At 33.4% G+C, this 72,089-nt stretch overlaps 1 protein-coding gene across 1 annotated transcript; it reads left to right on the top strand.

Moving 5' to 3' along the window:
* Positions 1-941: 941 nt before the first annotated feature.
* LOC148274868 (uncharacterized) lies at positions 942-53,770 on the top strand. The gene is made up of 4 exons (XM_088236504.1): positions 942-1,013; positions 46,418-46,929; positions 46,965-47,352; positions 53,073-53,770. The coding sequence occupies exons 1-4, from the start codon at positions 945-947 to the stop codon at positions 53,499-53,501; spliced, it is 1,398 nt and encodes a 465-aa protein (XP_088092630.1). The 5' UTR covers positions 942-944; the 3' UTR covers positions 53,502-53,770.
* Positions 53,771-72,089: the final 18,319 nt, after the last annotated feature.

The following is a 72,089-nucleotide window of genomic DNA, read 5'->3' on the forward strand; positions in this document are numbered from 1 at the left end:
TTCATATACAGAACTGAAAAATTCTACATTTATTCGTTTGGTAAATATAATTTTCCATATAATATTTTGAGTATGTCTAATGTTTGTAGACAACGCTGAATGAAGAGCAGTTGTGTTTTTAATTTGTTAATAGACTATTATCATCATCATAATTATCTTTCCGCTCCTAATGGTGCATAGGGCACTAATCGCACCAATCGCAGCGTATCGTGATCATTTTTGTTACATGAAGATGAGGTGATCAGTCTTACGCATCAGGTACTATCATATATTCAAGTGTAAAAACACCCTTTTAAATTTATTTATTTATTTATTTATATTTACGCCCCATGGGCATTTTTATGGACATATTTATACATATAAAATTATAATCAAAAAGTAGAAAGACTCAATGGTATATAGTAGACTCGGTGGGAGTGGAAGCGGGAGAGAGGTGTTTATAATTGAATTTGATTCAGTGATCGTTTGAAAGAAGACAACTTGTTATCAAAGAAATCAAGACTGGTATGTTTGTTGGCAGACCTGAGAATTCTGGGCATAGGGGAATGAAAACCATAAATAGTTCCATCGTTAAAATATAAATAAAATAAATATCAACTATGTCGGGAATCGAACCCGACACCCCTTGAATGGTAGGCAAACGCTCTGACCATTACACCACGAGGCCGACTTTTGTTAATAAATCATACGAAGCCATTTATTTTTTATTTGTATTTTTACGTTTGGTATTATCAGCTCTATGATTTTTTGATTTTGTAATTTTAAAATTAGTCCGCTTGTGACGTCTCAAGTTCTCTACGGTGAGTGGTCCTGATTTGTGGATTGACTTTCCCGGTAACCGGAAATGTATCAGAACACTATGTCATTGGTTGATTTCGGAGAACTAGTGACGTCGTTCAAATTTGTTTATTTTCATCAAAATCATTAATTTTTTTCAGAAGAAAATGGCAGATACGATGAAGTCTGAACAGCTTCCTTCAGTGTACATCCTGGATTCACATTTTCATTATAAGGTAATAAATAACAACTATTTTAATTAATTTCTACTTTATAATGGTATAATTTGATTTAAGAGCATAATTTTAAATTTTTACAATTTAAAAAAATTTCACTTGTTATATTTTTACTAAAACTAAAATCCCATGAAGCCATTTTTGTAGCTTGTTGGTGAAGATTATATTTATACTGACTTAATAATATTATTTGCATTTATAAAAACAATGAATAACATATAAAAAGCGAGAGTTAGAGAATGATTTAGCAACATCATTAACAAACAAATTGTAAAGCAGTGGTGCCAAATGGGCACCCTGAGGTACACCCGATGTTACATCAACACTGGTTGACAAATAGTTATTTGTCCGAACATTTTGTTTCCTACCAGTAAGATACGATGTATAATTATAATTAAATAAGAGTAATGGATCCCTTATTCCCAAGGCATGTAATTTATGTATGATAATTTTATGATCTACTTTGTCAAAAGCCTTGGAAAAATCAGTATAGAGAACGTCCATCTGCTGACCATCCTCAAGTGCTTTGACAATAACCTGGGTCTAATCTACCAGGTTAGAGGTGGTTGATCTGGCAGATCTAAATCCATACTGTTTTATCAGCCTCATCAGAGATTCATCAGACTGAATTATTTCACATACTAGGCAACGCTTGAAAACAATTTTTCAATTTTTAAACTTCTTTTTGGACCAGTTGGTTTCATTCTTCACAAAAATAAAGATTTCAGCTCTTCAACTTCACTTAAATCAACAAATGGAAGAACTGAAGAAATATGGATGCTCAAACTAGGAAAAATGGTGAATGTTACACAGTGTGTAAAGTGGCCACTTGAACCAGCCAATGACAGGTCATAAGCCCTTTAAATGTGTCGACTTCCATATTCCCTTATTTAAGGTATTCTCCATCCCTGTTGTAATTTGTTTATCTTAATGACTCCCGAGGGGGTGAAATTCAGTCTTTTGTTTTGTTTTTTGTTTGTTTTATTTATTTAATCCAATATAAAAAACAATACCAATACATAGTTAACAAAAATGTCTATACAATAGGTAGGTACATTCAATATATATATTTTTTTATGGATATAGCCACTCCACTGGCCCACAAGCACGTTCCGGAGTGTCCGTGTATTATTTATTTATACAGAATTGTACATAACTTCACATCAATTGTGTAAAAATTTAAAAGAAATAAAAAATTAAATTAAATTAAAACATATCTACATCAATAAAACCAAAAAGGATTTTCAAGAAACTATAATTACATTCTTATATATGAAACATATTCTTCAGCTTCCTGTCTAGTCTTTTTAGCAATCCATTTATGTACTCAAGCTTTGAAAATATTGTTTTTCATTTTGTTCGCCAATATGTCCTTGCGTAAAAAGTTGTATAGCTTAGGGGCCAGAAAAGTATAATGCCTTTGTCCGTAATTTGTTTTTTTCTTTGGGAGCAGAAGTATTGTCTTTTGTCTTTGCCTAGTGTCGTAAATTTGTTGTCCGTCATTATGTCTGTCAGGATTTTGATGGAAATGTCTTAAAATTGTCTTTATGTATATTTGTCTTATGTCTAGTACAGGAAATTCTGTAAAAAGTCTGTCTGTCGAGTATTGGTAAGGCTTTTGCTGGCTACTCTTAGTAAGGCTTTTTGGGCTTTTATTAATGGCTCTAATGTAGTTTTATTTGTTCCTCCCCATCCTATTATTCCGCAACTAATAGTTGATTGTGCTAGAGCATAGTATACATTAATTAAAGTTGCTTTGTTTCAAGTTTTGTCTACGAACATTTGGACTAACTAAAATATTGTTATCAGTATATTTTTAAACATAGGCGTGATTTTGGCGTAGTTTAGCATATTTTTTTTTGGGTTCATAAAATCACTTATAAACGTCAATAAATTGTAACAACATAATGCAATTTAACAATTAAGGGTATTTAAAGCAAACTTAGAAATCTCCATCGAAGGAGTTTCTGAGATATTTGCGAAAAACAGAATTGTGAGATTTGTAATTATGTTTCACCCACAATGGAGAATGCTAAGTTTGCGGCGTCGAGTAGTATACTCGTAATTTAAATCTGTGTTTGCAATATTTAGAGATGGTTTTGAATTACGCTATTATTCAGGCTTGAAAAATGCTTGAAGAGAGGACAAGGAGGGGAGGGGAGATGTACATATTTATTATTATAATGTCTACTAAGTTACATAATACATTTTTAGTATAAATTTTAAATCTGACAGAGTGATGTTTGCGTAATCTATATTTTTAAATTTTGTATTGTACATTAAAAAAGTCCTACGAAAAAAAGCATTTTTAACATACGATGTTTTACTTATTGGTACATGAATATAGCTTGAATAAAATGACAGCTGATAAACTAATGTCAATAGTGATGGGAAATTACTGATCACTGATCACTGATCATGTACCGATCATATCAATTTTTTTAGTTTTTTTATGCAAACATCAAACTCCGTTTCCAAAAATTGATATGATAATGCAAAAACAAAGCCTATTGTAGTGTGTTGAATACAATTATTCACCAAAAAAGAAGATATTTATACTTTTTTCGTGCTCATCATCAAATGAATTATTTTTTTATTCGATGAATTTACGATGTGATTTGGTTCAGCCGGATGAATCTCACCCACGTGATCAAGGTTTCAGCTCTTTTACTTCACAAAAGTCAACAGATGGAAGGGTTGAGGAAATGTGGATGTTCAAACATGGGCAGAATGGTGAATGTTACACAGTGTGTAAAGTGGCCACTTAAACCAGCCAATGACAGGTCATAAGCCCTGTAAATGCCTAGACTCCCATATTCCCTTCTCAAAAACGTTTTCCCTCTCTGTTGAAATAAATTTAAACACTACTTAGACGTCACTGCAAAGTTATGTCGTCACCTTTGCTGACAACTGATCAAGCTATATTTTAGGGTTCGGTGACCTGATCTGAATTATAAAAATTATGTCATTATCCTTTTTATCAAAGTCCTTTTGTTTGTTTTTTTCAATCTCATGACTCATTAACTCTTAAAAGACTGTGGTAAATAATCCCTTTGCGCGCGGTGATGTAACATCGTGTTACCACTAGTAAAAGACGGAATATTCTAAAGTTCAGACATTTGAAAAAAATGGAAAACATGGAGACTACTGTTTAATAACTCCTTTTCCATAATTTATAGGAAAAAACATATAATTTAATCCTGTTATAGAAAAATAAATTGAAAATCACAAATACGCCGCTCATGTTACACGCGTGCGTCCCCCATCATTGTCATTAACCGACTGAAGACTTAATCAGTTTAAGATGACACCCACCGCAGAACAGCGTCTCAGTCTTCCTAGTTATGACTTCTATCTTCGTGCTCTGTCTTGTATAAGGTATCTGTATATATGTGTTGCTGAATTAGCGGACATTCATGCTTCGCGTATCAAGGTTAAATATTTTTTTTATTTACATATAGCATAGTGATACGAATTTTACTTTCCAAATCGGGTGTGAAAACGTCCATTTGAAGATTACGAAAAATACGAATTCATCATTTTAAAAAATAAGAGAGATATATCAAGTCTTGTGTCCTATGTCGACTAGTGTGACATTACAGCCACACAAGAGTTAAATAAATGTCTTGTTTAAACTTAAAATAATTTATTTATTGTGTATGCAGACAATTGGTAGAATTCCATATTAAATTTGGTAATGTATCCAAAATAAAACACGTTTATTGGATCTTCATTCTAATTAATTAAATATATAAAAGAATGTATATTGTGACGCGTTTCGTCGTTTTAGAACATTTTCAAACTTTTAAACTCAAACAAAATTGACAGTTTGAAAATGTCCTAACAAGACAAAATGCGTCACAATATACGTTCTTGTATGTTTTAAAAAATAAAGCAGAATTAGAATCCAATAAACGTGTTTTATGTTGGATACATTACCAAAATCAAAATAATTAATTTTTTTAACGTTTTTTTTTATAGATTCATAGCTGAAAGCCTTTGGTATGATTATTAACTCAAAATTTGGTGCTTACTTTGAAAAATACGAAACAATCGAAAAAAGAATACGAAGGTGCTACAATTTACTTCTTTTGAAATTTCACAAAAAGTTGATTTTTTGAGTTGAGTCGTTTTCGTCCTAAAGGTGCGATAAGTGTTTTGTTACATTTTTAGTATTCTTACGGCGTAGAGAGTTAATCTCTTCTGAAATTGCTAATCTTACAGCGTTATATACAATACCCTAGCTTGGCCAGAAGCTAGACCGCTCGGGAAGTGAAACTAATTTATATTCGGAGTGCGCTATGATGCTCTAATACAAGTTTTTCTAGCTGTACCGGGGTAGCGATTACAACGGAAAGCTAAGACGTCATACTTTCACCATCAGCTCAATCACTAAAAACTATCGACGTGCTTTAAAACATGCTAAGCATTTGAGCGATCACAATAAACAATAATGAACATATTATTTATTTATTTATTTAAATCTTAAAGTAGGCCACACATATCATACATATTGTTATGTGTGTTCTAATAATAACATTGCAAGTATATTTAATTTATAAATTGTTTATCACAAATGTCTTGACCATTATTTTAAATTTTGATATGTTTTTTTCTTCATAAATATTTTTTTCAATTTCGTAATACTTTTTAATTGCTTTAAATAAAATTGAATTTTGTGACTTTGCCTTTTTCCTAAATGGAAGTCTAATTTTGTTCTTTTCTCTATTGTGATCGTGTTCATGCTGGTTCCGATCAATTTTTTTCCAAAATTCTGTTTTTTTATTATAGTTTATAATTTTATGAACAAATATCATTGTAATGTAAAATATTCTTTGTTTATATGTTAATAATTTCATTTCATTTACCATCGACTTTACCCTCGTGTATCTGTTTTTTTTTCAAAATGATTCTAAAGGCTTTATTTTGTAATACAGTTAGTTTATCTATGTTTTCTTTGTTTGATAAAAAAAAATGCTACTACAGTAGTTAACGTGTGGTTCAATAATTTCTTTAAGCTTATAAAACCTATTAAGTTTGTCTCCTCCCTCCATCCCCTCTACTTTTTTCATTAATTCTCAAACAAGAGAATATTTTCATCATTTAATCAGGGCATGTTTGTCCTAATCAGTGCATGTGCTTATTTAAATGCATGTCGTGCTGGTTTTATATTCTTTGTGCAACAAATATGGTGAAGGTGTATAGTGGGTTTTGCATGTTGGTTTAATTGGTGTCCTGACGAAGAGACGGGTACGTCCCGAAACCGGTAGACATAGAAAAGTCGGTAAGTGGTTATATACAAATATTTAATAACATTTAGTAAAATGTTTGAACACAAAGTTAATGATTTAAATATTAATTATATAATAATGAACATGCTTAAGTTATCACAGTCGTAAGTCAGCGCGTGTGTAATCTCTAAGTCAACGCTCGTGTCGGTTTGTTCTTTTATTTTCCTCGTAAATAAATACAGTTCACTGGTGAAAAATCGGCGTTTACTATAAAAAATAATACAATATATTGCATTTGCAAAATAGTAAGGAGTATCTCAAACAAAAAAGTAAAAATTAAATTACAATTGCCATGGCGACTGATTTCTTGACATTGACTTGCCAACCGCCGGCTAAATGCAATAAATAGCATAATAAATAAATAAATAAAAATAACAGCTAATGCATATTTTCCATATTTACACCGGTGAAATTCAAATATGTGATTGCGCAGCAGGATTATACGACGCGAAACGTAAATATTTTAACATTTAATATTAAGTGTTCGCGGATGTTCCATTGTGATTGCGAATACGATAAACAACCCTGGAAATAAATTGTTATTACGTTGCTTATTAGCACGTCGATAGTTATTTGTGATTGAGCTACATGACGGTATAGATGAAGACAAATACACTACCTTGGAAGCAGGATCACCGGGGACGGCAGAACAAAAAGAGTACAATGAAAGCATCCACCCTTTTCTCGAAACTGTTCATAAAGACTTGAGTCTTTCTTCAGTTTCGCATATCAATATCATTTTTTAAAAAACCAATTAAGCAAAAATGTAATATTTCTTTGCAATCAAACCGCGAAAATAACAAAACAAAGAAAGTGGAAAAGCTTTCATTGTACCCCTCTCTGCAGTATTGTCAATTTGTGATCAATCAAATACACATGGTCAGCACAATCACCTTTTTCTAATTTCCCAGTATGACAGTGGAGGAATACAGTGTTAGTTCCAAATTGAGTAGTCGACTGCCGCATATATCAAGAGAGGCTTGCGTTCAACAAAAAATTGAAGATTTTTGAGTCAAACAACATAAACTTAAAACTCCGCAAGCAGCTTGCCAAGACATGTATGGTGCCAAAGGGTACTCGCAAAGTTTTGCTTTTGACCTAATAAAGCTCAGCCTCATCAAGTTAGGGTTACCACTAGAGCCCGCCCAGGGAGCTGCAGATAGAACAAACACCGCGCTAGACTAAACCTTTTCGAAACTTCTAGGTGTAGATTTTGCAGTGAAGATAAGGAAACACTTATCCACATTCTATGTTAATTCAATTCAATGAATTTATTTGAAATTATATAAACATTACAAACTAAAATTTAAGACGTACATATTATAAAAAGACGAAAAATACATAAAGAGACTCATGTCAAAATTATAGAAGAATCCAGCTTAGGAAAACCCCTTCGGATACATGGAACAGATCAACATCTAGAACGATGTTGTTCAGCGTAGCGGTAGCCCTTTCACCGGAAGGGTGCTCCTGTATATCGGAATATGAAACGATCTATGCTGACGCTGTCTTAGGCAATTATCAGGAACATACAAACCCATGCTTGTCATAATCTTAGGATAATCGACCATATCGTGCAACAATGGATAAAAATGTGTAATCAAATACACATTTCTTCTAGTCTATAAATTGTTATAGTTAAGCATACCCTGGAGAAACTCTGTCGGGTAGAGCCAAGAATAATACCCGCACTCTCTCATGTAGAGGTATTTCAGAAAATTATTTTGGATTTTCTCTATCATAAGAGAGTACTTCAGTTCTTGTGGCCCCCAAATCATCGAGCCACTCTCGAGTCCACTTCGCGCCGAGGACTTGTAAAAAGTTCTCTGGCAGTACGCAGAACAAATCCTAACATCTTCAATGCATTACCACTGATTGTCTTTATGTGTTCATAAAATGTCAGAGTACTCACAAATCTTGCTTAATGCTTAAATCTTTAAAATTCTACGTTCGTATCAGATTCTGGTCATTCATTTTGTAGCGAATTTGATTTTTTACATCATCAAAGAGCCCCAGCCTCGGGAGATCACTGGTTAAACCTAAAGATGTTAAAGAACTGGTCTTCTACCTTATAGTTTGATACTTTACAGACCTGGGCTTGGAGGGATAGATTTAGCAGAATGTAAACTCTCGCCTTCCACACAGTAGCCAGGCTCTTTTTAGACCTGGGCTTTGAGAGCGAGAACTATTCACGGGGATTCGTCAAAACAGATCTTCACAGGTTGCAGCTACGTCAGGAGCTTTGATAGCACTGATTTCCACCTCTAAAAATAAGAATAATAAGAGACATGGTGCCTTACCAAAAGTGATAATAAAAGACTAGAGACCTTTGAGATTAGGTGCTACAAACGAATATTAGAAATCTCCTGGAAAGACCACATCACTAATTACAAAGTTTCGGTAAAATCGAAAAAGGGAAGCATCTAATCGAAACCATTTTAGAGAGTTGAACCGATGAATAGGCCACATTATCCGCCATAAGGGTCTGCTGCATGACATAATAGAAGGAGTGGCTGAAGGGACAAATCACAGAAGGTGCTCCCGACGAGAGTATTTGGAACAAGTGCCCGAGGATTTAAACTGCGCTGTATATGTTGAGCTGAAGAAGGTTGCAGAGAATATAGAGCAGTGGAGAATGAGATGCAGGACGTTGTTGTAAATCAATCAAGTTTTGGGTCGGTTCATCGATATGTAATATGGAAAAGCGTACGCTACGATACACATACCTACAAAAATTTGAACGTAGTCAATACATTGTTAAAAAAAACGATTTTGAATTCTACTGATGGCGCCACTTGCCCGTTAGCAGATGCACGCTCGAATTGCTGGTTCGCGGGATGCGTTATCCTTTATTTACTTTGCTACAGAACCCTCAATACGATTACAATCACCATTCTGGGTTCTGGCACCTTAATTGCTGGTACTTCTCTCGCGCGGAAGTCAGGATCAGATCCGATATTGTTGTCAGGAAGGAGGGGCACTTTAGAATTACACAACACAGTGGATTTAATAGTCAACGCAAAATATCTTCTTTGCGATCACGGTGAGAATTTAAGAAATCACATGTACACGCGCCTTGTTGTTCGAACAATTTCGGTACCCACGGTAGGCAAAATGCAACATCTTAACCAGGGCCCCGTAGGTAATAAATAAATCCGAACGCCTCATCCTAGCAAATGTGATATATATATAATATATATGTATAAATGTGTGCACATCGATTCAATATGGCGTAACCATCTACATTACCAACATGCTCATATTAAAAAAGGTTCTTTGTCATCAAAACTTGTAAAATGTTTTCGTCGGCGCCGGCGTAGAATTTTCCAGTAAGGAATACATTATAACCAAATCATGTATATTTTTTATCAATGAAAGTAAATAAACTGTCTATGAAGTAAAATCGAATTTTCTGTAGGAAAATGTGTACATTTTGTGTGAACATATTCTAAGTGCCTTCGTCGGCAGCCTGCAATTGAACATGTTTGAAAAATAAATTAAATTAAAAAAATCTGTTTTACTTTATAGCCAATTGAAGATAGCTCAACAATATTTTAATCTTGTCCGAATTTTTGTAGACAAGAATTGGATTAAACTTTCTAGGGAGCTGTTAATATAAATATATTACAAGAGAGATGAAGAACATTTTAGGGAAGGTTATGTTCAAGTCTAACAGGCCTTATTTTATTTTATTTTCGAAACCAACAGTTTTACATACATTATCATCATCATTCCAAGTCCACTCCCTAGTTGGAGCATATGGTGTCCACAAAGATCCTCCAGGCATCTCTGTCGGCTGCCAGCTCTTGTGCATCCTCCCAAGCCAGAACAGTCAGCAGTGGACGTCCAGAACTGCCTGCGCTTGATGACAGCTGTCACCGGAGTTTTCTGCGTCCGTTCTCTTATTGCTTCATTCCGCACAAGTCAAACCACCGCACACCCAAGATTCTTCTGAGACACTAATTCTCAAAACTCAGTATTGTGCTGTTTTTGGCCCTAGTGAGGTGCCACGATTCGCATGCATAGAATAGGTGTTATGCAGGCGTTATAAAGGCGGAATTTGGTTTTCACTGAGTAAATATCCTAAGTAAATATAAAGGAAGTCGTGGTTACATACTAATATTAGTTAATTTTCTTTATTTTCATCTTATTTCAATTCTGCCTGGATGTATTATAAAGATTTGTGTTTGCCATTTTTTTTAATGGACTGAGTCCGTTAATAAATAAAATGAATAAATTCTTATATGTTTCAACAATGTTTGAGTATGTCCAAATGCTTGCAGACTGGCTGGATTTTCTCCCTAGGGAGTTGTTCATATTTAAATTTATTTCAACAGAGAGGGAAAACGTTTTTGAGAAGGGAATATGGAAGTCTAGGCATTTACAGGGCTTATGACCTGTCATTGGCTGGTTTAAGTGGCCACTTTACACACGATTTAACATTCACCATTCTGCCCATGTTTGAACATCCACATTTCCTCAACTCTTCCATCTGTTGACTTTTGTGAAGTAAAGGAGCTGAAACCTTTATTTGTTCATAACCTTCACAAAAACGTTTTCCCTCTCTGTTGAAATAAATTTAAATATGAACAACTTCCTAGGGAGAAAATCCAGCCAGTCTGCAAGCATTTGGACATACTCAAACATTGTTGAATTACTACCTGGTAAAAGAAGAAGTATAAAAATTGGAAAAGTGTTTTCAGGCGTTGCCTAGTAGGTGATTTGGTTCAGCCGGATGAATCTCTCCAACATCATAAAGGTTTCAGCTCCTTTACTTCACAAAAGTCAACACTACTATATTTTGCGGCTTAATTCATTAGTATGAGCTCGCCAGCAGAGATGTATTATGTTAGGCTGGGACAAACATTATCGACAAAATTAACAAAGGAGCTCTAAGCTGGTTTGGACATGTAGAGCGAATGGACAGCGAAAGAACGGCTAAGAATATTAACAATGCGAATGTTGATGGGTGCAGAAATAGAGGAAGACCGAGAAAGACATGGCATGACCAAAAATGGACATGTCAAATGTTGAAATAATCGGCGCGCGTGCATGAGAAGATATATGAACATTGGCAAACAAATGTTTATCGCAGGAGGCTAAACTAGCAGTTCACAACGGAGTTCTAGTCCCAGCTCTAATGTATGGGCGAAGAATGGAATTGGAAAAATGATGATGAAAGTATGAAAGCCGAGTGAACGCGGTTGAAATGCGATCTCTTAGACGAATGTGTGGGAAATCAATGACAGGGTTACGAATGATGAAATCAGGCGAGAGTGTAAATCTGAGACAAGTATAATTGATAAGATTAAGAAAGGGTCTCTGAGATGGTTTGGTCACGTAGAACGAATGGACGACGAGAGAATGGTAAAACAAGTATATATGGCAAAAATGAACGGCAACGTTAGACGAGGACGACCAAGGAAGACGTGGCATGATCAGATAAACCAAAATCTTAAGTCTGGTCATGTGAAAAGCAGACAGAACCGAAGGGCATGTATGACAAGATGTATGAATGTGGAAGAGGCTAGGATTGTATGCCAGGATAGACGTGTGTGGCGGTCCATTCTCTCTGCCTACCCCTACGGGGAAATGGCGTGATGGTAGTAGTAGTAGTAGTAATGATGAAAGTAGGTTAAATGCTGTCGAAATGCGATCCCTCAGGCAAATGTGTGGTAAAACGATGTATGATAGGTGCACAAATGTAGAGATCCGTAAAGTGCCTAAGGCTGAGACATGCACTATTGACAGAATCAAGAAAGGGGTGCTGCGTTGGTTTGGAAGAGCGAATGGACAGTGAAAGAACGGCTAAAAGGATCTACGATGCAAATGTTGATGGATGCAGAAAACGAGGAAGACCGCGAAAGACGTGGCACGATCAAGTCCATCAAAAACTTGAAGATGGACATGTCAAAAGTAGGAATAATCGACGCGCGTGCATGAGAAGATGTATGAATGTGGAGGAAGTGAGATCTCTATGCAAAGAAAGAGTGATGTGGCGTTCCATCCTCTCTGACTACCCCTACGGAGAAATGGCGTGATGGTTTGTTGTTGTTGTTTGAATTTATAATTTTCCCGGCGCGTCTAAATTTGTTTCAAATAGCGACTCGCTTAGATAATTTATTTATTTATTTATTTATTTTACTAGGTAAACAAACAGTATGTACACATATATTGCCAATTTCTTTGTATATTAGAGTAAGAAACTCATGCACACACCAAAAAAATTGTTTACACTTAATACAATAATTTAAATTATGTTCAATATAATAAATGTAAAAGTAACGAAATGAAAAAATATTTATAAAATAATAATGTTAAATGTCTGCTTCTCTCAAAATTTCAATAATTTTTGACCTAAATTTACATACATTGTCACAAAAAAAAAATAGATAAGGCGCATGCGTGTATTCCGTGTACTGGCGCTGCCGGAGCCGGTAACTCAATAAGGGGCTTACCATGATCCCGCGCAAAGCGGAGCGAGCTGCAGTGGCAGGGAAGAGATTTGGGCCACCTACGTTTGGCTGAATGCACCGTACTAATGGGGATTTGCCGACACGACAGCGCTTCCTACGCGGTTCGTTTTATTAAATAATTTTAATTACCCGGATATCGATATTTCAAAAGTGATAAAGAAAACAATATAAGCCGTCGTCGTCATTCCCGAAGCATAGGGCACTGCATTTTTAGGCCAGATGCATCGTATTTTGATCATCTGCTACATTAGACAGCGGAGAGACTATCACTCCCTCTCACTTCTCTCAGATTCGATGTGTCCATGTATTTATAATTTTCTCAAACTGAACGGTTTGGGTAGGTAGGAAGAAATTGCCTTAAGGCAATATGCCCGCCCTTATATGTATATTTATTGTATATGTATATAAAGTGTCAAAATAATAAATAATAAATTTCTGTTCAATGTACTTCATAGTCCTAACGCTCAAAAATTTCAACGCTTATCAGTTCATGATTTACCTCTTCGTTCTTATTCTCAAGGCACTCACTTAATACCCATCCACAATTCCTCTTTCTTCTCTAACTCATATAGTGTCCATGCGGCTCCACTGTGGAATCATCTCCCATCCACCATCAAAGATGTTACTGCATTATCTCTGTTTAAATCAAGTCTGAAGAAACATCTCCTTTCTCTTCCTTGATCTCTCCTCCTTTCCTTTTTCCTCTTTCCTCTTTTTTTCTAATTCCCATTGAGTAATAGTTTTGATTTAAGGTAATTTAGAAACAAATTAGTTTATTTTAACATATTATAACAGAGATGAAGAACATTTAAGAAAAGGTAATATGAAAGTCTAGGCATCTACAGGGCTTATGACCTGTCAATGGCTGGTTTAAGTGGCCACTTTAAACACTGTGTAACATTCACCATTCTGCCTATATTTGAGCATCTATATTCCTTCAATTCTATCATCTGTTGATGTTTGTGAAGTTAAACTTAACCAGCCATTGACAGGTCATAAGCCATGTAGATGCCTAGACTTCTATATTACCTTTTCTTAAATGTTCTTCATCTCTGTTGTAATATGTTAATATAAACAGCTCCCCGGGGAGTCGAATCCACTCCTTGTCTACAAAAATTTGGACAAAATATTGTTGATGCTGGTTCATGAAGAAGTATGGAAATCGAAAAATTTATATTTTCAGGCGTTGCCTAGTATGTAGGTGAAATAATTCAATTAGATGAATCTCACCCGCATAAATAAAGGTTTCAGCTCTTTAACTTCACAAACATCAACAGATAAAAGAATTGAAGGAATATAGATGTTCAAATATAGGCGGAATGGTGAATGTTACACAGTGTGTAAAGTGGCCACTTAAACCAGCCATTGACTGGTCATAAGCCCTGTAGATGCCTAGACTTCTATATTATCTTCTCTTAGATGTTCTTCATCTCTGCTGTGAAATGTTAATAAACTACTTGACTAAAATTGAGACCTTAAAAATTGTGCACAAAATAACACTGGGATACATTCAAGACGACGACATAATATTAGTCAAAAATGCTGACATACACAAATATAACACCAGACAACAACAACACTATCATGTTGAAAAAGCAAAGACAAACACAGGACAGTCAAAAATACTACATAATGGACTTAAACACTAAAACGACCTACCTTACTACTTGAAAACTTTTACTGGAGACAAATTTAAAATCAATCTGAAAAAGCACATGATGACTGAACTAACTAGACTAAACGAGACATAAAATGACTAGACAATATCACATTTCTAATGTAACCCTAACGGGTTTTTTAAAATTGTAAATAAATAAATTTTAAAAAAACTAATGAATAGAATCAAGTTGTTTTATTTATTTTATTATAATGAATAACCACAAAGATAGTGCTTCAAATATAAACTTTACATTGAAAACTTTTTACAGCACTTTTGTACGCAGTAATTTGGAGTTTGCATCCGTTGTGTGGAGCCCACAATACATAACAAACATGGAAAGGATTGAAAATGTTCAAAAAAAAATTCAAAATACCTAGAATTTAAAAACAATAAAACGCTTTGTACTTACAGCCAATCTGCCAAACAAAATTGATTTTTTCCCCTTGAAAATAGACGCACTGTATCTGAATTGTGCTATTTACATAAATTATTAAATAATAAAGTAGACTCTTTTTAACCTACTCTCCAAAATTAATCTTAATGTCCCCTTTCGCGTGACAAGAAATAAGTATTTGTTCCATCTGCCAGTCTGTAGGACTAACTATGCACAACGCTCTTTCCTCTATCGTTCTTGCTCTAACTATAATGCTTTTCTTTCATCTATTGATATATTTTACATGCCCCTTAAAAATAAATTAAGACTCATTATTTCTGGCTGCGATACGCTCCCACTTAATATTTAATGATGCTCACACTTACACACACCTGAATACTTACTCCCACACTAATACACATAAACACACATCTACACTTACTCTCATACAAATACACATAAACACACCCTTTAGTTTTAACATAATTTAATAAAATGTATGATTCTTATTTGGAAACTTTGCTGGTCTATCTATAAACTGTATTTTTTTTTAATGTTACTATACCATTGTCGACTGTTTGTTTTTTTTTAAACAAAGAAATAAATAAATAATAATATTATTATAGTGGTTACACACATAAATAGAGACATTTACCCAAGCGTCAACCACAACCATAATACAAGATACTCTAATAGGGATCTGATACTAAGTGAAGGGGTCAACACTGTTCTGGCATCGAGACAACACTATTACGTAGGCAAAAAGGTCCATAACCTTTTGCCAGAATCGTGGAAAGATGGGAGTGTTGTCAAGTTACGGAAGGTGTTGACCTCGCTTTTTCATGACATTGGTCGTAGGGAGTCAGAAAAGTTGATGCATGCCACGGATTGGAGAACCTTACTGGATGTCAAAAATAATATATAAAAAAATAGGAATAATTAAAAAAAAATATATTTATAGATGACAACCATGAAGTTTCGCATAAAAAAATTGTCTATGTTTTTATGAATGTATGTATGTGTATGCGCATGGGTGTATGTACGTGTGTGTGTATGTATATGTGTATATATGTGTATGTCTGGATGTATATGAATCAAAATGTGTATCCGAATAAGTTCATATTTTGTTTGTCAGACATTTTGCTAACAATAGACAGACAATTAACATGGACAATTCATATCAACAATTCAATTAGCAAAGTGGCGACATTATCGATTCTTTTTTTAAAAATCAAAAATTTTGTTCCAAAAACGGAAAAAAATTCTAATGTATGAAGCCTATGTAAAAACTAAAATATGTTATACGCAACTACTATGGGGAGCAGGATATCAAAATGACATAAACAGACTACAAAGACAACAAAATAAAATATTAAAGTTAGTATATGACCTTCCCTATTTAACTGCAACTAGCGAACTTTTAAAACGAACTAAGCAATTAAATATAACTGAACTCTTTCAACTTGAATCATTCAAATTTATCCATAAATTAGCCACTAATGTAATTGTAGACGAAGAACTAAAACTTGTAAAAAAATGTAGTCTACATGGACATAATACGAGAATATCAGACAAATACCATATACAACTTTCTAAAACAAGACAAGGATAATCAAGACTAATGAACCATGGACTGAAATTATACAATAAACTACCAGACAAAACTAAACAAAAGACTCAGACAAACTTTTCAAAAGACGTAAAAAATATTATTTTGAACAACAGAGTATGATTGAAAAATGTATATATTATTGTATGTAAAATGAATGTAATAATCCGTAAGGGTTTATAAATAAATTTTCAAATAAAAAAATTATAAACGCCAATAAATCCCAATTCAAGCAAAACATGCTCGCTTGAACATGAATTTTGTATGACTTTTGGAAATCACCTAGACCAGGGGTGCTCAAACGGTCGATCGCGATCGACCAGTCGATCGCGAGTGCTTTTTGAGTAGATCTTGAGAAGAAATTTTTTTTTAATAAGTAGGTAACTAAACTACAAAAATTTATTACGTAATAACACTGCTTACGGCAAAAGGCGGCTTTATCAAAGGAACGCGCGGTACTTGTCAAAGAAAAGCCGCGTTGTTTCTAGACTAGACTGTACTAGACCATTTCGGGCGGCGCGTTTGACGGGAACATTCGAGACTTTCGTTCACGCCGATATAAATGTTGCGCCTGCAGGAATTGTAGTCATTCTGAATTGTAACTTGAAGGCGATACTACGTCGATACAAAGTTTATTATTAAATAGCGCGAAATGAGTGCAATGAAGAAATCTAAAACGTATCATTTTAATAACGATTGGGAGGAAGAATTTTTCTTTTGCATGGTGAAGGATAAGTGCATTTGTGTTATTTGTCGTGCGTCAGTTGCAATACCTAAGCGTGGTAACTTAGAGAGGCATCATAAAACGGTTCATAAAAACTATGAAAAGGATTTTCCGCCACAGAGTGAATTAAGAAAACGAAAAGTAAGTAATTTGATATCTTGTTTGAAAAAAGAACAAACCATGTTCACAAGACCAGCCAAACAATCAAAAGCTGCTACGATCGCGTCATTTAAAATATCTCATATATTGGCGAAACACAAGAAACCATTCGAAGATGGATCGGTTGTGAAGGAAGCATTTATTGAAGCAGGTGAGACTTTATTTGGAGATTTTAAAAATAAAACAGAAATCATGTCTGCTATTAGAGAACTTCAGTTATCTCGTCCGACTGTCACGAGGCGTATTGAAGTCATGAGTCAGGACATCGCAGATAAACTAAAATATGATATCATGGAATGTACATACTTTTCTTTACAGTTCGACGAATCCACCGATATGACAGACACTGCCCAGCTGTGTATTTTTATTCGGATGGTATTCAATGACATGTTGGCTAAGGAAGAATTTTTGACAATCATTCCTCTGAAGGGGAAGACCCGTGGCGGAGATATAAATGACGTTTCAATTTTGTAAAAAACTACAAGCTACCAATATATAAATTAGTGTGCATTACAACCGATGGAGCACCAGCAATGACTGGAAAGAAGAACGGTTTTGTGGCATTGTCTCGAGCTAATGAAGAATTCCCTTTATTTTTTTCATTCCATTGCATTATACATCAACAAGTTTTGTGTTCAAAAGTTTTAAACACGGAGGAAATTATGGGCATTGCATCAAAAATTGTGAATTCCATCCGTGCACGTAGCTTGCAACGGCGGCTTTTTAAGTTGCAGTTGGAAGATAGGGAGTCAGCTGAACACACTGATTTAGTTCTTCACACGGACGTCAGGTGGTTGAGTCGCGGAAAATTCCTAGAAAGGTTTCAAGAATTATTGCCCGAAATAACAGCTTTTCTAGACGGAAGAGGTGATGACACTGAGATGTTGAAAAACGAAAAATGGCAGACTGATTTGGCATTTTTGACTGACATCACAATGCACTTAAACACCATTAACTTGGAGCTTCAGGGTAAAGGAAAAACTATTATTGAGATGATTAGCGCAGTAAACGCATTCAAAAGTAAATTGCAACTTATGATAGATCAACTGAAAAGAAATGGTCTGAAACATTTTCCGTCTTTAAAAGCAAGGATTCCTCAGTTGAATTATGATACGTATGAGGCTGAATTATCAAATATTTTGGGACAATTCGAAATGCGTTTTTATGATTGCAGTAAATTGGCAAATATAGCATCATTTATGAGTTATCCTTTTTCATGTAAAAACATTGAGGAATTAGCTACTGAAGTAGCAAGTCAGTTTAATATGAACTCATGTTCTGTTGAAAATGAGTTGGTGCAGATTATATCAGATATACATCTCAAAGCTACAGCATCTGATACAAATTTCTGGTGTTTTATATCTGAAGATAAATATCCGAATCTAAGGCAAATCGCCCTTTAACTGACGGCAATGTTTGGGTCAACTTACTTGTGCGAGTCTGCATTTTCTGAAATGAAGATAATTAAGTCAAAATATCGCAATCGACTAACTGACGATCATATGTCATCATGCTTGCGATTGGCACTCAGTGGTTACGCACCATCTTATGAAAAGTATGCTGAGGACATGCAGTGCCACGCTTCAACATCCAAAGTCACTCCTTAGTTGAGTTTAACACCATATGAAACTCTTTTGTTTTGTAACAACGAATAAACTCGCAATTTTGAATAACTAGGAGTTTTTTCATTGATATTGTAGAGAAAAACTTAAGTAAACCTAACCCAAACCTTGACTAAGATAATGTAAATTGTGCGGAAAGCTAATATCTATATATGCTACGGTACACCCTACCTAGGTAGGTAGTGTATGTACGACAACCCTGCATCACACATACTTGCAGCCTCTCAAGTCGATCGTAAGTAGTCTAAAAATATTGAGGTAGATCGCCAGCAGTTCAAGTTTGAGCACCCCTGACCTAGACGGTACACTTAACGATCGTCTGTATGTATCTACCGATCTGTACCGATCGACTACAAAGCCGGCTCCTATAACGTCTCGATACATACACTTGGAAAGATAGTAAAACAGATGGAAAAAATATAATAACTAAATTATTTTTTTAGAGTGGTAACTTTCTGGGACATAATATAATCTGTGTCTGACGCCTTGATACTCTTATTTGCTAATAGGAGAGAACCTAGCGACATAATTTTCACATCTAGGCGTTCGTTTTATTTAAGTGACAGTTATGTCGGAATTTAATTCTACTTCAAAACTTACTTATTTCTCTCTCACATTTTTAAAAGGCTTTTAAGAAAAAAAGTGCCAACCTCAAAACGATTTAGAATTTTGAAAAATCTTAATTAATGAAAAATTATTCGGTGGAACAAAATTTTTGACACTTTTAATGCGTAGATAAACGTATTGAGGGGTTCTAGACTCGTCGGTATAAAATTATGTGCTTACATCAAAACTTGATGGTCGATCAAGTTTATCAGTACTATACTTTTGCTGTCGGTCGGAAGACTTTTATCTTCACCTATGACGTCACACTGAAGCTATGTCATTTTGTGCGTAGACATGTGTACCGTGACGTACGCTTCCCCTTGATTCATACGATGTACCTACCCAAAACTTTAAGGTGGGTTGTTAGTATATCCCTATAATCGCTAGAGGGAATTTATCTTCAACTATACCGTCAAGGTGAAGGTATGACGTCTTTATCTTCCCATCATATTTGAGGCCTTGGCCCCTTCTGGCTATCACTTGTTCCAGTCGATGGCCTATGGCTTAGCTGGGCAAAACTCTAATTTGAAGAAGTGCAAAATTGGTTGGATGAATGGTTTCGGTTTATCGTCACGGCATTCGCGTATCGCCAGAGAGATGGTGCACATGTATAGCTAGTGAGAGGCGATACTTTGTATAAACAATTTTTTGTATTTCTCTTAAAATTTGCGTTTTTTTTAATAAAAAACCCGGAAACTCCGTTGCGCGCCTAGTGTGTGAACGCACATCCATACATTTATCACGGCGGAGAAATATGGGTTTATCCAAGACTCGAACCTATCTCGTTTGATATTTATTACCTTCATTATTCGCCGAACGGTGGCGCTTGCTAGACAGGGAGACTAATGGTCGCCATTACGCGGGCTTGTTTGAAAAATAAGAAAGTTTACACAGATTTATCTGCTTGAAAATCGAACACGCGTAATTTTACGATACAATCGACCCACGCTTGATTTTTATTCAGTTTCAGTGCTGCAGAGCAGCGTTTATTTTATAATTAAAAAATACATACATTAATTTGTTACCCACTAAAGCTCGGGTTTCCTAGGACAGCGGTGCCCGTATTTTAACGGCCGTAGTGAACATTAATGCGGTTGACAGCCGTCGTAACGGTGACTAGAGAGTGGTTTCCTATAAAAATGGTGTTGATAACACCGTTAAAAAATAAAACCACTCTTTAGCCACCACTACGACGGCTGTTCACGACGGAAACTCTTTTTTTATATTCCGCATCAACAAAGTGATTTGCAATCAATTTGTAGTCACAAAGTTGTTTTACCGGCAGGACATTACAGAATTTTAAATATACACCTTCGCCCATATGTTTCGCCTCACGGATTATGCTATCCGGTACGATCCCCCTCAACAGTCTCACCTGAATATCATAAATTTTACCCAGGTGAGACCGGAAGGTGAGACCCCAGACACGCACTCCGTAAGATATAATGGATTTAATTAAACGTTTAACTAGAACACGGTATTCTTTAACCTTTTGAGTAGTCATGCTGTAATAAAAGTCTACACAGATTACAAGACTTGATATATATCGCTGATTTATTTAAATGAAGAAGAAATATTTTATTAAATGTTATAAAATATTTGCACATAACCACTTACCGACTTCTCTATGTCCGGTTTCGAGACGTGCCCGTCTCTTCGTCAGGACACCAATTAAACCAAAATGCAAAACCCGCTTTACGCCAGTGGCGAATGGTGATTTTATTTACAGGTAGGCTTTAAAAAATATCATATATATATATATATATATATATATATATATTTATAAATATTTTTTTTATTTTACTTTTTTTACATAATGTTATTTATACATTGGCGGGCTTATTGCCAAATGGCAATTTCTTCCAACCAACCAATAAAATAAAAGTTTTATTTTTATAATTTACGTTACAGAACATATTCGATAAAAAAAAATATTAAAAAGCTAAAGAAATATTAAAATAGAAATAAACGTAATAAATTACCTTAAATCAAAACTATTACTCAATGGGAAAATGGACAAAAGAGGAAAGAGGAAAGTAGGAAAGATTAAGGAAGAGAAAGCAGATGTTTCTTCAGACGTGATTTAAACAGAGATAATGTAGTAACTTCTTTGATGGTGGATGGGAGATGATTTCACAGTCGAGCCGCATGGACACTATCTGAGTTAGAGAAGAAATAGGAATTGTGGATGGGTATTAAGAGAGTGCCTTGAGGATAAGAACAAAGAGGTAAACCATGAACTGATAAGCGTTGAAACTTTTCACGCAGGTATATAGGAGCGTTAGGACTATGAAGTACATTGAACAGAAGTGAGAGGGAGTGATAGTCTCTCCGCTGTCTAATTTTGACCCATTTCAGTTTCCTACGATAATCAGAAATGTGATCATATTTCCTAAGACCAAAAATGTACCTTAGAAGGTACATAATATAATGTAAGTAATATATACTATAAATTGATATTTTTCTGTAGTTCTGTGTGATACAAAAACTCTCATCCATGAAATCAACTTAAGCGACGTGACGTCTTGAAATATTATCAATTTCTTTAATACAAAACTTATTAAAAGATAAATAAAAAATATCACTATGAATTCAGTCGATATTAGGTATTCAATTGAAATGTCAACTGGCCGAATTGTTCTAGAAATTCATAGTTCTAAAAACGGCCGTGTCGAGCGCATATGTCCTGCAAAATGACGCATGAAAGTAACTATCGTCTTATGTCAAAAGTACCATCTCAAAGAAAAATAGCCCTTAAGAAATTATGTTTGAAATACTGTTTTCCAAATCAAGAATCTTCTAATAATTTGTGTAATCTGCAAGTTTAATCTAGGAGAAAAAACCCGCACTGGAGTTAATACATTCAAAATGTAGTATACTTATTTGTATGAAAAAATAAGCTGGAATTTATTTATTTATTTATTTATTTATTAACGGACACTGTCCATGTATACAATTTATAAGGTTTAAATATTACAATAAAAGAGTAGTTTAAAACATTTAAAGAAAAAAATAATGACTGATTCAATGTGATTTATGCGATTGACATAGAATGGAGACCAGACAACTGAGGCATATTCAAGAAGAGGGCGAACAGTTGAGCAATAAAGAGTTTTGATTGTACGGACATTAGTAAAATCAGAGGATATTCTGTTAATGAAGCCAAGTAATTTCAGTGATTTATTTACTGTATTATCTATATGCTCGTTGTATGTCAGTTTATAGTCCAAAACAACTCCTAAATCTCTGATGGACTTGACTACATCAATTTTGGAGTTTTCTAATAGGTACTCGAAGGAAATTGGTTGTTTTGTTCTATGAAATGACATTATTTTGCATTTTTTAATATTGAGTTCTAATTTATTGACTTTACACCATCGGTTAAAAGAGTTAATGTCTGATTGAAGAATAATCGGCTAGTTTCTTGGCTCACCGCAGGCGCTGGGCGCGCTTTATTAATATTAATATTTATATTAGGATAAAAATACAAACGGTGGAAATGATTTGAAATAAACAGTAATTATTTATTTGTTTTTCTGTCAATAAAGTTACAGTAAAACATTATTATGTAATATAATGGTAAGCTGCGCATAATCGCATTTATACACGGTTCGCCCCTGCTATACACCTTCGCCATTTTTGTTGCACAAAAATATAAAACCACCATGGCTTGCATTTTAATAAGCACATGCACTGATTAGGACAAACATGCACTGATTAAATTATGAAAATATTCTATGTTGTTTGAGAAATAGTAGAAACAAGTAGAGGGGATGGAGGGAGGGGATAAGCTTAATAGGTTTTATAGGGTGACCATTACAATGGAACATCGTTTAACAGGCTATATTGAAAGATTGTTTGATTATTGATCAAATGAACATTATTTTTTAAAGCTTTCTTAATGTAAACTATTTCTATATTATTTATTTATTTGTTAACGGACATTGTCCATGTATACAATTTATAAAGTTTAAATATTACAATAAAAGAATAGTTTAAAACATTTTTCAAATAAGAAAGAAGCATTGACAAATATAAGGGACATCGAGACAAGATCTGGACTATTCATTTCGTGCTCGTTTAAATCGTTGTAAACTTAAACCAAAAAAGTCCAGATCTTGTCTCGAGTTAACAATACGACAAAGGCGGGTCATTGGAGAATTTAGGCCATAGTTTGTTCTATGCTGATCGATGAACAGTACTTCATTGTTTCTCAATCTACGAGTCGGAATATTGAATTTTACTTGTCCCAGTAATAATGGAACATCGATTGTACCATTTAGTATGCCGAACATATATATGGAGTCAATATTAGTTCTACGTTTTTGTAGACTAGAAATATTTAACATTGACTCTATTTCAGCATAAGAATAATTATCTCTCTCTAGTCCAAGCATCCACGCTATTTTTCGAAGCAAGCGATGTTGGACTGATTCAATGTGATTTATGCGATTGACATAGAATGGAGACCAGACCACGGAGGCACATTCTAGAAGAGGGTTATTTAGTTTTAACCCTTTATTATTTGTATGTAAGATTTTAGCTCGAGTTTTTTAAATTAAGTCATGATTTAAATTGATTAAGTGATTCGCTAATTCAGATAAGCTATTATTGTGAAGACACCTCATATGTTCTTTAACACGAATATCAAAATTTCTTGATTTGCTTTTTATACAAATAACAATATTAGTAAATTATTGCTTAAAAATAATCACACACACTTTACACTCTGTGGAGCATTCACCGTTCTGTCCATATTTGAACATCTATATTCCTTCAATTCTTTCATCTGTTGATGTTTCAGCGTGAAGGCTTGTCTGTAACGAGGTTTGTACACAAGTATGGCCAAAGAACACTTCATTATACAATTAATCAAATTTTCGATAAGATTCCCAAGCAGATCTTAAAAGAAAATGTTGACAAAACTTTTAAGAAATATATTATTATTTATATAATAATGAGTAGTTTTACGTTTTGACCCATTAGTTTCTTTGCAGACGTCGCTCAGTACGCAACTCCCGCTTTGAATTCAACTATGCCGTGTTCATTCAACTATCCTTTTAAATTGTAGAAATACTGCTAGGATCTTAAAGAAACAGGATGCGATCACATTTCATGAGTAATTAGCAAATGAATGTGTAAGTAGTAAATGCATTACTTAAAAATTGAATTATTATTCCATCTGTCAGATTGTCAAAGAAACAAAATGAACATTTCGTTAGTGTTGCCAAGGTAGTATTTTTTTTTACCCGACTTTTCTTATCTAATGAGAGAACTAATGAAAATTGGACCTCGGATTAAACAACTCTGTGGTGGACATTTGACCGACATTATCTTCAAAACATCAAATATTATTTAACATGATATAAAAATATCTGTTTTATGTAAAATAAAATTTGTTTTATATTTTAAGTTCAAAGTTCATTAATTCAATTACTCTTATTAAATGACCCTTTACTTATGTACTCTGTTGTGTCAATCAATATTTCCGCGTGCACAATGAAATTTTAGAGAAATTAGCTTTTTTTAAATCTTATATTTGTGTTTTGATTATATTTTTTCCCACCGTGCAACATTACGCGGCGACATCACGAGTGCGCGTGGTGAAAGTGGGGCATAGTGGAGGGATTTTTGGACACAGTCCGATGTATTCAAATATGATTCTCAGCTCCTTCTGGACTGTTCTTAATTCTTTGGGCTAATATGTAACAAGGCTTTATATTGATTATTATTTTATATTAACAGTCGTCTATTTAATTTTTTGTATGGAAATACGTACGCTTTTAGTTCTTAATAATATTTATATTACTTTTAAAATTATATAATTTCTCTAATGTTTTTCTTTGTAAAGGAAAAATAAAAACCTGCCGACCAGCCGGTAAAGCGGTTTAGTGGGTTTCATTATTTTTCCTTGTATATTTTCTGTTCATGTTTACCTTAAATAATAACAAATAATAATAATAATATTTGTTCAATATTAGGACCATTGTTTTATATAATATACATTAACGACATAATACACAGTGACATAATGGGAAAAAAACAATCTATGCGGACGACTTAGGAATTTTATATGAAAACAAAAATGACATTGAAACGACTAAAACCATCAACAATGACGTGCAAAAACTATTAGAATGGACAAACAAAAACTTCTTATCACTAAATACCAAGAAATGCAATATAATACATTTCCAAACACAAAAGAAGAACCATAACATGAACATAAAGATAAACAACGAAACTCTTAAAGAACTAGAACATGTGACGTACGAAATATGATGTACGAAGCCTATGTCAAAAGTAAATTGAGTTACATGATCGCCTTCTGGGGAACTGGCAACAAGACAGACATAACAAGAATACAAAGACAACAAAATAAAATTCTTAAACTAACATACAACCTACCCTACCTGACCTCTACGACTGAACTGTACAAAAAAACACACCAGTTTGACAACTACTTGACTAAAATTGAGACCTTAAAAATTGTGCACAAAATAACACTGGGAAACATACAAGACGACGACATAATATTAGTCGAAAATGCTGACATACACAAATATAACACCAGACAACAACAACACTATCATATTGAAAAAGCAAAGACAAACACAGGACAGTCAAAAATACTACATAATGGACTTAAACACTACAACGACCTACCTTACTACTTGAAAACTTTTACTGGAGACAAATTTAAAAATCAATCTGAAAAAGCACATGATGACTGAACTAACTAGACTAGACGAGACATAAAATGACTAGACAATATTAAATTTCTAATGTAACCCTAACGGGTTTTTTAAAATTGTAAATAAATAAAAAAATAAAAAATAATAAATAAATACAAAAAAAAAATTACCGCGCGTAAGAAAACAATTTTTGAATCCAATTTCCCGTAGGGCTGAAGTTTCTCATTGACCTTACTGCACCCGATAACACTTTCATATTATTATTTAATATTGTGGACAAGCTGCCTTCGGCATAACTCCGTTCAGTTCATCTTGTTCCTCTGAATTTAGTAGAGAACGCGAAGAGGAGGGTCGGTCCATTGAGGAAAAGAAAGGGTGTTGTGGGACAGTTAGGGTGTGCTCCGAGACGTGTAGGGTAGAAACGGTGCGAATGGGACGTGGATGAAAAGTGTCGTAACTAAAAAAAATGCACTTTAATTTTTTTATGTTTTAATCTCATGTATTAGATTGTTATCTTACATTGTGTTCGTTTATTTCCAAATTTAAAAAATAGTACTAAAAGTAAAACAGAATGGTAGGCGTCATTTATCATTCGAAAGAAAATGTTTTTCTGAGCAGGTTACTTGCTTTTATGTTATATATGTATATGTTATAATACGTTTATTTATTAACATATTTATTTTTATTTATTTCATAGCATAATTATAAATTTTTACAATTTAAAAAAAATTTCACTTGTTATATTTTTTTACTAAAACTAAAATCCCACCAAGCCACTTTTTGTAGTTTGTTGGTGAAGATTATATTTATACTGACTTAATAATATTATTTACATTTATAAAAACAATGAATAACAGATAAAAATTAACAGCCGGAAAGATCAGAATAAACATGTTTATACAAATAATAATATGTAAATTTATTTTTTAAATACAAGAAAATATATGAAAAATAAAAATATTTACACCTAAGCTACTATTGCAACAGAGATAAAAAAACATTTAAGAAAAGGTAATATAGAAGTCTAGGCATCTACAGGGCTTATGACCTGTCAATGGCTGGTTTAAGTGGCCACTTTACACACTGTGTAACATTCACCATTCTGCCTATATTTGAACATCTTTATTCCCTTATTTATTTCATCTATTGATGTTTGTGAAGTAAAAGAGCTGAAACCTTTATTTATGCAGGTGAGATTCATCTAATTGAATTATTTCACCTACATACTAGGCAACGCCTGAAAATGTTATTTTTTCAATTTGTATACTTCTTCATGGACCAGGTAATTTACCAACAATATTTTGAGTTTGTCCAAATTTTTGAAGACAAGGACTGGATTCAACTCCCTGGGGAGCTGTTTATATAGTATAGAAGAATATTGTATAATAATACATTTATGTTTATATAAATTTCCTCATATTTTAAAATTAAAATGAACAGCAACCTATTATAATATTATTGATATTTTTTCGACAACAATGATCTAAATTTACAAAACCATAAAGCTTCATTAATTATCTCCAATACATACTTGTATGTCAATAAATACTTACTTTGTTATATTTTCCCCGAAATTCAAATATAAATACCTAAATTCCCCATTACCTATTAAACACTTAGCCTCACCCTTAACCATTGGTTTTTCCCTCAATTATGATTAATGTACATGCTATAGTTCATAAGATTATTTTTATTTTCTACGTAAGTACCTTGAATTATATAACTATATAAGGACATTCAATCCAAATAATCTTCACATTCGTTTGAAAATGCCCTAATAAGGCGAAACAATTGTCACGAAGTTTTTATTTTTATAAGTTTATATTTGTAAAAATAAAATAAAGTGTTCAGTAGACACAAATCGGTGTTTGATTTCTAATTATAAATTTATTTTTGAGTAATGTCGCTCCTCGCAGCGTTCCTAATAACTCTGCTACGGTTATTCAAATATTTGCGTAAAGGGTCACTATTGGTCTGGCGTTCCCTACAAAAGGGTCAACTTTAGGGGAACAAAAAATAACTCGAATCCTTAACTCAAATAGTTTTAAAAGTAATTATTGGGAAATTTATTCACCATTCATTACACATTAGAAGACATTATGTTAGTAGCTTTTTGAGGTAACGTAATTGAAAATATTGACTTGCTTGTAATGTCGTTTATTTAAGAGTTCATTTTAATCAAAGAGTTAATTTCTAAGAGTAATAATTCACTAGAGAAATCCCTTAAGCTCTATTCCATGGAGCAAAAGCTTTCGAGTTTTTTAGTTAAGTTTTTAGTTAAATTAGTTTAACAGCAAAGGTGTAACGGACGGTTTCGGTTTGCGGGTATTAGCCTCACCCTTAACCATTGGTTTTTCCCTCAATTATGATTAATGTACATGTTATAGTTCATAAGATTATTTTTATTTTCTACTTTAGTACCTTGAATTATATAACTATATAAGGACATTCAATCCAAATAATCTTCACATTCGTTTGAAAATGCCCTAATAAGGCGAAACAATTGTCACGAACTTTTTATTTTTATATTTGTAAAAATAAAATAAAGTGTTCAGTAGACTCAAATCAGTGTTTGATTTCTAATTATAAGTTTAAATATGGAGTTCTACAAAATAAACACCAAATCAATCAATACCTAGGTACCTACTTATCAATGAAAAGTCTTTTGCCAACGTTCGGGCAGGACAACGTCTGTCGGGTCAGCTAGTATATTATATAAATCACTAGCTGACCCGACAGACGTTGTCCTGCCCGAACGTTGGCAAAAGACTTTTCATTGATAAGTAGGTACCTAGGTACTTGTTTGTGATTAAATTCCAAAACTAAAAATTGATAATATTTACTTATTGAATTTAAGTAGGTACCTAGGTACTTGTTTATGGTTGTATTCCAAAACATGAAGAAAATATTTTTTAAATATGGCATTCTTTTTGCAAACGTCAAACTCCGGTCTTCTAACCAACAGAGGGGTGTACTTATTTAGGAATATGATTTTTGGAAATGTATTGAATTTAATGTTATTTTAGTGTAACCAAAAATTCAATAAAAAGAAATAAATGGGTTGAAATTTTAAGGAATTTAAGGATAGACTCTGATTGAAATCCACAAAAAACAAATGCTCTTTGTAAACATTCAAAAACAAACTTTTTTAATCGCAAAAAACTAACTTCTTTCCATTTTTTAGTAAATGCATTCCTCGAATGCAACCCTGGTAGATCGATGAATAAAACATTAATGCTCCTAACTTCCTTTTTACACAATCGATTATAGATTTTAATATCTATGATCACGCACAGCGCAAAGATCTATATTTCTCTGAAAACCGCACGTAAATCGGTTAAGCCGTTTAGGGGGTGTCTGGTGACATCACACGTACAGAGTAATTATATATATAAGGATATTTTGTAAATGTTATCAACTATCAAATATTTAAATGTAGTAAATGGGGTCTAGAATTTCAACCGTAGCTGCAAGACTTCGTTTTTTAAAATATAACTTAAACATTGTCAAATAAAATATTTTAAAAATGTAAATAGGGGCTGGATTTCTTTCTGTCCATGCGCTCTGTAGCTGCAAAACGTGCTGTAATATAGCCCCTGTATATCATAATTGTAATATATTATAATTGGAGACAAGGAACTAGAATCCCATCCGTCCATGAGCTATGTAGCTGCAAGACGTGCTGGGTTATTTATTTATTGTACAGCGTCTTTGAGGTGATTTTCACAAAAATTGCGCCATATACAATTATTCAAACATAAATGACTAAATAATTTCTAATGCACATTGATTTTTTAAAAATCCTTTGGGAAATAAATGCAAGAACTTAGATAAAAATATTTGTCATACTCACTGCACTTGTTTCAGGCATTTTTTAAGAAACCTTTTATAATTCCAGATAAAACAAGTTAAATTACTCTCTAAAAGCATTTTAATCACTTTGAAGTAATTAAATTTCCACTGAAATTCAATCAAACTTTGGTAATATTTAGAGACGCTGCGCTGGATCCGACTGTCTCCATAAAAATTAATTATGAGTTTTTGACACGGCTTCTAAAATAATTGTTATAATTACTTATTAATAATTCAGAGCACGAATTATGTTATACCCAAAATCTTTGTTATGTAATTTAATCATTGTTGACTGCATATTTCTGTAAAGCAAATAAATATAATTAATAAATATTTAAACTAACATTCAATATGTTGATAAATCGAAAGTGATGGTTTTTAAAAGGGAAGAAAATATAACTAAATGTGAGATCAGTGAGAACGGAGATAGAGAATCTGTGTATCTGGAAAGTATGTTTACTAGGGATGGAAAGGAGGGTGAGTGCCGGGAACAGGGTGAACGGTGCACTTAAATCAACCTTGTCAAATAAATGTTAATCGCAGGAGGCAAAACTAGCGGGTCACAATGGAGTTATTGCCAACTCTTATGTATGGGAGCAAAGTATGGAATTGAAAAAATGATCATGAAAGTAGGTTAAATGTTTTCGAAATGAGATCCCTCAGGCGAATGTGTAGTAAAACGATGTATGATAGGTTACAAATGTCGAGATCCGTGAACTGTGTAAGGCTGAGATATGAGATATGCATTATCGACAGAATCAAGAAAGGGGCGCTGCGTTGGTTCGGACATGTAGAGCGAATGGACAACGAAAGAACGGCTAAAAGGATCTACGATGCGAATGTTTATGGATGCAGAAAACGAGTAAGGCCGAGAAAGACATGGCACGATCAAGTACATTAAATACTTGAAGATGGTCATGTCGACAGTAGGAATAATCGGCGTGTAGAGGAAGCGAGGTATGTATGCAAAGATAGAGTGATATGGCGTTCTATCATCTCTGCCTACCCCTGCGAGGAAACGGCGTAATGGTTTGTTTGTTTGAACATACAACATATCCAACTACGGAAAAAAAAAACAGTTTGATATAAAATACTTGATGAAAATTGTACGCGCAATTGCATTAGGAAACATGCAAGAGGATGACATGAAATTAGCCAAAAATGCTGACGTACACCAGTAGCGAGCCGTGATTTATTTGATAGGTAAACTACAAAAAAATATCATTAATTTGTACCTACATAATATGTAAGTAATATAATTATATACGACTATTTTTTTTGTGGTTCTGTAATAATAAACTGAAACAACAATATTATTACCAACAATATTTTGAGTTTGTCCAAATTTTTGTAGACAAGAACTGGATTTAACTCCCTGGGGAGCTGTTAAAATTAACATATTACAACAGAGACGAAGATCATTTTCGAGAAGGTAATATAAAATTCTAGGCATCTACAGGGTTTATGACCTGTCATTGGCTGGTTTAAGTCGCCACTTTACACACTGTGTAACATTCACCATTTCACCCCATATTTGAACATCTATATTCGTTCAAATCTTTCATCTTCACACAGGTCATTATCCCTGTAAACGCCTAGACTTCCATATTACCTTTTCGAAAATGTTCTTCATCTCTGTTGTAATATACATATTTATTTTTTTAAAGTTTTATTCATTTTAACAAATCAGTAACATACATAATTGTATTTTTGTTCCCGCAAAGGCGAAGCTTGTCTGCGGGTTACATTGCTTTTTAAAAAAAATATAAGTAAGTACATAATTTTATAAAATATATTTATATGCACACTTAAGTTTCACTGGCTGTTTTTAATATTTTTTGACTATTTTTTTAATGAATTTAGGTTTTTTCCTCACGATTTTCAGCTGGTATTAAATTATACAGTTTTGGTACTACACTCCCCATTGTTCTATCTCCATAGTAGTTCTTCTGTCGTGGCACCGTCAGCTGCTGTGCCGATACTTGTCGGGTCACGATCTGGTGGGTTACTTTGGATTTAAAACTGCAATCGAAGAAATGATCTGTCACTATCTTATACTGACACTTTGTTAATTGGCAAAACGTTAACATAATCAAATAATATTTGATTGTCTTTTGCCTCAATCTTTATTTTTACAGGTACGATAGTTTTTTACGATAATGTTAATGTTATTATTAACCACGCGATTCATATAATTTTATTCTGTACTATTTTGATTCAGTATTTGTACATAAGCTTATTAAAAATATCACAATGACATTCAGCAGATATTTCCATTATGATCGAAATGTCAACACTGAGCACTGGCCAATTTAAAAAAAATGAATAATGTTAAAAACGGCCACTGCAAACGCAACATGTCCTATGTGATACATAATAATAATATGTCAATGATATCCTATCAAAAAAAATTTTTGAAAGGTAATGAGCTTACCAAACAGAATGTCTTTAAAGCGTAATATATGTGCGAAGGTTTTCACGGTCACTGTTATCAATATTATGTATCTTTTTTGGGTAATACCGTGTATGTTGGATTTGATCCGACGTTTCGGCTACCATTGCAGGAGCCATCTTCAGGGAAAACTGTGTGTTTCATAAAGAAATGTATGTGTTTATGTACTAGTAATTTGTACCGTGTCACAGTCAGCAGTAGCCACATTTCTAGTTTTCACAATAGCGGAACACTTTATAGACACAGGACATTTTTTCGCCTTTGAACCAAAAATTCTACATGAACCTAGTAATTATAGTGCACGAATAATAAAAGAGGCAATTGAAATACACAGACATCCAGATAATATAAACAATGACGACGGGCTTAAATTAAATTCAACATGGTTCCCAGCACTACATATGACAAAAACGAATAGATATGTGCCTACTGCCGGCTGCGACACAGTACAAATTACTAGTACATAAACATAATTATTCTTTCCTACAAAACTAGAAATGTGCCTACTGCTGACTGTGACACGGTACAAATTACTAGTACTTAAACACATACATTTCTTTATGAAACACACAGTTTTCCCTGAAGATGGCTCCTGCAATGGTAGCCGAAACGTCGGATCAAATCCAACATACACGGTATTACCCAAAAAAGATACATAATATTCGTAATCTATGTCTTTGTTTTTTTAGTTGAAATTTATTCATAACATTATTATACACCACCACAAACTTTTTTTACTTCGATAAACTATTGTATGTTAAAAAAAATATCTTGTCTGAAAATCGTGTATGTAGTGTCTGAAAAATAAAAATAATTAAAAAAAGATGGAAGATTTTGCTAGAAAAAAAACTGTATTAAATTTAATTTAAAATTAGTAGCTGTATATTACACATAATAAATAAAATAAAATTATGAAGTTTAGAGAAATTATTGAGACGTGGAAAAACAAAAAAATATGTACTATCAAATTACCAAATTAGTGTTTTTTTTTACTGGAAGAAGAAATAAAATATGCAAAAAAACTACAGTACACACTTTTCAAAGTATTCTAATTTTCCAAGGAAGACGTGGCATGATCAGATAAACCAAAATCTTAAGTCTGGTCATGTGAAAAGCAGACACAACCAAAGGGCATGTTTGACAAGATGTATGAATGTGGAAGAGGCTAGGATTGTATGCCAGGATAGACGTGTGTGGCGGTCCATTCTCTCTGCCTACCCCTACGGGGAAATGGCGTGATGGTAGTAGTAGTAGTACTAATTTTTTTTCTGAACAAAAATAAACACCTAAAACTGAAAATACAACCTTGACCGTAGCGCGGCAATGAGCGAACAAATGCAACGAATCAATTACAAATAAATATATATCTACTTTGGGGCTATCATTAGTAAACGCATGAATTAGGTGGACCAATTGAACGTAGTTATGCAGAAAGCAGTCAGTCCACAATACAATCCTAGCCTCTTCCACATTCATACATCTTGTCATACATGCCCTTCGGTTCTGTCTGCTTTTGACATGACCAGACTTAAGATTTTGGTTTATCTGATCATGCCACGTCTTCCTTGGTCGTCCTCGTCTAACGTTGCCGTTCATTTTTGCCATATATACTTGTTTTACCATTCTCTCGTCGTTCATTCGTTCTACGTGACCAAACCATCTCAGAGACCCTTTCTTAATCTTATCAATTATACTTGTCTCAGATTTACACTCTCGCCTGATTTCAACATTCGTAACCCTGTCATACATTGATTTCCCACACATTCGTCTAAGAGATCGCGTTTCAACCGCGTTCACTCGGCTTTCATCCTTCCTCTGCCAGTTCCATGTTTCACTTCCATACATAAGTGTTGGGACTAAAACTCCGTTGTGCACTGCCAGTTTAGCTTCGATTGACATATTTTTATCAGAAATTACTGTGCTTAGTGCTCCGTTCATTTTGTTGCCCGCATTCACGTCTTGTCCACTCTTCCATCTCTTAAAAACATGCTTCCCAGATACATAATTTCGTCTACTTGTTCAAGACATTTGTTGTTTACATTTATTATGCAGTCAGTAATCTCACTCCCCCTTTCAAATACCATCACTTTTGACTTACTTTCGTTCATCGCCAATTCGCTCTCCAGGCATACATCATACATTCTAGAGACTATTTGCTGCAAATCCTCGTTGCTCTTCTTTCAACATCTTTTTCTACTCTTCCATCTCTTGAAAACATGCTTCCTAGATACACAAATTCTTCTACTTGCTCGAGACATTCGTTGTTTACATTTATTATGCAGTCAGTAATCTCACTCCCCCTTTCAAATACCATCACTTTTGACTTACTTTCGTTCATCGCCAATTCGCTCTCCAGGCATACATCATACATTCTTTAAATTATTCTATATTAAATTAAAATAAATATTCCCTAGACCCTGCTAATATTTTCACTTGCTAAATATTAAATTATCCCATTTCATAATTCGTCCCATGCAAACACCCTTAAATTATGAAAACTAATTAATTTCAATAAATATTTAAAGTGTCTATTGCGGTCTACCCCCAATGAATATTGACTTTATATAACTCATATTAATATTACCAACATCATTTTCTTACACACACATCGTTAAGTGAATTAGCTAATTAGGTGATTTTGAAATGTCAATTTACGTATTAGGCGTTAACATAAAATATTTATTTATTTATTTTAATAAAACAAACAGTCAACAATGATATAATAACATTAAAAATTAAATAAATAAATTAAATATTTAGGTGTAATGTTGGATTCAAAACTTACATTTCACCAAAACGCTAAGATGGTAATAAATAAGATTGCAAAAAAAATATCAATTTTGGGAAGGATCAGAAGATTTATTGATAAGGACTCCTGCAAAACTATTTACAAAGCAATTATTGAACCACACGTTAACTACTGTAGTAGCATTTTATTTTTATCAAACAAAGAAAACATAGATAAACTAACTGTATTACAAAATAAAGCCTTTAGAATCATTTTGAAAAAAAAACAGATACACGAGGGTAAAGTCGATGGTAAATGAAATGAAATTATTAACATATAAACAAAGAATATTTTACAATACAATGATATTTGTTCATCAAATTATAAACTCTAATAAAAAAACAGAATTTTGGAAAAAAATTGATCGTAACCAGCATGAACACGATCACAATACTAGAGAAAAGAACAAAATTAGACTTCCATTTAGGAAAAAGGCAAAGTCACAAAATTCAATTTTATTTAAAGCAATTAAAAAGTATTACGAAATGGAAAAAAATATTTATGAAGAAAAAAACATATCAAAATTTAAAATAATGGTCAAGACATATGTGATAAACAATTTATAAATTAAATATATTGGCAATGTTATTATTAGAACACACATAACATTATATATGATATGTGTGCCTTACTTTAAGATTTGAATTTAAAAAAAATATAAAAAAAACAGTTTAAAGACAGATCAGCAAAGTTTCTAAATAAGATTCATACATAATAAAATAAACAAAACAACTTTGTTTTTAACCACTAATTTTTATTTTTCACCGACCGGTTTCAAAGCAAACCAGCTTCTTTGTCAAGGTTTACGTAACTAATGAATTGATTCCTTTTTATTTTATTTCTATCATGTTCACTAAATACTACACGTGGACACAATAAATCAATTGGTTTTTTCTTACACGGGTGGTAATTTGATATCATTATTTTTGAAGTAAGCCAGGAGAGGACTAAAAGAAATATTGTTTATTTGGTTATTAATTATTGTTTTCTTATTATGAATCGCTTTTTTAATTTCTAAGATTTCTAAGGGCCGGTCGCATCAAAGTTGGTATAAATTTAGTTTAAAGTTAAATATTTAAACTTAGTTAAGGCTCAAAATCTGGTAACTCAAAAATTCCGTTGCATCAACTTTATTTTGGTTAAGTTAAAGTTAAGAATGTTGCCACTGTAAAGGTTCAAGTTCCACCCTAAAAATTGTTGGGATTTTTGCGCAAGCACGTACTTGTTTATTTACATGTAGCAATACACTTTTCATTTTTTTTCAATTTATTTTTTTTGCACCACAACAGGCCAGGAGGCCCAATTACAGTGGTGAATTACATTACAGAATAACCAGGCTTGAGAAAAATCACATTTTATTTTTTTGTGTTCTCACCGGGAATCGAACCCGGAACCTTCCGTGCGCGAGTCAAGTGTCTTGACCACTACACCACGGAGGCCGACCACTACACATGCCCCGCGACGCGTCTTTGGGCACAAACGTTTAAATTTCGTTCCAATTTTCAGTGTGTGCGAAAGGGCGAAGCAACGCTGCGCAGTCGGAGAAGAAAAGAACAAAAGGGACATCGTCCTTTTTGAAATAGATAAAAAATTGAAAGAGCAAAAGCTAAAACAAAATGAAGAACTTTTTACTCTAGAAGTAGAGCAAAAAAATGACATTTTCGGGCAACTATGGCGGCCTTAAATGCCCAGAAAGAGTTAGCTGAGCTCAATCTAGCTCTATTTAAAAATAAATAAACAGCATTTCAATACAGTGATGATTTAGATATATTTTACACCACGCCCGCTGATGATCAAGTCCCGTGTTTTGAAAAATAATTAACGATTAAAAATTCAAATAATTAATAGTTCTTCACTTTTTTGACATTCGAAATATTGCGATAAAGTCAGACACTCCCCACAAAAATGGTCCGTTCGTGGTTTGAACAGTTTTTTTTCGGTTTAGAATATACTCGATGATAAATTCGTCATCGGAAAACGAAAAATCAGATAAAATTGACATTTTGTGCAACTTTTCACAGATCGATTTAACGGTCCCCTGGCGGCCGGTCAAATAAAAGTAACTTTTTTGTTAATATTTAGTTAACTTTTTTTGATGCAACGCATTTTGACATAAAAGTAACTTTTAATTGACTTTAGCCCTGACTTTAACTTAACTTTTGTCGATGCAACCGGCCCTTGGTTGTCTAATTTTAATATTTTATTTTCAGCATGAAGTACTTTTAATCCAGTGTCTTTATTGAAGTTAGGATTATTTTCTATCAGATGATTTTCGAATTAAGAAAAATTATTATCATTTAAGCATCGTAAGTGTTCTTTTACTCTAATATTAAAGATTCTTTTAGTTTTTCCAATGTAGATTGAATCGCAATCATTACAATTTAATTGGTATGTTCCACATTTATTATATTTATGGACTTGGAATTATTATTAAATTGTGTTACAACAAAAAGGGTGTGTTTATGTGTATTTGTATGAGAGTAAGTGTAGATGTGTGTTTATGTGTATTAGTGTAAGAGTAAGTGTTCAGGTGTGTGCATCATTGAATAGTAAGTGGGATCGTATCGCAGCCAGAAATAAGGAGTCTTAATTTATTTTTGAATAAATTAAGATGCATGTAAAATATATATATTGATGAAAAAAAGCACTATAGTTAGAGCAAGAACGATAGAGGAAAGAGTGTTGTGCATAATTAGTGCTACAGACTGGCAGTTGGAATAAATACTTATTTGTAGAGTAGGTTAAAAGAGTCTCCTTTATTATTTAATAATTTATGTAAGTAGCATAATTCAGATATAGTGCGTCTATTTTCAAGGGTATAAAATCCATTTTGTTTGGCAGATTGGCTGTAAGAACTAAGCGTTTTATTGTTTTTATAATCTAAGTATTTAAAAAATTTTCGTTGAACATTTTCAATCCTTTCCATGTTTGTTATGTACTGTGGGCTCCACACAACGGATGCAAACTCCAAATTACTGCGTACAAAAGTGTTGTATTTAGTTTTTAATGTATTTGGATTTTTAAGAGGTTTGGAAATTTTTAAAATGAAGCCCAGCATTTGGTAAGCTTTTTCAACAATAGAATTTATGTGAGACCCAAACAGCAATCTACTATCAAGAACAACTCCTTAGTCTCTTATCTTGCTACACCGCGATATGGAATTATCTTTGATCGTATAGGTGTGCGTAAAAAAATGTACTTTTAGTAAATGTCATTGAACAACATTTTGCGGTATTAATGTACAATCAATTGAAAATTAATTTTCATTACAGTAATCAAATAGACGATCAAGATCTTTTTGGATATTTACACAGTGAGATATATCGTTGACATTGGCAAAGATCTTGGCATCATCGGCAAAAAGGAGAAACTGAGAAAATTTAAAGCACTGATTTATATCATTAACTCTTAAAAGACTGTGGTAAATAATCCCTTTGCGCACGGTGATGTAACATCGTGTTACCACTAGTAAAAGACGGTATATTCTAAAGTTCAGACATTTGAAAAAAAATAAAAACATGGAGACATACTGCTTAATAATTCCTTTTCCATAATTCATGGAAAAAAAATATAATTTAGCCCTGTTATAGTAAAATAAATTAAAAATCACAAATACGAAGCTCATGTTACGCGCGTGCGTCCCTTATCATTGTCATCAACCGACTGATGACTAAATCTGTTTAAGACGACACCTGCCGCAGAACAGCGTCTCTGTCTTGCTTGATATGACTTATATCTTCGTGCTCTCCCTTGTATAAGGTATCTGTATAGATGTGTTGCTGAATTAGCAGACATTCATTCTTCGCGTTGCAAGGATAAATATTTTTTGTATTAACATTTAGCATAGTTATACAAATGTTACTTTCCAAATCGAGTGTGAAAATTATCATTTGAGGATTACAAAAAATATGAATTCACCTTTTTTTAAAATAAGAGAAATATATCAAGTCTTGTGTCCTTTGTCGACTAGTGTGACATCACAGCCACACAAGGGTTAATATAGAGAGAAAATAAAATGGGACCTAAATAGGAACCCTGCGGAACACCAGAGCTGCATTATTTAAAATTAGAAAGGACACCGTTTATAGCCACTGCCTAGGATCTATTTGTTGCGTAAAAATTCAATCATCTTAAAAGATCGCCATGAATTCCAGAACATTCCAGTTTTTGAAGCAAGATGTTGTAGTTAATTTTATCGAATGCCTTTTAAAAATCTGTGTATATGGCGTCGACTTGAGATTTTTTGCAAAATGAATCAGTAATAAAATTTGCGAATTCCAGGAGATTAGATTCAACTGACCTACCTAAGATATTAAATTAAATTCAACATGGTTTCCAGCACTACATATGACAAAAACGAATAGAAATGTGCCTACTGCCGGCTGCGACACAGTACAAATTACTAGTACATAAACATAATTATTCTTTCCTACAAAACTAGAAATGTGCCTACTGCTGACTGTGACACGGTACAAATTACTAGTACATAACACACAGTTTTCCCTGAAGATGGCTCCTGCAATGGTAGCCGAAACGTCGGATCAAATCCAACACACATGGTATCACCCAAAAAAGATACATAATATTGATAACAGTGACCGTGAAAACCTTCGCACCTATTTACCTAAGATATGTTCGTCTTTTATTTAAAAATATATAAATGATACGTTTTTCAAAAGGAAATTTTTTGTTCGACAAGATATTGTGTTTACTTTTACGTTACACATATAATTTTATTTGATTATATTATTATTATTATTCCATGTCCGCTCTCTAGTTGGAGCAAATGGTGTCCACAAAGATCTTCCAAGCGTCTCTATCGGCTGCCAGCTCCTGTGCATCCTACAAAGTCAGGTTCGCGTCCCGTAGTTCGGACATGAACTGTCGACGAACAGTCAGCAATGGACGTCCAGGACGTCGAGAACCTAATGCCTTGTAAAGTAGGCAAGCGTGGTTAAGGCTCTCAGGAGGCATCCGCAGCACATGGCTAAGCCAACTGTATCGCCTCCGCTTGATGACAGTTGTCACCGGAGTTTGCTGCGTCCGTTCTCTTATTACTTCATTCCTTACAAAGTCGAACCACCACACACCTATTCTCAAAACTTAGAATTGAGCGGTTTCTTTCGTTTCGTTTTTTGCGAAGCTTAGAAGTTAAAAGTCGGAATAATCGGCGCGCACGCATGAGAAGATGTATGAATGTAGAGGAAACGAGATCTGTACGTATCCATAAGTGTCGCAATTCAAAAATATTAACAAATTACTACAGGGATGAAGAATACATTAAATAAGGGAATATGGAAGTCTAGGCATTTACAGGGCTTGTGACCTGTCATTGGCTGGTTTTAGTGGCCACTTTACACACTGTGTAACATTCACCATTTTGCCTATGTTTGAACATCCATATTTGTTCAATTCTTCCATTTGTTGATTTAAGTGAAGTTAAAGAGCTGAAACCTTTATTGTTGTGAAGAGATTCATCTGACTGAATTATTTCACATACTAGGCAACGCCTGAAAACATTTTTTTTAATTTTCACACATCTTCTTGGACCAGTTGGTTTCATTACGATATTTGAGTTTGTCCAAATGTTTGTAGACAAAAGACTGGATTTCATCCCCTCGGGAGTCATTAAGATTAACAAATTACAACAAGGACGGAGAACCTTAAATAAGGGAATATGCCTTCCATAATTAAAATTTTTGTATAAAACTGTAAGATTCAATATGTCCATGTATTTATAATTTTCTCAAACTGAACGGTTTGGGTAGGTAGGAAGACATTGCCTTAAGGCAATATGCCCGCCCTTATATGTATATATATATTGTATATATGTATATAAAGTGCCAAGTAAATAAATAAATAAAAAATTCCCGTACATTCGTCTAAGAGATCGCATTTCAACCGCGTTCACTCGGCTTTCATCCTTTCTCTACCAGTTCCATGTTTCACTTCCATACATAAGTGTCGGGACTAAAACTCCGTTGTGCAATGCCAGTTTAGCTTCGATTGACAAATTTTTATTGGAAATTACTGTGCTTAGGGCTCCGTTCATTTTGTTGCTCGCATTCACTCTTATTTCAAATTTTTTTCTACTCTTCTATCTGTTGAAAACATGCTTCCCAGATACAGGAATTCTTCTGTATATTTTATTCATAATAATAAAAAAAAGATATGGTGATGTTGCAATCTTACCCTTACGGGGAAACGGCGTGATAGTTTGTTCGTTTTGTAGTTTGTATAATATAGAATAAAAAATAAACCGCTACCCAGTAAAGTAAGCATTTAAAATTGGTAGATTCGAATAGGACCTTTAAAAAGTACAGAATTAGTAGCGAAAGCCAGCTCCGTAAATGACTTAGTTGCCTCCAGCGGGGTCATGGCTTATCCCTCAATAATCCTATGTCAAGTCTTTGATCCTGGATCCCGGATCCTGAGAAGTAAGACGGATTTAATACACTCTAGCATCCTAATTTCGGTCGCGTCAGTGTGGTGGGTACAGCTTACTAACCTACATAACAGGGGCGAATCGTCTAAATAGGCGATTATGCACAGCTTACCGTTTTATTTAAATTCTTATTTCTTCTTCTTCTTCTAGTGCCTTGCTGGGTTGTTGGCGATGACTACAGCGAAAGTATATGTATCTGTCCTGCGCTACTTTTACTTTTCGCAGCCACGACGACTGCCCATTGATGTATTCAGTTTTATTTAATTTTAAAAAATACATATAAGAATTTGTTACCCACTAAGTCTAAAGACTTTTCAGTGAGACACATTTAAAAAAAAAATTATAACAGGTTTATATTACATTTATTTTATTTATATTTTACAAATTTATTTATAAACAGGCACTATAAAGTATCTAGAAGATATTGATTGATTTGGTGTTTATTTTGTAGAACTCCATATTTAAACTTATAATTAGAAATCAAACACTGATTTGAGTCTACTGAACACTTTATTTTATTTTTACAAATACTAAAAAATAAAAACTTCGTGACAATTGTTTCGCCTTATTAGGGCATTTTCAAACGAATGTGAAGATTATTTGGATTGAATGTCCTTATATAGTTATATAATTCAAGGTACTTAAGTAGAAAATAAAAATAATCTTATGAACTATAGCATGTACATTAATCATAATTGAGGGAAAAACCAATGGTTAAGGGTGAGGCTAAGTGTTTAATAGGTAATGGGGAATTTAGGTATTTATATTTGAATTTCGGGGAAAATATAACAAAGTAAGTATTTATTGACATACAAGTATGTATTGTGAGATGATTAATGAAGCCTTATAGTTTTATAAATTTAGATAATTGTTGTCGAAAAAATATCAATTATATTATAACAGGTTGATGTTCATTTTAATTTTAAAACATGATTGAAATATTATGTAGAAGTTTATAATGTTTATATTTGTAAAAATAAAATAAAGTGTTCAGTAGACTCAAATCAGTGTTTGATTTCTAATTATAAGTTTATCTAGAAGATATTTCTTCACATCTTTTTTTTTAATTTGAAGATCTGTCATGTTAATGATGCTTTGGGAGATCATTGAACAATCTTCAAACAACGCAATTTAATGTTCGCTCTCCGAAGTAATTTGTAATTCTGGAAACAAACATGGAGCCCTTAGTTTTTGATCTAGTGTTGTGAGTGTGGGAAACTCTTTTTTTATATTCCGGATCATCAAAGTGATCTACAATCAATTTGTAGTCACAAAGTTGTGTTCGAAGTACTGATTCCCGGGAAAAGATGACCAGAGTGGTTTCCCGTGGCCTTCTCTGGTGGATTTTTCTGTTGTTACCCCTTCCCTTCGCTGGTTGGTTTTGGTTTTCAGGCACCAAAACCTCGCCTTCCATCCTCTCGTTATCTGCTGTGATCACACTGCTATGAGTGTGATCCCATTGCCCAGGGTTCGCGACGTGGACGCTAACGAGTTGGACTAGTCAGTAGTGCTGCCGATGGAATGCAACTGGGCGTTTGCAGCATTTCATAGAATCGCATCCTCCAGCAAGATGTGACTCACCGCGACCCTACTGACAGTTCAAACCCTTTTTTTTAAGTTTGATTTATTTATAAAAAATAAACAAAAATAAAAATACAAATTATTAAGCCCTACTGAACTGCTTAAAATGCAGTTCGTCAGCAGGTGCTTATAGTTTACTTCTAATATATATACTGTTACGTGGGGGGAAATTCATGTAATCTAGGTAATGAAAGAGATATATTACTTTCTACCCTAAGACGGAGATTCAGTAATTACCTCTTGCCCGGCCAGTCAGTGGAGAATATGAGATTCCGTCTCGGGAAATAACGTAAGGGTTCGATGACTCTGAACCTTCCTTCATCAACTCACGAAGCCACAAGGAACCACAATAAGTAAAAACAACTTTGATGTTCAAGGCTCGTGAGCCAATTTAATATTGTAACAAACAAACAAACAAACCATCACGCCGTTTCCCCGTAAGGGTAGGCAGAGAGGATAGAACGCCACAACACTCTATCTTTGCATACAGATCTCGCTTTCTCTACATTCATACATCTTCTCATGCACGCGCGCCGATTATTCCGACTTTTGACATGTCCATCTTAAAGTATTTGTTGGATTTGGTCATGCCATGTCTTTCTCGGTCTTCCTCTATTTCTGCATCCATCAACATTCGCATTGTAAATATTCTTAGCCGTTCTCTCGCTGTCCATTCGTTCTACATGTCCAAACCAGCGCAGAGCTCCTTTCTTGATTTTGTCGATAATGCTTGTCTCAGCCTTACATAATGTACGGATCTCAACATTTGTGCATCTATCGTACATAGTTTTACCACACATTCGCCTGAGAGATCGCATTTCGACAGCATTCAGCTTACTTTCATCCCTGTTTTTCCAAGTCCATACATCGCTCCCATACATCAGGGATGGGACCAGGACTCCGTTGTGAACTGCCAATTTTGCCTCTTGTGACAAGCATTTATTTGCCAAGGTCGATTTAAGTGCACCGTTCACTCTGTTCCCGGTACTCACCCTCCTTTCAATATCTTTCTCAGTCATTCCATCCCTAGTGAACAGACTTCCCAGATACACAAATTCCTCTAGTTGTTTTAGTATAACTCCATTCACAGTGATTTCACATTTAGTCATACTTTCATTTCTTTCAAAAACCATCACATTTGATTTATCGATTTAATATTGTAAAATAACATAAATACGGTTCTACAATTCTCTCTGTTGATTACATGTGAGGGGGGAAGGAAATGAAGGGGGTACCACATACACGCGTATCTCGGATCTAGAAGGGTTTAAGCTAGCTCGAAATTATGGAACGATCTCACCGTGATATGATGCCCGAGGAATCCTGATGACCAAGGCGACCTCGCCTGGTCGCAGGGAAGCTGGAGAGCGGTCTCGTGCTAAGCACGTGGGTTGCAAGAGATGTTATCGAGACTGCAACAGGTGAGAAGTGGCTGGTTCGGAAAATATCCCTTCCTGGAGCTCAACGTGGTCCCCCAGGAGCTATTGGGGTTGCTGATACGCCTACCGGGCCCCGGATGGGTCCGATAACGTGCGATGGACGGGTATGATGGCCACGCGTCGCGCGGACAAGGGGAAACAGCCCATAAGGTGCTAGAAACCCCGTGATGAAGCCAGAGTTTGCCGAGGAGCCCTTGGGGACACGGATGGGGCGGATTACGAAAGATGCTGACCAACGCGGCCCGTGCGTCGCCGTGCGATCAAGTGGGCGCGGAATACGGCTACATCTTCCGCCGGTGCTCTAGTTAGAAAAGGCTATGCTCGACTCGTGATACACGACGCGGTATCAAACTTCGTTACTTTACAACGCACGTTGAAGAATAGAGATGACGCGATGTTATCGTTTAACGCGGTCCCGCCAGTATGGTTTCGGGGGCCCGCGGAGCTCACGGGCAGTAGGAGAGAACGTCTTTCTCCTATCGAGGCTGTCCCGGAACTGTCCCCAAAATGGCTTGAGGATCCTAATGTCCTTGAAGAGGTATTTGTTAAGTTTACTGTTCTGGAAATTAAGTTATTTTGTTTTGGTATGACTGATTTTTAGTTATAGAAATTGTCGTAAGTGGCGCTGTTGGTCATTTGCGGGAAGATTTGAATAATAATTCTTATGAAATCTAAGGTGTGAAATATAAACTAATATATCAAAATTGCAGGGTTCGATAATATTGTTTTATAGTAATCATGTTTAAAGGAAAATAATAGTTATTTATTTCTAATCACCATCACCGTTCATATTTATTTATTGTACAGTGCCCTTGAGATGATTTTCGCTAAAATGGCGCTCAATAAATTATCCAACTATCGTCATTATTCCCTTTTCATTGGTACGCCAATCGCAGCGCATCTTGATCATTTTTTGGTTACATGAAGATAAGACGGTTAGTCTTACGCTTCAGGTACCAGTCTAGGGACTATGAAAATATTCTACTGTAAAAACACCCTTTTCGATTTTCTTTTTGTTTTATTTACAATATACATAAAAGGTCGAACAGAGTATTTAAAAAAATAAATCATAATTACACAGCAATTTAATACATTATAATGAAATACATATTAGTAGTAAAAATAATAAATAAGAAATCCCACAAAGGTATTAGACTTTGAAACAATATTTCGTATCAAACATGTTGGGAACCGAACCCGAGACCTCTTGCATGGTAGGAAAATGCGCTGACCATTGGCCATGACCATGGCGCAAAGACTATGAAAACGCCAAAATTAAGTTGAAAACTAAATATTGCACTTTTAAAATTAAAAACTCATCCCAAATCAACAACTTAAATACGACAAATATTTATTTCCTTTTTAAACAATGAAAGAAAAACTTCGAAAATTTGTACTTACCATAATTTTAAGTGAAATATTTTATGTTAACCATGTCGGGAATCAAACCTGAGACCTTTTGGATGGTAGGCAAACGCGTTAACTATGGATTTTTTTTGTTTGAATTAGAATATCAATATTTTTGATACCATCTTCGCCTGTACCACTCGATTATTTTCTTAATGTTTCAAACCTTTTTCAAAATTTTAATGAATAATATGTTTTCTAAATAAAAGTTTTTTATTGTTCCAGGACATTGGAGTAGTAAACATATTCAACTCTCCTGCAGGAAGAGCCGTTGTCAACCAAAATGTATCACCAGAAAAGAAGGCCAAATCAATGAACCAAAAAACGTTTTGCTCAAATAGGATAACAAATACTGAAACCACAAAATTCCTTCTAAACCCGGATACTTTAATGGACCATAAGTGCAATAAGTCTTATATCTATTCACCATCAATGAATTACAACACGCCAAATAAATATAATTATACAAGTAATTTTCAATCCGGAGCAATAATTAGTAAAGACACATATTTTAAAATTAACACAGAGAGTAAACGAAAAGATAAAAAAGACGCTGTGAGATTTGATAGTGAAGATTCTCACAGAAAAACAGCTGAAAATTTTAAAACAACTGAAAGAGATGAAGATTTAAAAATATGTGAAGTGATTGAAGATAAAAGAAAAGGTGGTACGAATAAAATCGAAAGTTTTTTTGGAGATGCTGTAGAAAAAAGAGATTGTTTTGAAAACATGACGATGTTTTAAACATTAGTAGTGAAAATGATTTTAAAAGAGATAAAATAGAAAAAACAGCATCAGAAACTGAAACTGATATTAAACGAAGAACAGTTGTTAGAAATCCAGTAGATGTTAATAAAATTTCTCAGATTGAACGAGCAAAATCATTTGAAGAAGAAGTAAAAAAGATGGACGATATATACGATAATAAGTTGAGTAATTCTGGGCGAAATTTGGTAAAGGAGAGACGGTTTTCTGATGAGAAGTGTGATATATTGAGAAGGATTGTGAGCGGGTTCCTTGGAGGCTGGGCTACTGGGAAAGTGGTTGATATGACAAGATGGAGAAGAAGAAAGTCTAGTGAGGAGTTGTATAGAGAAGCGTCGCTAGCTCTTGGATTTCCGTGTGAGTTGACAGACTCATGCAGATGTTTAGAATGCCAGGTAATTTTGATTTATTTGACTCCTAAATACTTATTTCGACTTTTTGGGATAAGATTCGTTGGAAGATTTTGTTTTATTGTAAAGGTCATAATTATTAAATGATACGCAATGAAAATACTGGTGTGAGATTTGTTTTTCAATGAGCTTACAATCTTCATCCTCTTCACGTGTCATTTTGGGTTTGTCCAATAGTGACGATCACTTGGACGAAAGCTTACTTGTTCTGAGCAGTGCAAAACAGCTCCTCCACAGCTTTAATCCTGGTTCACTATCGGATATTTCGAAGCCAGGAAGGCTGTTTTCTTCCGACCCTTTTACATCCCTCGATCTTTCTCTTCATAAAAAGTTGAAACATGACGTACAAGGTATTTGCCGGGAGGGTTTACTACTTTATTTTTGTATAAATTTATGGAAAATGATAAGAAATGGTTAAATGCTTATTAATGTCACCTTAATGTCCGCCTCTGCAAGCTTGTTGCTCAAGTGTTTCAGGTTTGTTGACATACACCTCTTTCTTTATACAGCCTGTAACTGGGAGGGTGAATCGTCGGTGACAAAGCAACGGGGGACCTCAATGCCTATCGATTTAACCCCAATGTATGTTCCGCGATATTCATTCGTTTGAAAGTTATTCGGATTTTAATTTTTTTAATTATGAATATCTGATTTTAGGCTGGATGTTCCAAGTGTACCAAAACTATCAAGCCTACGATCATATTTTTTTTCTGAATAGTAGAAAAGTAGGCCTTTTAACCTACAATACAATTTTAAGTTGTTATTCTATTTAATGCCAAATAAAAAATAATCTTCACAAAAAAAATTTTAAAGGCGCTAATTTTTTTCTACAACCTATGTTTTTCTACACTTGGGACATCCAGGATAAAATCGGATATTACTAACATTACTTAAAAATTCAAATAACTTTTAAACGGCTGAATATCGCGGAACATACATGGGAGTTAAATCGATAGGTATTGAGGTCTCCCATCGCTCTGCTACCGATGATCCACCCTCCCAGTTACAAGCTCTATATTCTCACAAAAAGAAGTTCGAGGTTATTAAATCCGGCCATCGCGGAGGATAATCGGCAGGTTTCATCGCTTTTGCGACATCTTCGAGACTGGTATCTTTATTAAGGAGTTCAATGTATTTATACAAAACAGAGGTAAGGATAGAGATGTGTTTCTTTTTTGGGTGATACCACGTGTGTTTACCTTGAAGATGGCACTCAGTCCACTCAGTTTATCCTGAAGATGGCTCCTGCAATGGTAGCCGAAACGTCGAATCAAATCTAATACACACGATATCATCCAAAAAAGAAACGAATTGAAAAGAGTGACCGTGAAAACCTTCACACCTATATAAGGATAGAGAATTCAAAATTCAAAGAATTCAAAAGTTATATATTGTAAACACGAACTATAATGCATTTTGTTTACCAATGCAGTGTCCTGTGCACATCTAGGCGCAGATATGTGGATGATAATGATGATATTACTCGTGCGTCTGTAGAAAATTTTGATCATTTTTTGAAGCTTACCCATAAAAAAAATTACCGCTTACCGCCGAAAAATTAAAAGATTTTTTATATGAGAAATTCAAGCAACATTAGCGAAACCAAATCTATTTTTTTACCTTCGCAATTTTTGAGTACGTCGCGCGTCGCCTCTATTTTATTATAAAAATATATACGCGTTTCGGGAATTCTAAGGGCTGATTATTTCATTCATTTATCAAATATTTATCGTAATGTACTAAAATATCCTCGCGTTCTGCGTAAGCAGAAAATTTTTATTGAATTGATTCACCAGAGGCAGACTTTCCATAGAAAATCGGTTAAAAACCTCTTTTAATTTTATTTCTGGAAACTACAATTTTGATGAAGAGGCATAAAATTTATAGGCATTAATTTTGTTCACGTTTAATTTTTTTTCTACTACAACCATCGCGCCATTTATTTGTAGGGGTAGGTAGATGATGGACCAACACACGCCTATCCTGGCAAACTACGCTAGATTATCTTACCTATTTATGTATATAAAATATATGTAATTCAAAAAACGTAGTACTTTATATAATTGGTACACATATTATTTAAATTTATATTTTTATGTATTTCATTGCTTTATATTTGTTTTATTATATATTATACCATATTATTTATGTTTAAGTAACATGTATTCTTGGCACATATAAATACTTTATATTTGTATAATAATTATTTTTAATTTCTTACATTTGATTAGCTAGGCATTTATAATTAAGTAGTTTTAGTTTTTCTTTTTTATGTTATTGTTTTATTAGTATAGGACTACTTATTTATTTATTTAATTTTACAATACGCCCAAGGGGCATTTACAAAAAATATACAGTGAAGTACAAACATAGTGCGTAAAAATTTAAAAGATAAACAATGCTTTTTTGTATACATTTAGAAACAATAAGAAGCATACTGCCATGCAAAATAAGTGAAACTTTACATAGTAAAAAAGAAAAAAATAATTTTATATGGATATAATAAAAGTAATTGAATTAAAAAGCAAATTGTAAATAACTTGTAAAGAATTCAAACAAAAAATAAATACATTTTCATATACTTATAAGTATAAAAAAAAATGGTATCAACAAATTATTGTTAAAAACAAATAATGAAAATTAGTTAACAGTAAGTATATATGTGAAAATAATATAATATACGGTACACAAAAATATTTGATAAATTAATATCAGAAAGAGATAAGATAATAATAATACACATCAAAACAGAGAAAGAATTGTATGAAAAAGAAAGTTTTATTACGACATTAATAATTTGTTTCAAACAGTGCATTTAAGAACGTTTTAAAATTGATAATTGTCGTATTAAAAATGTCTATTTCACAAGTAAATTTGTTGGCTAAGGAATGTAAACGCTTACTTATGCTCTAAAGATAGAAAATCTCCATCTTAGAACAGGCTGTGCCATGTTAGATGGAGACTATCATAAACAGAGAACACTCCGTTTTCATTTTACATTAATTGGTTTTTATAGATTCCCTGTTATTAAGTATGTATATTATTATTATTTTATTTTATTTTTTTTGCAATAAATTTATAAATAAATAAATGAGAAATGACTACAGTAATAACTACTAATACTACTACCATCACGGCATTTACCTGTAGGAGGGGGCAGAAAGCTATGCTGAAGAACACCGCTCTGGACGTTGATCTGTTCCATGTATCCGAAGGGGTTTCCCGGAGCAGGATTCTCCTAATACTTTGACAAAAGTCTCTTTAATGTATTTTTTTTCTTGTTAAAATATGTACGCCTTAAATTTTAATTAGTTATGTACACGTTATTTTTTAAATAAATGAATTAAATTGATTAACAAATTACTACAGGGATGCAGAATACCTTAAATACGGGAATATGGAAGTCGAGGCATTTACAAGGCTTATGACCTGTCATTGGCTGGTTTAAGTGGCCACTTTACACACAGTGTAACATTCACCATTTTGCCTATGTTTGAACATCCAAATTTCTTCAATTCTTCCATTTGTTGATTTTAGTGAAGTTAAAGAGCTGAAACCTTTATTGTTGCGAAAAGATTCATCTGACTGAATTATTTCACATACTAGGCAACGCCAGAAAACAATTTTTCAATTTTTAAACTTCTTCTTGGACCAGTTGGTTTCATTACAATATTTGAGTTTGTCCAAATGTTCGTAGACAAAAGAGTGGATTTCACCCCCTCGGGAGTCATTAAGATTAACAAATTACAACAGGGATGGAGAATACCTTAAATAAGGGTAAATGCCTAGACTACCATATTCCCTTATTTGAGGTATTCTCCATCCCTGTTGTAATTTGTTAATCTTAATGACTCCCGAGGGGGTAAAATCCAGTCTTTTTTCTACGAACATTTGGACAAACTCAAATATTGGAATTAAATTGAATTGAAAAAGGAATGACTACCACACACGTCTATCCTGAAATACATTCCTAGCTTCTTCCACATCCATACATCTTGTCATACATACCTTTCGGTTTTGCCTGCTTTTGACATGACCAGACTTAAGATTTAAGTTTATCTGATCATATCACGTCTTTCTTGGTCGACCTCTTACCTCTGTTTTGTATAAATACATTTAACTCTTTAATAAAGATACCAGTCTCGAAGATGTCGCGAAAGCGATGAAACCGGTCACTGGATATTCCAGATTTGTGGATTAAAGTATCGCTCGTGTTTTATTTATACAATAAATTACAATGAACTTCCATCAATGATTTTCACTTACAAACTTAAATGTTTTATCAAAAATAAAGTTTGAGTAAACCAATTCCCTCAAATACGCCCCTGGTTTATCGATTTTTCCTCGATATATTTATCGTTCAATTCGTTCGCATATCATAATTATATCTAAAACATATTTCCCTCCACTACGTTTCGCTTGTTGGAGGAACTTACGCAGAAGTAATCCCCTAATAAATAATTTCATCATTGGGAGAAATAAAGGTGCTTCTGACTTCATACCCGAGTTCGAAACTTGTGGAAACCCGATAAAATTTTACAGAATTTTCGAATCTAAACTTGGCCAAAGGGGCCTTAATTCTGAAACTTTATATGTAAATATCGAACAAGGGTCCAAGTATTTTGTTCATGTAAAATATATTGCTATTTTCCCTGATAATTGAATCTATTTAAAAGCATCCGAAATGTTGTCAAGATGAAGATGCTGGAAGATATTAAAAACATGACACCTTGGAGCAATGTCTGCCAAAAGGTGTATAGCAAGAAGTCACAAAGGAAAAAGCCTTAAAACTGTTCGCCTATTCATTTCCAATTTCTTCAATTTTAAATGAATTCAGAAGAACATATTTACAACAGAGATGAAGAAAATTTTAGAGAGTATTATAGAAGTCTAGGCATCTACAGGGCTTATGACCTGTCATTGGCTGGTTTAAGTGGCCACCTAACACAAAGTGTAACATTCACCAAGGAATTATACAATGTCCTCATAATCTGAGTGTTAGAAAAGATCTTGGCATTTCTAAGAACAAAACCAAGCATTTTAAGGGAGTCATTACATAGATTAACTATATGAAGATTAAATATATTGTTATGATTAAATTTATAATTAGTTAATTAGAATAACTTTTTTTGTAACATTTAGAAGATCGCCGTCTATTGTTAGACATGGGGGTGCTTCATGACATACTTAGTGGACCGCCTTGATAGTCCAGCTCTTATGTCGGAGTTATCATTAATTGCCCCCGGCTACCGTACCTGTCACACGCCAAGCTCTCTATTTCATGTGCCAGCAGCTCGTACGAACTATGCCCAGAACTCTCAACTTATACGTTTTTTTAATTTTTATTTAAGTCTTATTTTATCTCATTTTATTATATTTTATCTCTATTCTTAATATTTAATATATATTTATATTTTCGACACTTGACACCTGTGCAATATTTACACACATGTCCACCCTCATTCCAATATAACACCCATTCACCCACCCACTCACTCACTTACACTCACACAAACACACTAGTATGTATTGTATGTGTATTTAATGTATTTCTCTGGATATCTGTCATTGGTTTTATTCTCTGTATATTTTATTTGTTATATTTTTGTTACATGTATGACTGTTGATATCCCCAATAAATAAAATATAAATTTTTTTTTTTTAAAAAAACATAATATTTTTAACATGCTTTTTTTCCTTTTTAGTGCCATTATTTCGACTGCGGGGATGGAGAAAGCGACACATCCGAAATGTCGTTGAACCTCTACGACTGTGACATCGAAGAAATGTCGTACGACCACTCGTCGTCCACAAACCTCACGTCCGACATCCTTTACTATGAGAACGAAACCTGCGCGACAACTCCCGAGCGACAAGTGTCCATCGAGATTCCGTACGACGTTGAAACCGACAAAACGACCGAAGAGGTTCCGGGAAAATGCGAGGAAAACCGCGCTGAAGACGAAGAAAGGGCCAAAAGTGACGTCTGTGCGGAAGCCATTTTAAAAAATGGCTTCTCTGCCGCCATTTTGAAAGATGACGCGGAAGTGGAGCCCTCGCTGGAAATCGCGGCGGGAACGCCCGTTGTTTTAGATCATTTGTTAAATAATCCCATGACTTGTTCTCTGCAATGATAAAAATTTAATCTTAATTAAAATTAAATTCTAAATAGGCAATAAGCAGAAATAACAATACAGGTGAACGTCGTTTTGCGCCGGTTTGTGCCGGCGTGGCGTGGGATTCCCCGGTTCGGCCGACACCAAACCACAGTAGGCGGCGCGATTCTAATTGCAGACACACTTTTACGCGTTGTTTTATTCTACTACCGTGTACGCAAGCAGCCTATTGTGTATGTGAAATTATTTCTTAAATTTATTTGCGTTTTGTTTTTAAGAAAAATAAAAAGGTGTGATTATATTTTTTAATTTATTATTATTAAAATTGAAAAAATATTCTAATATTTGTAGTTTCTGCTGTGATTCTGCAAGAAAGGAAACTGCTGCTATCAAAGCAAATGAAATTGGATGCTTCTTTCAAAAAAGTATGAGAATTGAATTTACTACCGAGAAATTGGTTGGTTAGTATTTATTATAAAAATTCATTATTTATATCAAGATATTATTTATTTTTTAAACGAATTTAAACTGTATTTATTAAATACAACTATAATTTATTTTGAATATACAGAATACTAGCTGACCCGACAGACGTTGTCCTACCCAAACGTTGGCTTGCCTTGGAAAAATACTTTTTATTGATAAGTAGGTACTTAGGTACTTGCCTGTGATCAAATCCCAAAACTAAAAATAGTTAATATTCCAATATTAAATAAGGGTGGGGACCTGTTTATGGTTGAATTCCACAACATAAAATAAATATTTTTTCAAATATAGCATTATTTTTGCAAACGTCAAACTCCGGTCGTTTCACCAACAAAGGGGTGTACTTATGTAAGAATACGATTTTAAAAAATGTGTTGAATTTTATATTATTTTAGTGTTACCAAAAATCCAATAAAAAGAAATAAACGAGTAGAAATTATAAGGAATTTAAGGAAATAATCTGATTGAAATTAACATTCAAAAACAAACTTTTATATACACACAAAAACAACATCTTTCCATTTTTTTGCAAATGCATTCTCCTCGAATGTAACCCTGGTAGATTGATGAATAAAACATTCATGCTCCTAACTTCTTTACAAATTCGATTAAAGAATTTAATATCTACGAACACGCGCAAAGCAAAGATCTATATTTCTCTGAAAACCGCATGTAAATTGGTTAAGCCGTTTAGAAGGAGTACGGTGACATCACACGTACAGAGGAAATATATATATATAAATATGTATTAAAAAAACATTTAGATTGTTCTTAGAGTTTTGCCACCGAACCTAAACTTATATCCATTATATTTGGGTTCATTTGACGCCAGTGTCTCTCGGAACCGAACCCCGGCGTAAAACGACGTTTACCTGTATTTATAAAGTGTGTCCTAATATTTGTATACAAATTCACAATTTTTTCCGACGTCATTGAAGAGTGATTTTCCAAATAGTTCTTGGTCAAAATTTATGAATTTCAATGTAAGAATGCCACTGTCATCACAATTAAAAGCTGAATAGCCAGCAATCATATTTATTAACTAACTGTCACAAAACCTGAGTTATCTAAACTCTAAAATTTCACACACTTCCTCGAAATTCCCTCAAAAATCCTTATTTCAAAAAGAATGTTGATGATGGCTACTATTACTACTACTACTACCATCACGCCATTTCCCCGTAGGGGTAGGCAGAGAGAATGGACCGCCACACACTTTTATCCTGGCATACATTCCTAGCTTCTTCCACATGCTTTGTACATTACAAGCAAGGTGAAAGAATAATGCAACTCACATATTAAAAATAAAAAAAAGCTTCTTCCACATTCATACATATTGCCATACATGCCTTTCGGTTCTGCCTGCTTTTGACATGACCAGACTTAAGATTTTGGTTTATCTGATCATGCCACGTCTTCTTTGGTCGTCCTCGTCTCACGTTGCCGTTTATTTTTGCCATATTTACTTGTTTTACCATTCTTTTGTCGTCCATTCGTTCTACGTGACCAAACCATCTCAGAGACCCTTTCTTAATTATTTATTTATTTATTTATTATTTACACTCTCGCCTGATTTTATTATTTGTAACCCTGTATTACATTGATTGACACACATTCGTCGAAGAGATCGCATTTCAACCGCGTTCACTCGGCTTTCATCCTTCCTCTGCCAGTTCCATGTTTCACTTTCATACATAAGTGTTGGGACTAAAACCCGTTGTGCACTGCCATTTTAGCTTCGATTGACATCTTTTTATTAGCAATTACTGTGCTTAATGCGCTGTTCATTTTGTTGCCCGCATTCACGTCTTGTCCACTTTTCCATCTCTTGAAAACATGCTTCCCAGATACACAAATTCTTCTACTTGCTCGAGACATTAGTTGTTTACATTTATTATGCAGTCAGTAACCTCACTTCCCCTTTAAATACCATCACTTTTGACTTACTTTCGTTCATCGCCAATTCGCTCTCCAGGCATACATAATACATTCTAGAGACTATTTGCTGCAAATCAGCCTTGCTGCTTGCTGACAGAACTGCATCATCAGCATACAACAAGCAGCTTACTGACAAATTATCCATTTTTGCTCCAATACCCATACATTCTATCTCCTCCATACAGTTGTCCATGTATAGATTAAACAACCATGTTGACATTACACATCCCTGTTTCACGCCACAAATTGACAAATTATCAAAGTGTATTTAAGCGATCTAAATGCACGATTGAGTCTAAAATCACTTTTGACATGTCGTATAAAAAAATCGCTTGTCCTGATAAAATCGTACAAAACACAAATACATACCAGTTTTTCTGTTTTCAAAATTTTTTGACTAAGGACATTTCGAAAAATCACTCTTCAATTGATATTAGATATTTTGCCAACAGAGACGAAGCTGTTACAGTGCTTATAATCCGTTATCGGCTAAGACAAGTGATCACTAAGGTAACCACTTTTCAACCATAGATGTCGCTCATTTTCTCCACACTTTTATTCTCTATAGTAAACCAATGCTCATGGGAATGTAATATTCAAACCAAATATATAGAGAACCAAAAAATGCGCCATTTTTTTTGCATGTAAGTTGCTTATTTTTGCTTGGCTTACGTTTCGTTCTACTGATCTTACGTATTTGCATTTAAGTATTGGCAAAAATACTTTTTTTTTCTTCTTCTTTTTTCGTGATAATATGCTGGCTTATCTCGGCCTCGTTTACCTACCATGCAAGAGGTCTTGGGTTCGATTCCCGCCATGAAATATTGATTTAAAATGGTGTTTTCACACTAAAATATTTCTTAGTTTCTGGACTGGTACCTGAAGCGTAAGACTGATCATTTTACCTTCATGAAACAAAAATGATTAAAATACTCTGCGATTGGTGTACCGATGCAGTTAGGCTCGGGAAGGAAATGACGATGATGATGATGCTGGCTCGATTATTTAGTTCTCTCTCATTTTTTTTCTTGCTCAGCGTATCTTGATCATTTTTGTTACATGAAGGTAAGACGATCAGTCTCACGCTTCAGGAGCCAGTCCAGGGACTATGAAATATTTTTAGTGTAAAAACACCCTTTGTAATAAACATTTCATATCAACCATGTCGGGAATTGAACCCGAGACCTCTTGCATGGTAGACAAACGTGCTGACCATTACACCACGATGCCGACCGTTTTAGATTGATTTAAGGTAATTTATATACAAATATAGTTATTTCTATTTTTGTGCATATTTGGCTTTTTTTATTTACATTTTCTCTTGAATTATATAAATATTTTTTTTATTTTATTAGTTGGTTGGAATAAATTGCTATTCAGCATAATCCCGTCAATGTGAAATTTACATTACGTACAAAAATATAAAAAAATAATAAAAAATATACAGGTGTACACATCCTAAACCACGACGACGAATCAGTATGGACAAGAAGACATATTAGCATATTAAAAAAAATATTTAGAAAGAAGACAATTTTTCAAAATAACATATTAAAAAAAACAAATGGTTGCTTACTTCTGCGGGGGAGAAACATGGGGGCGCGGCCGCGGGGTTGACGGTGTATCAGACTCCCCCTCCCCTCTCCTCGTTTGTCCCCTGCAGAAATATGCAACCATTTGTTTTTTTTAAATATTTTATTTTCGTCAATTTTATTCGTTCTAAGAATTAATTTTAATGTGCCAATATGTCTTAAATCGAAAGTGATGGTTTTTGAAAGGGATGAAAATATAACTAAATGTGAGATCAGCGTGAACGGAGATATTCTGAATCAGGTAGAAGAATTTGTGTACCTGGGAAGTATGTTTACTAGGGACGGAAAGGCCGAGAAAGATATTGAAAGGAGGGTGAGTGCCGGGAACAGGGTGAACGGTGCACTAAAATCTACTTTGGCAAACAAATGTTTATCGCAGGAGGCTAAACTAGCAGTTCACAACGGAGTTCTAGTTCCAACTCTAATGTATGGGAGCGAAGTATGGAATTGGAAAAATAATGATGAAAGTAGGCTGAATGCTGTCGAAATGCGATCCCTCAGGCGAATGTGTGGTAAAACGATGTATGATAGGTGCACAAATGTCGAGATCCGTGAAGTGTGTAAGGCTGAGACATGCATTATTGACAGAATCAATAAAGGGGTGCTGCGTTGATTTGGACATGTAGAGTGAATGGACGGCAAAAGAACGGCTAAAAGGATCTACGATGCAAATGTTGATGGATGCAGAAAACGAGGAAGACCGAGAAAGACATGGCACGATCAAGTCCATCAAATACTTGAAGATGGACATGTCAAAAGTAGGAATAATCGGCGTGCGTGCATGAGAAGAAGTATGAATGTAGAGGAAGCGAGGTCTGTATGCCAATATAGAGTGTTTTGGCGTTCTATCCTCTCTGCCTACCCCTACGGGGAAACGGCGTGATGGTTTGTTTTGTTTTCATATGTCTTCTTGCTCATACTGATCATCGTGGTTTCGGATGTGACAGGGTTTAAAGAACACCTGTATATATATATGTTTTTTTTACATGGTTTGATGCAAAAGAAACCCAACCGAATTTTCTCATTACACGATTTGTCAAAATAAATTACGTCGATTCAACGAAGGTTATCTATCTTAGGTTAAAGTTATTGGATGCAACGTGTAATATCTTCACATCCCCGGAATTGAGGGTTAAAGGTTAACCCCTAGCAGTTGTTCATTTATGACTACCAGTGTCTAAAAATACACGAGTGTGACCCTAAATTTGAAGCAATTAATCACACTCCCTGTCACTTCAGTGTGGTGTATTTTCGCTTGAAAATCGACCGCGCACATACATAAATGTATCATTTTTTGCGCGAAACAAGACGCTTTTCGCGGGGTTTTTGTCGTAATGGGAAAAACTATACAAAATCATCTTCATTATTTTACTACCCGCTCCCAGCGGTTCGTAGATCATCCCTTTGGTACTCCAAATAATATGAAGACCTTGTTTTAACTCTGTGATGCCGGGGCGAACCGTGTATAGAAGCGATTATGTGCAGCTTACCAATATTTTTGACTAACCATAATATTTTTTTTAAGTAACTTTTTTTACAGAAAAACAAATGAATGATTATGATTTATTTGAAATCATTTCCACCGTTTGTATTTTTATCCTAATATAAACATTAATATTAATAAAGCGCGCCCAGCGCCTGCGGTGAGCCAAGAAACTAGCCGATTATTCCAGCTTATTTTTTTATACAAATAAGTAAACCATATTTTGAAGGTCTCTCCTATTATATATTAAACTTGCAGATTACACAAACTATTTGAAGATTCTTAATTTGGAAAAGAGTATTTCAAACCGTATTTCTTAAGGGCTATTTTTCTTTGAGATGGAACTTTTGACATAAGACCATAATTACTTTCATGCGTCATATTGCAGGACATGTGCCGCTCGACGCGGCTGTTTTTAGCACTATTAATTTCTAGAACGATTCGACCGGTTGACATTTAAATTGAATACCTAATATTGACTGAATTCATAGTGCTATTTTTTATTTATATTTTAATGGGTTATGTATTTTAAAGTAATGGATAATATAGCTACACAATATAATATATCACGAAGTTACATCGTTTGATTTGATTTCATGGATAAGAGTTGTTGTATCATACAGAACCACAGAAAAATATCAATTTATCGTATCTATTACTTACATTATATTTATATACCTTCTATGTAGGTACAAAAAAATTATATTTTTTTTATAGCTTACCTATAAATAAAATCCCCGTTCGCTACTGCTGTGATGTCACACTAGTTCACATACGGTACCAGACTTAATATATCTCTCTTATTTTTTTAATCATGAAGTTGAATTTTTTTTAATCTTCAAATGGATTTACAAAGTAAAACTTCACACCGGATTTACAAAGTAAAACTTGTATAACTATGCTGGAATTCAATACAAGAAATATTTAACCTTGCTACGCGAAGAATGATGTCAGCAAATACAGCAATACATCTGTATTAGAGAGAGCACGAAGATAGAACACATAACAAGGAAGACAGAGACGATTTTCTGTAGTCGGTGTTGTATGAAACATATTTAGTTAGTTATTGGCAGTGATGGGGGACGCACGCGTATAATTATTTTTTTGTTGCTATAACAGCGCTAATTAATGTTTTTTTTTTAATATTATGGAAAAATAATTATTCAACTGTATGTCTCTATGTTTTTTTTTTTAGTGTCTAAACTTTACAATATTCTGTCTTTTGCTTGTGGTAACACGATGTCACATCACTGCGCGCAAAGAAATTATTTACCACAGTCTTTTAAGAGGTAAAAACCTCAAATATCACAGACGAAAAATGTTTCCAGAAGAGTGGATTTAAATAAAATACTTGTTGCAACAGAGAGGTAAAACATTTTTGTGAAGGGAATATGGAAGTCTAGGCACACTGTGTAACATTAACCATTCTGCCCATGTTTAAACATCCACATTTCCTCAACTCTTTAATCTGTTGACTTTTGTAAAGCAAAGAAGCCGAAACGTTTATCGTGTGGGTTGGATTCATCTGGCTGAACCAATTCACCTTCTAGACAACGCCTGAAAACAATCTTCCAATTTTTATACTTCTCATACCAGATAGTTAATTCAACAATGTTTTGAGTATGTCCAAATGTTTGCAGACTATAACTATCTAAATTACTCCCTATGGAGGAAATCCAGCCTGTTTGTACAAATTTAGACATACCAAAAACATTGCTGGACTAAAATAGCTCATAGAGTATCACAAAATTAAACATTTTTTATTAGAGTCAATGCACATTGGTGTCAGCTTGTGTCCTATCAGCACGTTGGTTTTATATTTTTGTGCAACTACTGTGGTGAAGGTGTATAGTGGGATTTTGCATGTTTGTGTAATTAGTATCCTGACGAAGCCGGCAGACACATAAAAGTCGACAAGTGTTTATATACTAATATTTACTAATATTTATTAATATCAACAATATTTTGATTTGATTTTGCCAAATTTTTGCAGACAAGACGTAGATCCAACCGCTAAGGAGCTGTTAATATGAAATATAAACATATTAAAACAGAGATGATGAACTTTTCAGAGACGGTAGTGTAGAAATCCAGGCATCTACAGGGCTTATGACCGTTCATTGGCTGTTTTTTTTTATTATTTTGTTATTGATTTGAACACTTTATATACATACACAATTATTATACATATAAGGGCGGGCATATTGCCTTATGGCAATTTCTTCCTACCGACCCAAACCGTTCAGTTAGAGAAAATGACAAGTACATGGACATATTTCAACAGAATCTCATCATTTTATACAACAATATAAAACAAAAATTAACTTTAAAAAATACACTAAACTATGAAGAGAGGAAAATTTTAGTGGCCATTTTACACACTGTGTAACATTCACAATTCTGCCTCTATTTGAACACCTATATTCCTTAAATTCTTCCATGTGTTGATGTTTGTGAGGTTAAAGATGTGAAACGTTTATTGATACTGGTGAGATTCATCTGATTGCACACAGACAAATGGAAAAATCGACGGAATATATATTTTCAAACTTAGGCAGAACGGTGAATGTTACACAGTATGAAAAGTGGCACTAAAACCAGCCAATGACAGGCCATAAGCTTCTATATTCCCTTCTCTTAAATATTATGCATCTTTGTTGAAATGTGTTAATTTATTAAAATAATCACAAAATTTGATATGTTTGAAATATTTCTACCTATTTGTGTTATATTCTACTATAAATATTATAAAAAATTATCGCATTGTACATTCTAATTAAATTGGATAAGAAAGACTAATTAATGAATAATTTATTAATTTTATTAAATCTTTATAATGCTGTATTTTATTGCTAGTATAAATTATTTGTAAAAAGTTGCCAAATTTTCTCGAATAATAAATAATTATTAAAAACGAAAACTGCTTTTTCATTTATTTTTTAATAACTAGGTTGAAGCAAGCAAATAGTGCGCACTTAAAAAACTATTCATTTTAATTAATATTGTAATGAAAAAACCAACAATTAATAATATTGTTAATAAGTAACAAAACTATATTCAATATTCCGACTCGTAGATTGAGAAACAATGAAGTACTGTTCATCGATCAGCATAGAACAAACTATGGCCTAAATTCTCCAATGACCCGCCTTTGTCGTATTGTTAACTCAAGACAGGATCTGGACTTTTTTGGTTTAAGTTTACAACGATTTAAACGAGCACTAAATAAATAGTCCAGATCTTGTCTCGATGTCCCTTATGTTTGTCAATGCTTCTTTCTTTTTTCTTTAAATGTTTTAAACTATTCTTTTATTGTAATATTTAAACCTTATAAATTGTATACATGGACAATGTCCGTTAATAAATAGATAAAACTAAAATTACTATAAAGCAAACCCCACAAAATAGCATTTTTGCGAACTCTTTTCTTCAATGTTAGGTAAGAATACGCACAAAAATTTCCCAGTACAAGGTAAGAGTGGTTTATCCCTTCGTTCTAGTTTTGAAAGCACCCTTTTTATTCCTATCCACAATTCCTCTTTCTTCTTTAACTCATATAGTGTCCATGCGGCTCTACTGTGGAATCATGACCCATCCACCACCAAAGAAATTACTACAGTATCTCTGTTTAAATCACGTCTCAAGAAACATCTCCTTTCTCTTCCTCAATTTTTCCTCCTTTCCTCTTTTCTTTTTATCACTTTTTTCCATTGATTATTAGTATTAATTTTAGGTAATATATGTATAAAGATCGGATATTAACTCAGTGAAAAATTTTTTTTTTATTTTTTTTATTTAAATCTTATAGTAGGGCACACATATCATACATATTGTTATGTGTGTTCTAATAATAACATTGCAAATATATTTTATTTATAAATTGTTTATCACATATGTCTTGACCATTATTTTGAATTTTGATATGTTTTTTTCTTCAAAAATATTTTTTTCCATTTCGTAATACTTTTTAATTGCTTTAAATAAAATTGAATTTTGTGACTTTGCCTTTTTCCTAAATGGAAGTCTAATTTTGTTCTTTTCTCTAGTATTTTAATCGTGTTCATGCTGGGACCGATCATTTTTTTTCCAAAATTCTGTTTTTTATTAGAGTTTATGATTTTATGAACAAATATCATTGTATTGTAAAATATTCTTTGTTTATATGTAAATAATTTCATTTTATTTACCATCGACTTTACCCTCGTGTATCTGTTTTTTTTTCAAAATGATTCTAAAGGCTTTATTTTGTAATACAGTTAGTTTATCTATGTTTTCTTAGTTTGATAAAAATAAAATGCTACTACAGTAGTTAACGTGTGGTTCAATAATTGCTTTGTAAATAGTTTTGCAAGAGTCCTTATCAATAAATCTTCTGATCCTTCCCAAAATTGATATTTTTTTTGCACTCTTATTTATTACCATCTTAGCGTTTTGGTAAAATGTATGTTTTGAATCCAACATTACACCTAAATATTTCATTTCAGTGACTTCATTAAGTTTTTCATTTTCTATTACAATTGATGGTGTAATTTCTATTCTTTTCTTTCCTATATTCATTTATTTACCTCAGAGTAATAATGGGTCAACCTGTAAAAAACACTACCACTATAGAACATATTCATAGAACGCAAGCGATGTTGGTTAGCAACAAATTAGGGGTCATTTTGTTTTGTTTGACAACACACGCTTATGCGTATCGTTATCGATTCTATTGGATGCTTTTGTCGCTGTGCTTGGCTTTGTTTGTAAAAAAAATCGACTATGTTGAATTGCAATATGTTTGGTTGCAGCAGTAGGAGCGTCAAAGCTGTTAAAGGAGGCAGTTTTTACAGGTAATTGATTCCAAATATTTTCCCATGATTTACATTGATTTTTGGCATTTATTGTCCCGACACGTGTATTATGTTGCTTAAAAACTTTCCTTATATCAACATATTTACTTCAGATACTATTTTTTCTCAATTTAGGGGATAAATTTGTGAAAAAAAAATTGTTTACTGTTGTTAATGACAGTTGATTACGGACAATATGTCGAGGCCGCACTAGGCATCCATATAAAGTTTGAGTCTTTATCGAGTAGAGGTTGATTCAAATTTTACTCGAATATAGCAACGTTAACCTTGAAATAGCATCTAAAATAACGTGTCCAAATTTCAGGCTGCTACGACTTGCGGTTTCGGAGACAAACAAACAAACTCAACACAGGACTTTGGTTCCATGGAATTGGGATGTCTCAATAAATGTAACATAAATATTTTGTGAATAAAATGAATAAAAAAAATAAACACACCCATGTATTTACAGTTTTATCGAATAAATATAGGCAAATTATAGAAAAATAAATTGGAATAACCCTGCAACAATAAATGCACAGGTACATATTTAAAAGTATTAACAAAACAAATAATATCTATTTGGCAATTCTCGACCTGTGTGCGGCTTATTATTTTGCTGCGAACTGTAGCTAACTTAATACCCAATAGTCATACAATGATTTTCCTACGTTTGGACTCCTCTATAGCTTGGCGCATTATTACTCTGAGATATTTACTATTCTATGATATTTACTCTTGGAATGGTTTAAAAGCCGTATCAGTTTAAGGCATCTAGTGGGGTACTCCAAGGCTCCCACCTGGGACCAGTACTGTTTTTTTTGTTTGTTAACAACATTGTGTCGATATTTGAGAAAGTAGACATTCTTCTCTTTGCCGACGATCTCAAAATGTCTAAAACTATTACCTCTGATATCGATTGTGGAGTTTTTCAGTCTAATTTGGAAAGGCTTTACAATTGGTGTCTGAAAAATGAACTTTATTTAAATGTCGACACAAGTGTTGTGTAATATCATTTACAAGAAGTAAAAACGCTATCTTATTAGATTATAACATCAACAATATCAATCTAGGAAGAGTTACACAAATAAAGGATTTAGGGATGGATGAGGAAAGTTATCGTTTATTCCTCACATTGATACCATCACTAATAGGGCGAAGAAATGTCTCAGACATTTGCAGTAAATTGTAAAGGATTTTAATTCTATCACAACCCTCAAAGTACTATTAACTGTCTTAGTTAGAAGTAATTTAGATTTTAATTCAACAAGTTCTCACCATACTACAGTGTTCACATAAGTTAGAAAGAATACAACAAAATTCCTTAGATTCATTAATTACAAACTGAATATACCCACTGAAAATATTGATTAAGATTTTTTATTGTGTACACTAAATATGTCAACTCTATACAAAATAAGAATTATCTACTCAAACAATTTATTAAACGATTTTTAGCCAGTAAACTGTATTTATTTACGAGGAAAACAAAAAAATAAACCAACACGAGCGTTGACTTAGAGATTAAACATGGGTTGACTTATGACTGCGATTACTTAAGCATATTCATTTTTTATTATTTGTTATTCATTTATACATTAAATCATTTATTTATTTATTCATTTATTCATTTATTAATTTATTCATTTATTCATTTATTCATTTATTCATTTATTCATTTATTCATTTATTCATTTATTCATTTATTCATTTATTCATTTATTCATTTATTCATTTATTCATTTATTCATTTATTCATTTATTCATTTATTCATTTATTCATTTATTCATTTATTCATTTATTCATTTATTCATTTATTAATTTATTCATTTATTCATTTATTCATTTATTCATTTATTCATTTATTAATTTATTCATTTATTCATTTATTCATTTATTCATTTATTCATTTATTAATTTATTCATTTATTCATTTATTCATTTATTCATTTATTCATTTATTCATTTATTCATTTATTCATTTATTCATTTATTCATTTATTCATTTATTCATTTATTCATTTATTCATTTATTCATTTATTCATTTATTCATTTATTCATTTATTCATTTATTCATTTATTCATTTATTAATTTATTCATTTATTCATTTATTCATTTATTCATTTATTCATTTATTCATTTATTCATTTATTCATTTATTCATTTATTCATTTATTCATTTATTCATTTATTCATTTATTCATTTATTCATTTATTCATTTATTCATTTATTCATTTATTCATTTATTCATTTATTTATTTATGTATTTATTTATGTATTATTTATTTATATATATTTTTTCAATTCACTTATTTATTTATTTATATATTTACCTATTGATGTATTTATTTATTATTATTATTTTTCTATTTATTTATTATTCGGCACAAGTGCCTTTTACAATATAAAATATAGTAATATAATGAGTTAGATAGATACACAAATATTAAAAACATTGTGATCGTTCAAATGCTTAGCGTGTTTTTAAGCACGTCGATAGTTATTTGTGATTGAGCTATCAGTAGCTGACGTCAGCGTCACACGCGGAGTTATTTCAGAAATGCGAAACTTTAAAAAATCATAGCGCTGATGATACGACATATAAGGTATTTTTTTTGCTTAGTCTATTAACAATTATTTTTTTAAAAGCACTGAACTTACTCATTTCTCAAAACGATGTTTTTGGGTTGGTGACTTTTGCCGAAATGGCTACGATATTTTGTACGCATGTAAATGTGAGATTTCAGTTGCGTATTTTTCATTTTTTATGCCAGCCCAGGGGAGCGAAACATTCCCAGAATATCCGAGTCGAGCCGAGGATAAACAAGGTAAAATTGGACGGAGTAGTGTTGTTGTGGATAAAGAATGATTCGACCTTTTTCCCTTGTCGCTGAAATAACGAATTCGGGACATGAAAAATGGTTTTATGTAGAAAAGAAAGAGTAACTCTCCTGGCGCGCGCTTTCTCATACAACGATTTAAGAGGCCTTACTTATTAGATTTCCTTAAACCGGGTTTACATTGAGGCTGTAGTCTGGTAAAAGGCACGCAAAATGAGGAAATCACACGAGTTTGCCATTTTAAAATTAATGTTTTTTTTAAATCGCACAATAATAAAAAATTAAAAAACATAAATTAGATAAAAACAATGATTTTAAAGGTATTTAAGAATTAAAGGAATATATATGTTCAAATATAGGCAGAATGGTGAATGTTACACAGTGTGTAAAGTGGCCACTTAAACCAGCCATTGACAGGTCATAAGCCCTGTAGATGCCTAGACTTCTATATTACCTTCTCTTAAATGCTCTTCATCTCTGTTGTAAAATATTTTTGATTTATATATCGAAGAGTCCCGACTTAACACGGAATTTTCCAACACGTCAGGACATAAAAAACATATAATTGTGTCAATGTAAAATTGTGTATTTTGTGCATTAAATAAATAAAAAATTTAAAAAATTAAATAAATAAAACTTGCAATATTTCATTGTCATTCCTTCGATGATGTTCATTTGTAGATTTATCACTACTTTTCGGATTAAAATTTGAGTAAGTTTCAGACAGTAACGGTAGTTTTTCCTCTTCAGACTCACTACTCTCATCAGAGTATAGGGAACAAATAAGTTGTTCCATCTATGAGCCATGGTACATGGTTGGGTGACAAAGTGTCCTTTTCGACATTTTCGTAAATATCAAGATAACCCCAAACAGTATCATAGGCCACATGGAATCTAAATAATCGCAAAGAAATATTCTACAATTTAAAATAAAGTACTCATTTGTAACACCCACCCGTTTTCCCACATGAAGGAAAGTTTGACAAATAATAAAATAATGTCCAAAAATCAACTACATTAAAAATTATCGCCGCGTAAAACGACCAACGGCGAGATGCAATGAAATGACATGAGACATTGGCGCCAACTCTCACTGTACCACAGATAAACAAAAAACCAGGTAGCTCTTCGTAAATGCAAGATATTTAATAAAATGTTTCTGATTCTGGGGTAGTACATAGTTGTGGAGTTCTACGGTACGTATAAAAATATTTATTACCTGGAATAACAATTTACAGGTTATTTCATGATTCGTTTTTTGCATAACCTATCTGTTAATTAAATATCATATTTCTCTACAATACCGCAGAGTGTGTGCGGACACCGAAGGTATTATTATTATTTTATTTGTATTATTCTACAACACAAACTGAAATGATATGTTGTGTCATTGTTAATCTTCATGATAAACAATGAGTAAACACTTTGGTAATCCAAATGCCCTTATTTCATTATATTATACATTTGTCAGAAGCCATTTGGAATACGCCTCTCAGATATGGAAGCCCCAGTATGCCATATATATAAGTAGAATAGAAAATATTCAAAACAAATTTATAAAGTACATTAAATACAAAACCGGTATTTCTTATGTATCTACTCTCACTGCCTCCACCTTCCATGGAATCATTTCTCTACAATACCGCAGAGTGTGTGCGGACCAACTACTGCTTTACAAAATTATGACAGGAATGGTTGACTGTACAGAGCTTCTTGGTTAAATAACAATACATGTGCCAGCCAGGATTTGTAGACGGTACCACCTGTTTCATGTACCAATAAGTAAAACATCGTATGTTAAAAATGCTTTTTTTCGTAGGACTTTTTCAATGTACAATACAAAATTTAAAAATATAGATTACACAAACATCACTCTGTCAGGTTTAAAATTTACACTAAAAATGTATTATGTAACTTAGTAGACATTATAATAATAAATATGTACATCTTCCCTCCCCTCCTTATCCTCTCTTCAAGCATTCCCGCCCAATTTACAGTAACTTAACGTTCTTAAAATAAATATTTTAAAAATCTTTGATTATCGAGTACATGAAAATAACATTTTTATATGTATAAACTGTATGTATTTATTTGATATGTAATATATTTTCTGTACTAACTTTGTATACTATGTGGAAATCTGTTATTAGTTCTGAGTTTATACACTATATCTGTTTGTTTACTAAAAATATGCATGTAGAACTGTTGATTTCCCAAATAAAATAATTGGGAACGAGGAGTGAAACATGGAACTGGCAGAGGAAGGATAAAAGCCGAGTGAAGCAGGTTAAAATGCGATCTTTTAGACGAATGTGTAGGAAATCAATGTATGACAGGGTTACGAATGATGATTTCAGGCGAGAGTGTAAATTTTTTTAAATATTTTTTTAAATATTTGAGTTAACAATATTTTGAGTTTGTCCAAATTTTTGTAGACAAGGACTGGATTCAACTCCCTGGGGAGCTGTTTATATTAACATATTACAACAGAGATGAAGAATATTTAAGAGAAGGTAATATAGAAGTCCAGGCATCTACAGGGCTTATGACCTGTCAATGGCGGGTTTAAGTGGCCACTTTACACACTGTGTAACATTCACCATTCTGCCTATATTTGAACATCTATATTCCTTCAATTCTTTCATCTGTTGATGTTTGTCCATGAAGAAGTATAGAAATTGAAAAAATAATATTTTCAGGCGTTGCCTTGTATGTAGGTGAAATAATTCAATTTGTTAAATCTCACCTGCATAAATAAAGGTTTCAGCTCTTTAACTTCACAAACATCAACAGATGAAAGAATTGAAGGAATATAGATGTTCAAATATAGGCAGAATGGTAAATGTTACACAGTGTGTAAAATGGCCACTTAAACCAGCCATTGACAGGTCATAAGCCCTGTAGATGCCTGGACTTCTATATTACCTTCTCTTAAATGTTCTTCATCTCTGTTGTAATATGTTAATATTGGAGTTGCTTTATTATTTACCTTGCTTATAATATACAAGGTTTATATTTCAAAAAGTGGATTTTTCTGCAATTAAATATCTTAAAAATTATCTTATTAAAACTATTGGGATCAGGAGGGATATATTAATGTGGGCTAGTCAGGAACTTCTCAGCATTTGCTCTTTGCTGAGAGTGTAAATCTGAGTCAGGTTTAATTGATAAGATAAGGAAAGGGTCTCCGAGATAGTTTGGTCACGTAGAACGAATGAACGACGAAAGAATGGTAAAACCAGTATATATGGCTAAAATTAACGGTAACGTGAGACGAGGACGATTAAGGAAGACGTGGCATGATCAGATGAACCAAAATATTTAGTCTGGTCATGTCAAAAGCAGACAGAACCGAAGGGCATGTATGACAAGATGTATGCATGTGGAAGAAGCTAGGAATGTTTACCAGGATAGACGCGTGTGGTGGTCCATTCTCTCGGCCTACCTAGAGGTATGGCGTGATGGTAGAAGTAGGGAACGAGGAGCTAGAAGCCCGATCGTTCATGCGCTCTGTAGCTGCAAGATGTACTAGGGTATTTATTTATTGTACAGCGCTCTTGAGGTGATTTTCACAAAAATGGCGCCATATAAATTATCCGACCAGGTGGATTTATCAACTGTATTTTGAGTTTATCAACTTTTTTATTGTATTGATCTTTGTTTTTAATTTTGTATAAAATTGTAAGATTCAATAAATCCATGTATTTGTAATTTTCTCAAACTGAATGGTCTGGGTTGGTAGGAAGAAATTGCCTTAAGGCAATATGCCCGTCCTTTTATGTATATAAATTATAAATGTATATAAAGTGTTAAATAAATAAATAAACCGTGTGGGAAATCGAACCCGAGACTTCTTGAATGGTAGGCAAACGCGTTGACCATTGCGGAATGAGGTCGATTAAAGCAGTCGATGACGATTCATAAGCCCTGTAGCTGCTTAGACTGCTATATTCTCTTCTCTCAAATGTTCTATATCTCTGCTGCAATATGTTAATTAACAGCTCCCTAGAGGGGTTAAATCCATTTCTTGTTTACAAAAACATCAATATTAATAAAATAACGGTCTTTATAAAAAAAGGACGCCCTGGGGGAACAGAGACAGGTTACGAAGAACGTCTCCGTAAGCGGAGGACAAACACAAGAACGTGTGCTAGAAAGTACAGTGGATGGCGACTCCAAAAGGAGTTTATTTACGTAAAGGTCTTATTTGACAGACAGTATTGAGTTAGGTACTGGGCGGGCTCCGCGCCTCAGGCCAGTCGGGGCAGGTCCCCGATGTGACAAAGCATTACTATATATCTAAACACTGCCCATTCTTTTTTTTGAACAAACACGGGACTTTATTTACAAGACAAGTGGAAATCAACAATGAAGAAATTATTAACAAATACAAGTCCAGGCGTATTATCTAATTTCACGCATCGTGCTTAAAGCGTATGGCGGCGCCACATTTAGTATATAAATATATATTGTGTATTGCGCATTTACTAGGTTGCGGCGTCAAATTAATAACTACCTACTGAGCCCTAGTTTAGATGTTGCGATTATACATACTACTGTGGGTACAATATTTTTCTCTCCAGCCCAAAAACCACTGATTTGTCACCGAATGTTCTTGTGATTTTGATATTTTCAGCGCGATCGCTAACAAGTTTTTTTTTTTTAATTTATATTTAAATTTCATTGATAAACCCTGACGGGTTACATACATTTAAAAAAATATTTTTACTTTTAAAACCCACATTCTACTCTTAATAATAATATTTTTAACATCTTTTGTTAAGGTTGTTTGAGTCTTTTTATGTTATTTTGATTTCCTATTCCCCGTAGTAGTTGCATATAACATATTTTAGTTTTTACATAGACTTCATACATTATTTTTTTTCCTTTATTGTAACAAAATTTTTGATTTAAAAAAATAGACTATATATTTTAGCTATCAATAAGTCGTTCCAATTCACTGTGTCGTGTTATCGTATGAATTAATAATCGAGAAACCAACAATTGCCGATCTGACCACAGGATCTGATAGAGCTTGCCATTAATTTGTATTGGAGTTCGGTACATAGTCAATACAGATATCGCATGGCAACGCAAAATCCACGAACCAGCAAAACAAGCAAAATTCAAGCATCCACCTGCTATCTGGCGAGAGGCGAGATCAGCGGACATTGATTAATACATTTTTATTATTGTATTTATTATTTGTTTTTGGTCAGACTTTAAAAAAATTCTAGTGGTAATAAGTCCGCCATTTAACCATGTATACCTTTGTATATTTTTGTATTTATCACATTGTATAGTATGGTTATTTATTATTATTAAAACAAGAGAGTTCACTGCTTTATTTAAATTTTTGGTAATGGACTATTAAACTTGGCCATTTTTTTATGTTTCGTATTATCAGCCCTATGATTTTTAAAGTGTTGTA

The sequence above is a fragment of the Micrasema longulum genome, unplaced genomic scaffold, assembly GCF_059751315.1.
Source record: "Micrasema longulum isolate JH-2025_06_02 unplaced genomic scaffold, ASM5975131v1 h1tg001563l, whole genome shotgun sequence".
Taxonomy (NCBI): domain Eukaryota; kingdom Metazoa; phylum Arthropoda; class Insecta; order Trichoptera; family Brachycentridae; genus Micrasema; species Micrasema longulum.

Excerpts from the sequence above, each read along its gene's own strand:
- LOC148274868 (XM_088236504.1), top strand. The coding sequence starts at position 945 with ATGGCAGATACGATGAAGTCTGAACAGCTTCCTTCAGTGTACATCCTG. Across the intron at positions 1,014-46,417 it reads ATTCACATTTTCATTATAAG|GACATTGGAGTAGTAAACAT; the intron begins GTAATAAATAAC and ends TTATTGTTCCAG. Across the intron at positions 47,353-53,072 it reads GCAGATGTTTAGAATGCCAG|TGCCATTATTTCGACTGCGG; the intron begins GTAATTTTGATT and ends TTTCCTTTTTAG.